General features: G+C 44.7%; 4 protein-coding genes across 5 annotated transcripts; 3 read left to right on the forward strand and 1 right to left on the reverse strand.

Annotated features, from left to right (window-relative positions):
- Positions 1–2764: 2764 nt before the first annotated feature.
- Positions 2765–35336, forward strand: LOC117745955 (solute carrier family 22 member 23-like). The gene is made up of 11 exons (XM_034554598.1): positions 2765–2783; positions 2933–3873; positions 9675–9778; positions 9918–10072; positions 23954–24122; positions 25429–25556; positions 26964–27066; positions 27676–27911; positions 28956–28988; positions 30046–30169; positions 30876–35336. The coding sequence occupies exons 2-11, from the start codon at positions 3442–3444 to the stop codon at positions 32410–32412; spliced, it is 3021 nt and encodes a 1006-aa protein (XP_034410489.1). The 5' UTR covers positions 2765–2783; positions 2933–3441; the 3' UTR covers positions 32413–35336.
- A 3427-nt stretch (positions 35337–38763) lies between these two features.
- LOC117745956 (tubulin beta-2A chain-like) lies at positions 38764–43456 on the forward strand. 2 transcript variants are annotated; one of them, XM_034554599.1, is made up of 5 exons: positions 38764–38939; positions 39421–39529; positions 39831–39839; positions 40644–40754; positions 42128–43456. In XM_034554599.1, the coding sequence occupies exons 1-5, from the start codon at positions 38883–38885 to the stop codon at positions 43198–43200; spliced, it is 1359 nt and encodes a 452-aa protein (XP_034410490.1). In that variant the 5' UTR covers positions 38764–38882; the 3' UTR covers positions 43201–43456. The 2 variants fall into 2 exon arrangements, with proteins under 2 accessions (XP_034410490.1, XP_034410491.1); XM_034554600.1 differs by lacking the exon at positions 39831–39839.
- Positions 43457–48968: 5512 nt separating this feature from the next.
- On the reverse strand, positions 48969–57434 carry LOC117746658 (desmoglein-2-like). Its single transcript, XM_034555925.1, has 14 exons — positions 57263–57434; positions 55788–55874; positions 54598–54753; positions 54371–54512; positions 54106–54269; positions 53856–53990; positions 53583–53768; positions 53177–53454; positions 52894–53036; positions 52585–52806; positions 51857–52087; positions 51410–51537; positions 50966–51295; positions 48969–50867 (listed from the first exon to the last, which is right to left on the reverse strand). Exons 1-14 carry the CDS (start codon positions 57314–57316, stop codon positions 49614–49616), a joined length of 3510 nt encoding a protein of 1169 aa, XP_034411816.1. The 5' UTR covers positions 57317–57434; the 3' UTR covers positions 48969–49613.
- Positions 57435–59741: 2307 nt separating this feature from the next.
- Positions 59742–68280, forward strand: dsc2l (desmocollin 2 like). Its single transcript, XM_034555926.1, has 16 exons — positions 59742–60026; positions 60262–60352; positions 60465–60676; positions 60792–60893; positions 61212–61364; positions 61725–61869; positions 61961–62115; positions 62247–62381; positions 62527–62712; positions 62822–63069; positions 63269–63411; positions 64381–64602; positions 65778–65999; positions 66191–66306; positions 66474–66791; positions 67133–68280. Exons 1-16 carry the CDS (start codon positions 59988–59990, stop codon positions 67328–67330), a joined length of 2685 nt encoding a protein of 894 aa, XP_034411817.1. The 5' UTR covers positions 59742–59987; the 3' UTR covers positions 67331–68280.
- The last annotated feature ends 2912 nt before the right edge of the window (positions 68281–71192 follow it).

The raw sequence follows: 71192 nt of genomic DNA on the forward strand, positions 1-71192 counted from the left end.
ATAAATCACACAACAGTGGCCTCTTGGACTTTGGCGCCAACATGAACTAAAAGGGAGAAAAAAAGCATAGTTATATGTGGAGAAAGAATTCTCTAATGTGTTTTTAATCACAATACGTTGGCAGATATCTAAAAATGTACGCAGACAAACATGGTTATGAATCACTCACTGCAGAGTGAAAGCTCAGTTACACTTCTGCTCATGTGTAACCAGAAAGTTTATGAGACACAGACACACAGACACACAGACACACACACACACACACACACACACCTATCCTCCCTCATACCGTCACCTGGGGTGTGTCCTGGACACACCTGGGTTATTTGCTAGGGAGTGACCAGCAGGTTTGCATGGATAACAAACAGCATTGTGAGATAGTGTGACGGCACAACAGGCGCTGGTTTCTGTTGGCTTGCAGCCATCTATATGTTTCTGCACACACTGCAGTAAAAAGCATTGTCTGAGTGACATATTTGTAAAAGATGCAGATGAAATAGAACCGGTCATTAATGTTTTACATTGTTACCTTTCAGATAATACAGAAGCGGGGCGAGAAAGGAAAAGTCCATTAATAATTCATTAGCTGTTGCACAGCACGTTGAAGGGTAAATTCATTGAACATTATATTTGGTCATTTATTCTGATTGTAAACACTAAAAGAAAACCCCACACTTTAGCTTCACACATGTGAAAGAAGAAAAAAACACAACTTTAAAAATAAATAGGCTGCAAAATGCTGCAGTGAACAAGAATGTGGTGCCGTTGCTCCAGTCTGCCAGCAGGGGTCACTCGTGTGTAACCAGACAGAAGACGCTGCAGGCGCCCTCACTCCTCCAGGAGCCAGCACATTACACACAGTCAGAGTGTCAGGGTGTTGGTGCTAAATGTCACATCAAACTACAATATAATGTGTCATAATTGTGTTTTTTTTTTCTTTAAATAATTAATAATAATTACAAAAAAAGAAAAATAATTTGTGTCAAATAGTCAAAATCAAATGTCTTCACTTGCAGATCTTCGAGAACAAATACAAATTAAATGTGCACGACTCAACACACCTAAAGCGAGAAAGAAAATACAATAAAAATGCACTAGCACGTTATGGCCAGGAGGGTGAAGCATTGCTAAACAAGTAGGAGTCAGACAAATAAAATGTCAATCAAACCTGACAATACTCTTTTGTCTTCATAAATCATCGTCCAGGTAATACCATGAGTGTTACTACAAAACGAAAACAATCATGTTTATAATTGAAAGACATCTGTGTTCAAATCAGGATGATATTAATAATAGAACAAAATGTATGTGAGACTATAATTAAGTGTAAGGTTTAATTTTGCGACCAAGTGTGTCTTATTATATTCATAAAAATCCATTCATGTTAATTATATGTCTTGCGAAAACCAGTGGTGGTATTTCAGTAAAACGAGGACAAGAGATTGTAAAATATTTAAATAAATAATCTTATTTGATACGGATTGAATCAAATCAAATCAGAGCAGATGATGTCAATATAATGGGCTGCTGTGAAGAATGAACCCTCTGTCCAAACAGGGCACACTTCATAAAAGGTCAATAAGTTATGGCTTTATTGATATTATTTATTTATTCATGAATGCTTTATAGATTAATAAGGGAACGCTGTGTGTTGCCAGGTTGGGATGTAAAGTCAGTCGGCTGGTGTTCCTTCACTGGCATCACTGTGTCTTTTGTTTCTGTTTCATTAATGTTTAGTTCAACTGCAGAGCTGGAAACAAATCCATTTAATAAATACCAATTAAAATTGACAACTCCAGACTAGAAGAAGAACCACATCATTAATAACATAGGTCTGATATGTATAACTGCAGACCTGTTGGCTCATTAGAAAGTGAGAAAGGGATTAGATTTATTAATTTTTATTTTTTTAATGGTGGAATAAGGATATTTTTCTTAAGTAAAAAATATCACAAGGTAGCACAATCAAGGTACAAACGTATTAGTGTCACAATATACTAATATACATACTGATTATGTTGAATGGCCCATTTCAGATTAGCATATATTATGCTTCTGGTTTATAATTATTAGATTATAATTATTGATTGCATTCATGTTTACATCACTGAAATGTTGCAGCCGGTAAAGATAGAGCTCAATTTAATTACCTTATATACACTGATGGGTGTGTTAACACTAATATATCATATTTCATCCGTTGATTTATGTTTTGTTTTATTAATCCACATCTTGAAACTCACTAGTAACTGCAGCTTGGTGGAATAGAAATATAGATTTAGCATTCAAATGGAAACGCGCAAGTAAAGTACAAGTAGGTCAGAATTGAGTAAACAGTAACATATAGCAGCACTGAACCAGACGAAAGGAGAGGACCGACAAGCTAAACACGAACAACAAAGAAGAACACAATGTCTCTCAGTCATAGCAGAGAGACTGCCTCGTGTTCTAGGCTCTGCTGTTGTATAAAGAGTCGGTATCTTTTTTTTATTATTTTATTATTCACCTTTGCTGGCAGCTAAAGTAGAAGTGTCATGTTTGTTGTTGTTGTTGTATTGTTTGCTCCAGAACTGGGCGGAGACAGAGCTAGTCCCCCCCCCCCCCACGGTGATAGGACATCTGTAGCCTACTGAGCGCGTAGAACCTTTGTATTACTTATTTATCTTTCATCCACAATATTCCGGGTCAATGTCTCTCGAAAGAATCCAAAATACTGGATCTTGTGACTTTCCTGCAAAATGTTTATCAACAACATTAACAACCACAAAAAAAAATAAAAAATGGTTAGGCCTACTATAGTTTGTTTTGATTCTGTTCTTAAATAAAATACACATATATGTGGCCTATACTATGACAACACTGTGTGTTCATTTAAACAAATGTGCATTTATTATGATTATTGATGTTTTTCTATCCCCTCGTCGGCCAGTAGCTGACTTTCTCCACTGAAAGTGAGCATTGTGGTGTCACCGGCGGTTACAGGTGGCCATGTTGGGCTCGGGTCCGCAGCACGCAGCTTTACGGGCAGGTGTGTCTACCTGTCGCTCCCTCGGGAACTACTTCCTCGGGCTCGGCCGCCGCAGCTGACTGACAAGAGACGCCGGTGATTGAGATACGACGGAAAAGGACCACAAGATAGTTCCCCTCCCCTCACGACTCCCCTTCCCCTGCCTTTGTTCCGGAACGCGAGCCCGCATCGAGATTCTTTTTCCTTCCCCCCCCAGACGGAGGGAAGTGCTTCCTGATAATAAAGAGGTGCGTCTTATTTCCACTCCAGTGATTGACTGCGCACGGCTTTCACCGCCGGAGCCGGGGGCATTGACGCATTGTGGAGTCGACAGGGGGGAGGGAGGGTGGGTGTGTGTGTGTGTATGTGTGTGTGTATAGCACTGCAAACCCCGGCTTCGCAGCACAACGGAGGCATCTTTCGGCGGAACCGCGATGGCCGTGGTGCAGCTCGACACGGAGGACCGCCGCCAACCGGAGAACGGCTTCGTGTCCCCCGACGCCGCGTCGCAGGAGCTGCTGACGCGCATCGACGGCTCCGTGCTGCCGTTTCTCGGGGGCTTTGGGAAGTACCAGAAACAGCTGATCGTGCTGACATGGATCCCGGCGTTGTTTATCGGCTTCAGCCAGTACTCGAACAATTTCCTCCTGGCCCAGCCGAACAACACATGCATCCAGCCGCTGGCGAACCTGACTAACCGCACCGCGAGCCATTCGTCGCTGTCGGACGGTCCGAGAAACGTGAGCGCGCGGCCGGCTTTCCTCTATGACAACGGGAGTTCCTATGACACGGACCACGCGCAGTGTGGCTGCAGCGAGTGGACGTTCGAGATGCACACGGGACTTGCACAGAACGTGGTCACCAAGGTAAGCGATCCCTCTCTCTCGAGTGGGGGTGGAGGACACGCACACGCACACCCATCCTTTCCATCATTTTGTACGCGTTATGCATGCGTGATACCCGACACCCGCCCCAATCCTCTTAGGATCGATTTACGTTAGTAGGACGGGAGAAGTGATGCCACTCTATCCACACGACACACAAACAAACAAACAAACAAACACTCAAAGCAGCAGCAGCAGCAGCAGCAGCATGATCAGTCTGCATAAAATGGCACAAAAAGGAAGACAAAAAAAGAATGTGACAGCTTCAGGATCGCGGTTGCGCCCGCGCCTCCACGGGGCCGCGCATTTCTCCACAGTGGGCCCTGCTGCCACTGAGTCATTTCTATTCTGTAGGGATTCACGATATTGGGCACACACTGGACCAAGGATGTGTGTTTGTGAGAGCGAGCATCGGGCTGACAGTGCGTGAGTCATCGCAGCAGCTGACACACAGTGTGACTTATGGCCGAGAGACACCACCACCACCGGCGGCGGCGCATCGGGCAATACAAAGTGGGATTGTTTGTCAGTTGTCGTAATGGACGCAATAGACGTGGAGTCCCTTTTTTATGTTGATTTGGAGCAAAGGTCATTAGTGCACAACTTTAGAATAATGCAACCCTACCCCTGGCCAAACATCACCCGCCCCCATGGCTGCCTTAACCAAACACAGGTGACATGTGCATGTAGCTTTTCATTCCGAACACGCACACACACACACACACACACACACACCAACCCACCAACCACCATTGCCTCATAATATATCCCTATCTGCTTGGCCCAGGCTGAGGAGACAGCAGCATGCAGTAGGCCTGCAGTCATAGTGGGAGGAGGAAGGTTTTGGTTTTATTTATTTATTAATCTCATTATGCATATCAAAACGTCATCACAATCCAGCGTGCCAGAAAAAAAAAGAAAAGCTAATCAGTAAGAGTTTTGATCCGAGGCCGCGGTTTCGAACGCGTCTCGGTGCTGCAGGAAGGGGGTTGTGGCCCCCTGGGCTTGCGTCCGCTCCGACGCCAACAGCCCATCTGTTTATCGCTGATAACGTCCCCGTTTGCACAAAGCAAAAATAAAATCCAACTGTGGCGTTCCAATTCAGCCAGGGGGACAGTTTAAGTCTTGATTTAATGTACTGTAATCTGGGGGTCGGGGGTGCATGAACTAAAGCCAGGCTGAGAAACAGTTTATTTTTTTTATTTTTATGGATGGCGGTGGTCAAAATCCTTCAGCTGATTTATGAAGTCATATGTTGGGGAAATCCATTGGGTGGAACTGTGTTACTAATCAGAACAATGTCAGTTCTCTCACAGGGTAAAAAATAATAAGAAAAAAAAACCAGAAGTGTCCCATCTGCAAGGTTTTCACTCTCCTCTCATGCTGGCGTTATAACCTGTGGATACTAATATTTGTATTGCCTTTGGAGAATGTCATGTTGACACTACCACCACTGAAGATCAGTGACGGGGCCGAGCAGTTGGTAAAAGTGTCTCGTCTTCCCCGACCAATGCAGTCCGCGCTCCGATGAGGTCGACGCCAGGAGAACTTGAACCAGATGGCCAACACCCCCCCCCCCCCCCCCCCCCCCCCCCGAATTTGAGCCAAAATTGAAACAGATTCTTGTGACAACCTGTCCTCCGCTCTTCCAAGGCCCCTTCCCTCCCCGCCCACCAACGAGCAGCACAGAAACCAGGATGTACAGCAGGATGTGATGACTCTGCGTTTCTCTCCGTGTTTGTATTGCCGAAGCATAACTGCACATGACTAGGCTCGGCTATTTGTGACACTCGATCCCCAGAAGAGCAGAGTGCCAACGCATTCTGACCCCCGTGTCACTGTCAACCCTTCGTATCGCATACCGTGCAGGTTTTTGCCTCCCAGGATCGGTAGCGCGTTACTTGCTCGGAGCCGGGGAGGAGGTCGTGGTGGCGGTGAAGGAGCCAAAGTGGTTAATGTGGATACCCATACTAATTGATACTCCTCAGGGTCCCGTCTTAATTGGACTGAGCCTGAGACTTGAGAATGCATCATTACTCTGAGGCGGATAGAGTCTCTCTGCAACCTACGCGGCTCCGCTGCCATTCAGCTGGGCAGCAGCTGCACGCGCCGGCCTGAAATAGTGGCCCTGAGAACAGCTTCAGAGCAAAAGATGAACCTGCGTGTTGAATCATAATGCAGCTCTGGCCAGAACAAAACTACGATGCGGTCGTGCATTTAAGCTATTTTTCATCTCGAACGTAGAATTGAACCAACGGGCTGAAAACCAAACAATATTCCATTTAAAATTATGATGATTAGGCTGAGAAAAGCATCACATCCTCATATTTTAGCAGGCCAGTATATAGATGACCATGAATGATGAATCTATTATCAGACTGGTTACCAATTCATTTTCAGATCAACAGATCAACCCTTTTCTACGCCATATGTGATCGTAAACTCTTTGGGTTTTGGACCTTTTGGTTTGGGAAAAAAAACCCAAACAAACTTTGAAAAAGTATTTTCTTCCCAACAAATCAATGGGCACATTGACCAATCACTGATCAAAATAACCTTTCTTTTCAGCCCTCTCTGAAAGATTAATAATAATGTTTCTTGTAGGTTCGAGAATGGTTTTGGAGTGATAACGGAGATCAGTTGCGACAGCACGTTGACGGGTACACCCGGACCTCGTATCGCCGTGCTGGAGGTTGCACACCCACAGATCTGGAAGACGATACCGTAGTTGAACACCCGTGCAGGCCTCTCGGCTCTGTGTCCCTTCATATTATTTACCCAGCTGGCTCCTTCCACAGACCCCGGATCAGTGTGGGACACTTTGAAACGGTCTCAGCTGTCGAAAGGCAATGACCCCACTACAGACACCCAGTCAGCACACAGCGACAGCCACTCGCAGCGTCAGCTGGGAGGAAAGACGCCTGTGCAACCTAAAGATAAAGCTCTGTTCTGCGTGTGTGTGTGTGTGTGTGTGTGTTGTTGCCGGCTTGTTTCTGATAAGTTTTCATTTTTTTAAAGGGAGGGTTGAACATCGTGGGGTGCCTGACCCCTCTCGGCTGTTTGTTTTGACGGCTGTGCGATGGAATTCAGGTTGTAGGAGTGTTGCTCACATAAAAAAGTCTCTTCTGTGACGGAGCGCGCACTCATGGCTCTCAACTGTCAACAAAAGGAGGCAATGAACGATAGATCGAGGATTGAAGGTTTGCCGCTTCCCCATCTGTCTCGCAGCAGTAAAACATAACCGCCAGCATATTTGAAACGTGGTTCCACCTCGATAATGAACACTTGCTCCCACGCTGTGAGTCCCTCAGGCTGCGTCACCAATGTGAGACGCGTATTGTTTCCCGGTTCGAGAGAGAGAGATCAAGATCCTTTCGCCCTCCCTTTTTGTTTCTCTCCACCAGCACATTACAAGATTTCCACCCTTTTGGTGCTGCGGCAGTGGTGCTAAAACTTGCACTTGGAGGCAGAAAAGAGTCTGATAGCCACGCTGATGGTCTGTTGCTAGGCAGTAACTATGCAGCAGTCCCTCCATTTGTTTCTCCTCACAGCGGCTTAAAGCATCCCTTCTCCCTCTCACTCTCTTCAGCCCATTATCCTCACCTTCCTTTACTCTCTATGTTTCCTCTCCTTCTCTTCACATGTTCTGTTTCTACGTGGTATAATCTTTATTCCTCCCTCCCTCGCCTGCTCCCCCACCCCACCCCACCCACCGCTCTGTAGTTCAGCGAGTGCGGCAGAGCTGTGCAGCTGTGAGAGCGTCTTCTTCATCTGAGCTAATGAGACTCTCATGCTGCTCATTGGTGGCCGGTCATTTGAGAGAGGTCGACAGGACGCACTGGGGATTCCAGCCAGTGGGCTTTTGGCCCTTCATTGTTCTGCATTTTCTGTCGGCCTTCAGATTGATATTCTTCTACCTGCTGTACACTGACTTCTTGTCACTGCTCCCAAAGCAGGGGGAGCAACCGCCAGAGGCACACAAGCTGCAAGGCTTTATACCCACGGCTTAGACTGGATCTCTTAGCTGAAAGTCTGTCCATAATATTATTTTTTTCTCCCCCCGCTTGTGCTGCTGGATGCCCATTAGTGATTGTGCATGAACTCGGTGAGAATCCTGGTTCACAAAAAGGCACCAATTGGCAGATGCCGGAAAAAACAAAACGCATTAATGACGCGTCAGCCGTCACACACGCGCCACATTTCTAACATCCCGTTACACTTGCTGCTTTGTCTCCGGCATGTGACGTGGGGTATGTTGGTATTTTGTTTGTAAAAGCTGGTCACCTCGTCTGAAGTGGGTTCTCCCCAGTCATCAAACCTTCATCCCTCTGGTCGTCCAGTCATCAAACCGCGTGAATGCAAACAAAGTTTTGAGTTTCACGAACAGAATGTTTGTCGCAGTCACGACTCCAGTATTCATTTTTTTAAAACATTTTGTTAAACAGTCGGTCGTGGAGTGATTGCGCAACAGGCACTTGTTTGCTTCCCTCAGTCTTCTTCCCTGCTGACATCGATACCTAAACCATGAATGAGTGGCATGCCTGGATCATGTGATGGCTCGTGGTAATCCTGGAGCGTTCCATTCGGGGGGGGGGGGGGGGGGGGGGGGGGGGGTCACTATGGGGGAGGTTATGAGAGGTTAGATCCCCCACCCTGGAGAAGAATTTACGAGCAAACTGCACTTTGTATTTTAACACTAGGTTGAGCTGCTACATGTAATATGATTTATGATTATACATTTTTTTGTGACATGTCGATATATGTTCCCACAGCCTTTGAAGTGGTAGAGTTTTGGTGAATACATTGGGTAGAAATGAGGCCGAATGGCACCTGCTATGCCACCCTGACAGCTGGGTGGCATGGCATGGCATGTTGTCTGAATATATATATATATATATATATATATATATGGCCCCTGATATCCACCTCCTCTCTGATATCAACGACTCAACGAGGAGTGATGTCAGCGGTCGATTTTTGTTTTCGGCGTTCACGTGCACGCGCTCCACTGGGCTTCCCGTTTGCGGCTGCACCTCCTCTCGTCTCTACCGTCATTACTCGTGCTGTGTACGCAGTCTGGCTGTCACAACTTGTTGCTACTGCGGGGAGAAAGGGAAAAGCACTAAAATAAACATCAGGGCGTGCTCGATTCATGCAAAAAGCCGGCTCACTGCATTGTTTGCACTATGTGGGAATCCCTCTGCTGGGAGTCTCAGAGTTGACCTGTAATAATGTGCATTAAGACACAGACGACGCACACGCAGAAAGCAACAGAAGACATGTCGGCTCATGTGCACTCAGGGATTGTTGACTGAGGAAGTGAATCGGCATGCATGTAGATGAATCCTTGATGTTGATCTCTGGTGGCCCTTTAGGTCAAATACTGGATGTGGGCATTTGTTTTTGTGAAATGTGCTATTTCTGGGTACCATTGAGCCTAGAGACCAATAGTTAATCACTAAAGTCGGCAATGCTGGTTTTAACATTGAGCTCTTTAGTGACTGTAGAATGGCGTTCTGGGTGGCACCGCACGGTCTTGCTTTCTTACAATTTTTTCAAAATTTATTTAGAACACATTCTTTCTGATTAGTCTATTAGATGTCAGTAAATGAAAAGAAATGTCAAATAAAAGGAAACCCGTGGCGATGATGCCACATGAATAAGTCCTGGTGTAGGGTCAGTGTCAACTCATCAATTAATGTCTCATCCTCAATAGAAAAATGTACAGTTGTTACTTTAACTTTTTCATGACACTAATGGCGGCCTTTTATTTGTTTCTACAGTGGAGTCTGGTGTGTGACTCTGCATGGAAAGTCCACATCGCCAAGTTTTCTCTCCTGGTGGGGTCCATCTTTGGATACCTGACGTTTGGAATCCTTGCTGACTGGTACGTCCTTGCACCACACACACACACACACACACACGCACGTTAATATGACTTTATATATTACAGGTGTGTAAAAACCATATTCCCGGTGAAGGTGTCCACAGTTCCAAAAACTCCTTTTTTTGACCTCGCTCCGTAGGTTCGGCCGCCACCCGGTGCTGATAATATCGGTGCTTTTCATGCTGGTGTTCGGTCTGTCCGTGGCCTTCTCCGTCAACGTCCCCATGTTCAGCACCCTGCGCTTCTTCGAGGGCTTCTGCCTGGCGGGACTCACACTCTCCCTCTACGTCCTCAGTGAGTTTCCACCTCTCGACGACCCGCTCCCATTGCCATGCCCGGTCCCCCTTATGTTATGGTTTGATACGCCTGTCGAAAAAAAAAGGAATTTAACAAAGTTAGCGCTCAAAATGGCAAATAGTCTGTACTTATCTGTGTTTACCGTGAATATTTTTGCTGACTCATTTAGCTTGAGGCCTTTTTAGGTCATAGCATAATAAAGAATATATCTGTAATAAAATAAAATAAAATGAATCTGGAAATACAAAAAGTATTAAATAAAAGAATGTACGATAAATATATAATGGTTTGGACTAAGATATATATTTGCCTCAACACAGGAGTTATCTCAGGGGGCAAGCTGTGTTGTGTCGCCTGCCAGACTGCAGATAGGCCTTTCTCAAAGCCTCTGTTCATGTGTGCCGGAAGGCCCGCCCAAACCCAGTTGATTGACAGCTTGGCCCCTTGAGGAATAGCAAGCGCTATATTACAATATATAAATTAATTTAAAGAAAATTTAAATTAAAAATACATACAATTTAGAATTGCATGTATTTGTGTGTGTGTGTGTATATATGGATACATACATGTGTATGGATATATATATATATATGTATGTATGTATGTATGTATATATATGTATGTATGTATGTATGTATGTATGTATATATATGTATGTATGTATACATATATATATATATATATATATATATATATATATATATGTATGTGTGTGTATATATATGTATGTATGTATACATATATATATATATATATATATATATATATATATATATATATATATATATATGTGTATACGTATATGTGTGTATATATATATTTATTTATTTATTTATATATATAATTAATAGAGGCAGTACTGTCATAAGTCAGTGCGCGTGAGTCCTTTTCCATAGCTCACCACAGGATGTACTCTTTCCGGTCACGTTGCAGTGGCCTGTCCAGGACGCCCTGTAAGAATTATATATATATATATATATATATATATATATATATATATATATATATATATACACACACACACACACACACACACACACACACACACACACACACACACACACACACACACACACACACACACACACACACACTTAAATATTCTTTTATATATTCCTCTTCATGTTTCCACATTTATTTTGTAGTTCTTTTACATATGTACTCTTTTCTGTCGCTCCTATGTCTCCATTCTCAGGCAGCACTTGAAACCTTTGAAAACTAGCTGTTGCTTAGGTTCAAGTTTAGAACGTCCTTGCATTTCAGTTTTGAAACAAAAGCAGAACAGTATGGAGCCAAATCCAGGCCAATAACCTGAAAAGTTTTCAATTTTGTTTACAGACAATCCCGTGAATCTGGCATATATAAAATATTGAGTTATAATTCAGGTCCTCAGCCTTCTCTGTTATGCTGTTAACAAAACTTTTGGCCTGGATTTGGCTCCATAGATGTAGAGATACAATAGTGACCACCCACTTACTGTCAAAAAGAATAACTAAGGTAACAGACTGGCGAGTGAGCAACTTAAAGTTGCAGGTTTAAAATTTGCGAGCAAAAGAGTTATGTAAAATAGTTATGTAAAAGTGCTCATCAAAGTAAATTACACGCGTGGCTGTTTGATTTGCGCGTGCGTCTCATTAGCACTCTCAGGTTTTGACAGTGATTTGCCTTCATTGAAATCTTGAATCTAAATTCTATTTAAACCAACAAAACTTTTCATACACTTCATTTTATTTCGAAAACATTGTTGAATTTTTCAATGTTCAAGACCAAAACTTGAATTTTCAGGTTCAAATCTTTTTTTTTTCAAACGAACAAAACTATTGGCCTGGATTTGGCTCCATAGAATAGCAGCAGTAATACCTGACGACAAAATGCAGGCCTTTTCTATTGAAACTCGAAATGTAGCTGTTGGCCAAACTGGTTTGTTTGGCCCCTGACTGTGTTGAGGAAGTAGGAGCAGCTTTGGTTGCATTGCAAGTTTTAAGCAGCATTTTCCCTGTTGGGGCGTAGTAAATATTTCAACACCATGATTGAAAAAAATCTCATTTCAAAATCTTCTCAACATTGCTCAGACCAGTTTTAAATCTGACGCATTTGTCATCTTTGTTGTTGTGGAAAAGGAACACACTCCAAATTCACCCCTGCAATGCAGTTTTGATCGTCGATCAGATCGATTTGAAGAGTGCCCATGCTTTGCATGTTCCATATTTATTTGTCAATGGGTCCTGCAGGTCAGGACTTGTACCGGTCTTGACTCAGTCTTGCTCTACTCTCAGACCCTCAGAGTCTCGGTGTCGATGCACTCTGGTCTTGGTCTTGACTTGGTCTCGGTTTAGGCGGTATTGACTACAATGCTTTGAAAATCTTGTTTTAATTTAAGATTCTGGCCCTCTAACAGACCAAATCAGATTAATGCGATAAACGTACTTCAGTACTGGAACATATCCGTATTGTAGTAATGCTGTGATCATGTTCGCAATATTAATTTAACTAATACCGCCCCGCTCTTAACACTTAGTATCCTCCCACTGATGCTGCTCTCTTTCCGACCAGAGACACCTCATCAAAACCCTACTATACTTGTATTCTTGTCTCCAGCTCAGCGGAAAGAAGAGTTGTTGTGTTTCGGTGACCTCCTGACATTTATTAAATTGAATGCCATTGTCGGGATAAATTCTCATTACAGAACAACATTCAGTACCCGCCTCCTTACCCTTGAAGTGAACTCGTAAATGTTCATGCGGAAGGGGTTGGGGGATGGCGTGGTAACTTCTAGTTTCACCCATCACTGCGGGAGGAGATTGAAATCTCCTCTTATTTCGTCGCTGGTTTATTTGCTGGCGTCCTGATAATTGGCCGTGCAGCTCATGCACTCTGTGGTCTCCGCAATGGATCCTTAAAAGCCTCTTTGGCCGCAGTAATTGACCAGTGCAGGGGGAGGTGGCAAACGTGGAGGGAAGGACGAGAGGGAAGGCAGCAAGGGCAAGAGGATGAAGGAAGGGGCCCTTAGTGTCCTTGTCGTTCTAATTTACCCCACAATGTATCCCTTGGAAAGCTTCGCCTCGCTCCCGAAATAGAAGGGCCGTTTGGTCTGCTCCTGGGACAAAAGGAGAGAGGGTGGGGCAGAGGGAGGCAAAAAGGTGGAGTTAAGCAGTTCAGTATGGTGTCCTTTCAATTTTGAATGAACTTGACATCCACATCCGTTGTTTTCACATCAACCTTCAGTTTACGGTCCAGTAAATCCGTAGCTTCTCAACCTTGTGGTTTGGACATCGTAGGAGCTGTATACAGCTTATGTACAGTAATGCCCATTTGTTTGTATTATTTATCTTAGACAACAATCATGAATTGGTTGAATTAGTAAATCGTAAATATGTGTAGCCTCATTTCAAAGCTCCACTGCTAAATTGTACAATTTAGACTTGATACTGCAGGTCATCGTCTTTTACTTTCTTTCATCTCGTCGTCAACACATATGCGTCAGTTTAATGTGTTGGCCGGCGTAAAAACGATGAGATTCATCTGAAGTGTGCTCTGCATAGTGCAGCAGTAGGCAATTAAACTTGCTGTTATATAAAGGAATTAGATGAGCAACACATCTTTGACTGCCAGAGCAGTATCGGACCATTCTGATTAATAAAAGAAAACGGTATTTGAATGTATCTGATGGTTTAGCAAGGTGTCCACTTATTGTGAGTAAAGATCAGTTTTTTGCCCCCCTTCTTATGTTGTTACGCTTACTCGCCTCCCTCTGTTGCTCCATTCTCTACCCCTATTTTTTGCATTTGTTCAGTGCATATCCAGTGGTCATGAATAATCTGTCATTTCAAAGGCCGCCTTCTCTTTATTCAGGTCAAACGCAACACCTTACCCTGTGCCATAAGATATTCAGGTACCTGTGCAGTTGCACAATGGCTTAGAAGTTGCCAAGAATATCTGAAATGGGTTTAAAGTTTCTGTAGCTTTTAAAGGAAAGTCATTCTCGTGTTAGTATTTATCTAACCTTGTTCTCCACGACAAGCGCAGCGTTTCCCACCAGGATTGTTGAGTCTGGAGTCTTATGGAAGGATCAATTCAGGTTAGCAGTTCCTCATTTAACAAGCATGAAATGAGCCACAGACCTGTCACCACACTTCTTGTGGGCTACTCTATGACATTTGGGTACTTCTTAATTATTAATAAGCAGACTCATTTAAGTTTCATTATTGTTTTACTCATCAAACATGTCCTTATGATTCTTTGGAAACAAATTATACATCCGGCTATGACCTTCATGTTGACGTATTAACTAGTGGCTTAGCCGAACATATGTTTGTTCGAGCTTTGCATATTTGTATAGGTTTTGTGTTGCGATACTGCCGCCCTTATTTCTGCTTGCGTGGCCTCCGTCACGTGATATTTACCCTGCAGCCACTCTGTATTGACAAAACTCCACGAGAGCGGCTCCAAGAGAAGGAGCACAGTCGTTCAATAACACATTACTGGGGCGAAGCGTTGTTTTTTAGGCGTTCGGTCTGTTGGCCTCATGCTAAGAGTGTAGCAAAAGCCAATATTCATTATAGTCCTGACACTGTGTCAGTCACATGACATTTCTGCATGTAACACAGTAAACCAAATGACCCTCTCTTTGGGGCCCTTACTTTGTTCGAGTCTGCTTACAGTGGAAAGTCGGAGCCAAGTCCCAGCTTCGGCTCTGTTTGCACTGGAGACATTACCCTAATCCCCCCTTCCTCATCAACCCACATGCAATTAAGTCAAAGTTCATGGCTCTTGAAAACCGGGGTTCCATTTGAATGTTGCAATTGACAATCTAGAAAATAGCAATGTAATGATTGCAAACCTTGTGTTTTGGTTGGAAACAATTGCATCCTTGTGACTGTATGGTTGTACAGTGGTTAGACGACGGGGCCTTCCCTAAACCCCTGTATATGACGACCTTGTGCCCCGGCGTTGTCATTGCCTCTTTTTTAAAAAAAATTTTTTAAGATTGTAGAGCAATTTGTGCACGGCTACTATTCGTTCCGCCAGGATGGCCTGTCAAAGCCAGGGGCCCATTGCAGGGCCCCTAACGCGGCTGATCTGATGTGACACTTCAACGCTAACTGCCACAAAGAGACGGCACAAAAAGGGGAAAGAGAATCGGTGGCCGTGTAGTTTCAGACAAAAGGAGAGCATGGCGACCAGCAAATAATACGAGTAGATAAAATAGTAACTTAGAGGAATGTTCAAACTCCAGAAAGCAAGATTCATCACTTCTGTTTTTTGAAGAATGCTGGACTGAGAGGCAAGATCTACTGCATCACCGGCGAGAGTGAAGGGTTTCTGTGTGTTAACATTGAGCTCTTTCGTGAACTGGGTTAATGCACAATACGTTGAATCTAATATGTAGGCAAAGTATAGCAAGGCCGATGGCGAGAGAAAGTCATCTGATGTGGCGCTGCTATTTATACCCCAGTGCTCCGTCAGTGTGTGCTAGCCTGTTTTAGCATCCCAGCACCAGACAGAGGCCAGACTCCCAGTGCCTATAGCTTAGCATCGTGGTGGGGCTCACTAATGTCTTTTCTTACATGACGACACCATCACCTTCCCCGTCCCGACCCTCGCCCGCCCACCCCCCCTCCCATTCAACCACACGCTGCACATCAGCTAGCTGAGTCATGCTAGCTGGCTGCATTTAGCGCTCAGCTTGATTGTGATGCTTTTCTAGACATACATTGCTTTTCTTTCTTCCTAAAGCATTTATTCACACCCAAAATCAGGGGACAAAAAAGTTCACGTCCACATTTTTGTGAAAGAATTGTGGGCTAGTGGGTGGTTTCTGTCTCACAAGAATACCAGTTTTAAGTGTGTGTCTGTGTGTACGTATTCCCAACGTAATGGTTTTAATCTCGCACCTTTAATTTCCAGAAAGCAATTATTAAATGTTAGTAAGAGGCAGGATGTTTACTTTGAGAAGTCTGCATAATGGCCTTACGGTAAAGAAGTTCTTCCTCAATTTACTGCCTGGATGAGACGAGGCACACCTCTCTACGTGTGTGTGTGTGTGTGAGAGGCCTTGTAGAGTGAGAGACAATAGACAAAGAGTGAGATACAGATGCATGAATGTCGTGCATCATAAAGAGCTTTATAACTTCCTACCCATTGCCATATATAACCATGACTACTCTGTGTGTTTGTGTGAGAGATCTACAAGGGAAAGCCTGTTTTAAATAGAGGATGTCCTAGGACAACCTCAAGATAATAGTTTAGGTTTGGAGAAATGGCCGGCTCCAATAGTCCCTTACTATATTTTGATAAGGGATGGTGTATTGCTTTGGGGTTTCTCTCTCTTTCTCACACATTTGAGGTGTGATTTAATCTAGCCAAGGGATATTTCCCAATAGTATTTTATGTTTTGATCTTCCAGATTTGCTTTCTGGTCATCAAGATGATTCAAGATTTACAAAATAGAGTTTACGTATCAGCAATGTAAAATTACTTTGGAAAACCTGTTTGCAATGCGCCACAAAATGCCAATAATGGAACCACTCCATGTGAATAAATGACCTTGGTGTCCAGGCCGAGCTAGTTCTGGGGCTTTGTATCGAGCCCTCGCTAAAAACGCACACCGCATGTACGTTATTTCTGTTGTCCCGAGAGGCTTTGACTCTTGATATTTATGGTTGCTGCTTATGGAAACTTGTCACTTCGGGGAGAGAAGATGGAGGACGAGGAGAAAGAAATGGACCCAATAAGCACGAGAGAAAATGATAGTTTGACAGATCGTTAAATGTATCACATTTACGTCTATTCAATGACTTTTATATGGCCTCATACCAGTAAGTGAAATTTTAAAGCGGCCTTTATTCATTCCTTTATTCGTCCTCGTCCGTGAACTGGACGAGTACGAGTGGTGCTCACACACGCACACTGAAGATCGTGTGTGTGTGTGTGTGTGTGTGTGTGTGTATATATATATATATATATATATATATATATATATATATATATATATATATATATATATATATATATATGTATGTATGTATGTATGTATGTATGTATGTATGTATATACATACATGTGTGTATGTATGTGTATATATATATATAATCGTTTTACCAGAAACTATTACCGTAGTCCAGCCAGGACATTCCCTTCACGCCTCTAATCATGCACTGCAACCCAGGATGTGCATTTCAGTCTGCCGGTGATTTGCTCTGCTCATGTGATGCTTCCGAACAAATCTGTGTAGACTTGACATGGACTGTCCTGTCCCCCCCCCCCCCCCCCCTCAGCCCGAGACAAAGTGATGGTGCATGTGGACCCCGTAGGAGTATAGGTCGCGGTCATATATGACACAGTATATAAAGAATGCAGCTGTGCCATATGCAGCAATACTCCATTTTTAAAATTCTATCTACTGTTCATAGACTGTGCGTGTTAACGTAATTGGTAGAGAAATGGAGCACAATAAGGAATCATATTCAGCATGCAAGTGACTGGTAATGTGACCACATTCGTATCCTCTCATCTGAGCCGTCCATCGTGAGAATGTATGTGGTCATGTGTTCCCCCCCCCCGGCTCTCTGTGTGCATCCTGTCTTCCTTATGACAGTGGACTAGTGCTCCTCTATTCAGACGGGATGATCCACAACGCATGCCTCCTGATGCAGTGCTATGCTGCGTTTATTAGGCCAGGCCAGTGTAGTCCGCCTCAGTGTTCCTGTGTTGCCTCTTACGAGGAGCTTTTGTTTGTGTGGTGCCCTCCTGTTCTCTCTGCACCGAAAGATGCAGGCTCTGTGTCTACTTATCTGTGTAAACGGCCTTCTTTGTGGCCATGTCCGATTGCCGTCTGTTGGCACAGTCGGACAGACCGTTTGTTGCTCTCCTTACCTGTCTTGCTCTCCGCGTTTAAACTGCCCGTGTACACGCCATCATCAATGGATATCGCTCGGACTGGCCTGACCCAGCGCGGTGCGTGCCAGATCTGGACTCTGAAGAGAGGAGCTTTTCATTACCCATCATTTGGCTGTGCCTCCCCGAGGACAAGTGGCCAGCGCCGCCTCACACCGCTGCAGAGAGATACCGTGCTGCCATCGGATTGACCGCGCCGTCCTAGTCGCTTGAAAAGGATGCAAAAGGTTACTCGGAGAGGCGGGGCATAGATGTGGACTGTGCGCAGACTGCAATTACATTTTAGCCAAAGAAAGGTATTTTCCATGATGCACCGTCCTCATCTTTCCACACACTCCGCTCTGCTCTCTGATAAATGGGTTAAGGTGCAAACTCTGTCCCCCCCCCCCCCCCCCCCCCCCCCCCCCCCCCCCCCCCCCCCCCCCCCGCCCCCCTGTAAGCAGGGTTAAAGTTCCCTTTCGTGCAGAGTTTGCTTTTTTGGTTGCTGAACAGATTTCCTCACCTCACACATTAGGCTACAGGAATACCCTACTAGCTGTTTTTTCTTCTTCCCTTTCTTTCTTTTTTAATGTCATCATTTTAGTAGATTGCTTCCTTTTTTTTTTTTCTTTTTTTTTTTTTAAAAAGGCACACTTTTTTTAAAGGCACACTCTGTGAGAGACGTTGCATGACATCAAGCTATCTCATGTTGCAAATTGTGAAGAGTGAAGTCCAGGGATTGTCAAAATCAGCATGAGCAACCTTTGCACTGTTTCTTTGAGGAGTGTAAAAAAATGCACGCCGTTTCACTTTTGCTCAGGCTGATGCGTCTGTTGTGTTCGGGCAACTCCTGACGTGCTCTTATGTTCGTGTCAGAGTGCAAGCTGTATATGAGCCACTGTTTCTGTATCTCCCAGAGGAGCCGATAGCTGTGTTTTTGTGCTGATCTTTTCTGTGTGTGTGTGTTTGTGTGTGTGTGTGTGTGTGTGGCAGTGGTGAGGTGGTGGGTTAGTTAGGATATACAAACCCGCGCACGCACACACATTATCAAAGGATATGACTCTCCTGGTGGTGATTTAATTCTGGTTTGATTGCACCACACAAGGATCAAGGGGAAGTGCCTGTGGCTAGTTGTGGCTGGTTGGCATTCTTTGCAGAGTCACTAATCACAATGGGGATTGCTTGTTCTTAGTCAATAGCCCATTTTCAGGGTCTGCAAGAAAAGAGAGAAAACCCTCAGGATATTTGTGTACTAACACAATCGGCCTCTAAGTGAGGACAAAATACTGAGTAATCTCACAGGATTCTTTGGATGCTATTTAATTGTAAATAAACTGCAGTTTACCCGCATGTGTCCATAATGTCAATGATCTACCATCAGTATAGGGCTGGCTTTCCGTCATTGCTTTTTGGATGATTACTGTATGTCCTAGTAAAATGCAACGGGTACATTTTTTTCTTTTTAAAGACAAAGCTGTCCTAGCTGTCCTATTCTCGCGGCTTACTGTGGGTTAAACAGCGCGGGTGCTCTCGCCCCCACACCGTCTGATTTCTTCTCCTGTGTGGTCGCCATGTTCCTCCTTGATTGTTCCTTGCAATTTGCCTTCACACAAAAGTCTCTTCGATCGGCTGTAACTCCCTCTAATCAGGGAAGTACGGTTCGCTGATGATGCTGCACCGGCCTGCCACTCACAGGAGGCACTCCACAAAAAGTCATCAGCAGCTTGGCACGCGCCTGAATTGAGTTTGCTCTCGCCAAGCATTTCCATCTTTTACCACAGCTTTGCAAGGTTTGGAGCTCTAGCATAGATGAAAGCTTGCACACATACGGGCTGGATGAGCCCCCATCTAGCACACTCGGGCATATGAGCTCACTGGGAACATCACAATGTGTAAGAGAGACTCAGGGCCGTGAGCATCTTTTGAAAAAAAGAAAAACGGGCGACAAATTCTTGGCCTGAATTTGTTTGTGCGGAAACGTAACTCATGCAGATGCTATACAGGACGCAAGAGGGGCCTTGGTTTCATGAGTGTGTGTGAATCGTTGGCCTTTACAGTCACCAGATGTCAAGACAATTACACGGCAATGGGAGACTGTGTACAGGAGACAGCTTTTCTTTTTTTTTTTTTCTTCTTTTCGTGCCCATTTTTCTGTCACCATTTTTGAATGGGTGTGTCTAGGTAGGTGGATGTGGAGGAAGATGATGGTCGATTGTTTCCCCAGTTGCAGGGAGGCTTAAAAGAGGAGATGTCACAAAGACGCATTGGCGTCCTATCGTTATGGTTTAACACATAAACGGTCAAATCGGATCTGCACTCGGCTCACTCGGTGGCGCACAGCCATCCATCATTATGATTTAATAGATTTGTTTCACTAAAGGCGTCCGCAGGGAAGGTGTTATAATAACCTACCTCCATGTGTGCTTTCCTATTTGAAAACATTCTTCTGCATTATTGGCAGCCGTCAATTCGAGCGTTCCCAAATAACGCCGTCCCTGTATTTCGAGCGCCGTCTGCTGTAACCCCTCCCCCGCACGGCAGCTCCAGTTCCGTGTGTCATCGCGCCCCGCAGCCCACGACTGTGTCCCGGCCTTCACTCGACAGCCCTGTCCAACTGGAGGAGACAGCGGTTTCGCGGGCACAACGCCCAGACTTGTGATTGTGATTCAGAGGTCTGGAACCATCTGGTGTCACTCACCCCGAGGCGTTATCATTTTTACAGGCGGCGAGGTGAACGACGCGGAAGGTGAAGAGGGAACACAGCTGCATGATGGCGACTGCGATACCAGCTGCACTTGAGAGCTCCAGACTTGAGAGTTAGTCATAATCTGCCATTTGAATTCATCACTGGCAAACCGAGAAATGCCTCCGTCTCCTCACCATTAAGTCATACTTAACAGATTGAGTGGTCAGGATTAGCCAGTGAAATCCTGGCACCGGGCCACGTGGACCCCATGTGACCAGTGAAAGGTCATGACCTTAGCCTGTGGGTACAGGGCGTGGCTGCACTAGTGAGTGCATTTAGTGGTCAAGCAATCTCTCCCCTTGACTGAGCTGCCTACTTCACAGAAGGCGAGTGAGCTACTGTGGCGAGTACCGGAGACTCATTTCTCTTGATTTGACAAAGTCAGCAAACCAGCCAAAGCCTCTTTGGGGATTATCATGCCCATTAATTGGCTATTGGATTAATAATTGATGATGTCATGTCCACCTTGTACACTGTGTCCAAATGCACAGGGGGAGGGGAGGGGAGGGGAGGGGGGGGGGGGGTCTATGTTTTCAGTAGCTCGTGTGTCCTACTTCTTTGGTCTCACCAGAGATCCTCAGTTGGCATCTCAGGTGAGTTTTTTGTACGTGTCATCAGATTAGCTTGTGGTAGATTAATGTCACTAGAACGCAGGCTGCTGAAGGGCATTGTGGGAATGCTGATGTAGTGGGTTGTGGAGGATTACGGTCAGCAGTTGTAAGGAGCTCAGGACTCTGGTCCTCATTCTGCAGCTCTATCTACAGATTGTGTGTGTGTGTATATTTATTTATTTATTTAAATATATTTATTTAAATATTGTTATATATATACATATATATTTATTTATATATATATCCCCGTGGCAGCGTGGGTTCTCTCCGGGCTCTCCGGCTTCCTCCCACAGTCCAAAGACATGCTGCAGGTTAATTGATCTCTAAATTGCCCATAGGTGTGAATGTGAGAGTGAATGGTTGTATGTCCCTACATGTGCCCTCGATGGACTGGCGGCCTGTCCAGGGTGTCCCCTGCCTTCGCCCTATGTCAGCTGGGATAGGCTCCAGCGCCCCCGCGACCCTAATGAGGATAAGCGGTATTGAAAATGGATGGATGGATATATATTATTTATTTATATATTTATTTATTTATTTATATATATATTTATTTATTTAAATATATATTTATTTATATATATATATATATATATATATATATATATTTAAATAAATATATATATTTATTTATTTATATTTATATATAATTAATTAATAGAGGCAGTACTGTCATAAGTCAGTGCGCGTGATCCCTTTTCCATAGCTCACCACAGGATGTACTCTTTCCGGTCACGTTGCAGTGGCCTGTCCAGGACGCCCTGTAAGAATTCCAAGTCCCATGCAGTCTGTAGCCAGTGAACCGTCCCTTTCCTCGGGGCAGTACACAGAGAAGGGGGTCCTGAGGTTAGTTGGTTCAAACTCAGCAGGTCTTGCACCCATCGCCCTGCTCTCAGCTCACTGACTTTGTCATTCCAGCTGCGATAGTGTCCGTGAACAGAGAGCATTATTCATGTCCTCAGAAGGGGGCAAGTCCTAATTGAAATTCCGGTCTCTTCTGCTGGAATGAAGAGAGGGGGCCGCGACACCCACTGTATTATGCTGGCCTTGTCACCTTGAAAGGCCCATCTGGAGACTGTTCACATACTTTTGCGCCGCAGTAGAACACTCATTAGAAAGGAGGAGGGAGAAATAAAAGAAAAATCATGAAGTATAACAAAAAGGGATGAATGGAGCGGGACAAAAGAGTCGGGCATTGCGGGAATAACAGCATTACAACACTTCTCGCTGTGCGATGGGAAGCCACCCTCTCCACTGCAGTAACTAAAGGGCTGGACTGTCTGTGGTTGCTGGATGCCTGTGTGGTGTGCATGCTAATGGCTGGCTGAATGAATCGGTGCCATTCTGATAGAGGAGAATTGAGTACAAGGAACCTCTTTCTGGTTAGTTCACTCTCACAGCGGCCTACTGTCTCTCGGCAACAACAACTGTACACGGGGCTATGTAGGCTTTATTCAAGGTCACAGTTTATATCATGCACTGGTGCTCTAACATTTTTAAATATTAATTCCGACCCATTTTCTTTTGATGAATCGTTTCATCATGTCATCTATCAAATGACTGGACTGGTTTTGACATTTCGGCCCTGACCGACACGCCCCCTTTTCCTGTATGCCAACCGGCTTGTCGCTGGCTCCGATGCTGGTTCAGTGAGACAAGTGGCAACTGGTTTTCAGGACGGTTTCTTTGTGTTAAAAGCCACAGCAATAATATATTCACAATGTACGATGACAGTTGTGTCTGCGTTGCATCAGAACAACGTGCACCTCTCTTCATGTGCATCGTCGTCATCATCATCTGTCGAGATCCACGTCCTGGCCTGCCTGCCTCACCTTGTCAGCTGTTCTGTTTTGAGAATTGATTCATGAACTCTGGCTTGTTTCCGTCGGCATGAGGAGAGAACGGAGGTTCAAGCCCCATGTTCTTTTTTTTTGTTTGGTTCTATATTAATACTGGGTTGTATTGCACCAGCTATTTGTGACTACCAAGTGTATGTGTGAAGTTTCAAACGAGTAATTTTACTAAACGGGCCGGCGCCATTAAAGCATGCCTTGGCTGGTAAAGCCCGTAGAGGTTTCCAGGAGACGTCTGCCGATCAAGTGAACTGCCAATGCTTTGTAAATGCACTCATTACTTTATTTAATTTCTTATATCATGAAGAAACGCGTGCGTTTCAGATTTTGTAGTATTCATGCCGTTTGGAGTGGGCAATACACTATTGTGTACATTTTGTAATTTGTACGCCATGTTGTTTTTGTGAAATGCAATTTTAAAATCTTCCTGGTTTACAGATATACTGACCATTTTTCCATTTTCCATTTAAAAAAAAAACAAAAAAAAACGAGTCAGTTAGCCACGCAACAGTTACTGGGTGTAAAAAATGATATGCTATTATGTGTCGTTTGTATAATACTAAAGACACATTTCATTTGGTGCACTCGTTTTTTTTATTTAGGGGTCATGCATCTTATTATAACTAGGCTAAGTTGGAACTAGCTGGTGTCCTATTGACAAGAACATCTTGAGAATGGGATTGTTGCCGTGTATGCCCATGTTGTGTCTTTGTCTGTGGCAGAAAACCCACTAACACTGGCTCTCTCTCTCTCTCTCTCGCTCTCTCTTTTTCTCCTCTTTCTTTCTCTCCGCCAGGGATTGAGCTGTGTCTGCCGGGGTGGCGCTTTTCCATGACCATGGTGGCCAGTTTTGTGGGGCTGGGCGGTCAGCTGCTGATGCCCGTGGTGGCATACCTCTGTCGCGACTGGCAGGTTCTCCAAGCCGTCATCATCTGCCCCTTGCTGCTGATGCTCTCCTACATCTGGTAAGGAAAAGACCCGAGCGTTAGATTCCAAGCAACTCTTAAGAGTGTAAACAAGGCCTTATCAAGCCAAAGATGCAAAGGGGAAAAGTCCCTTCAAGGACATTTTCTTTTCACCGCTGAATTCCCAGCTGAATTAAAATGCAATGCCTTTTCGTCAACTCATTTGCAAAGACCTCTACGGGGGACTGCAGTGTCTCTATATAAAGCTAACGCCCGGGCAATGGGCCTCCGCCTCCATTCATTCTAGCGTGATGTATTCACACTGCGACACACATCTGCTGATGTGTACAAAGCCATGTAGAATAAAATCCAAGAATACAGTTTCTTTTAAAATGTGTATCAACGGCCTTGGTTTGTGTCTGAAGAGTCAACGCTGGTGAGGTGATGCACTCCAATCAGTACGGCACACAGAGGTCAGAGTCCGTAATCTTGGGCACACGCATAGACACACTGTCACTGTTATCCCGACGAGTGAGTGAAAACAAGCAATGGCTCAGCAGTCGGGTGGCAACACTGTGGAAGACATGCGTCTGCTTTGATGCGGTCGTCGTGATAACGACTCAAGGATGCGAAGCCCGCTTGTTAAACTGATTATTTCTCACGGCTATGACTAAACGTTGGATGAGTGAACTCAACCCGCAAAGGTCGACAGGGCCAGCTTTTAATGTCAAGCCGGCCGACAATGCAATAGAGCCGATGAGACGCTGAGTCGGCACGTATAGAAATGCAGCCGATTTCCCAGTGCGACACCGCAGGTGGTGTAAGTTCGCTGATTCAGGGCAAACGATTTGAAACCACACCCGTAATGAGGATCGCACACATCTTGCGCCGTCACCCTCGGAGACATCGGGTTCCATAGAAATGCAACCAAACGCGTTGCATTGTTTTTTTGTTTTTTTTTGCTGACTCTCTTCAAATCAACATACATCTGCGAGGAAAGCGCGCTGCCGCCCACAGGAATGTTTCCCCTGCTGCCACATAACCTCGATACAACTTGCAGATAATGGCGCATATCAAACGGGTGCAGCGGTGGCTGGCAGCCAGATGCCTGGTTCGGCTAATTTGAGGCCACGCAACCTGTAAAATGGCCTGCCAGTGTTTCCTGTTCGGGATAACTTTGAATCCATCGCCTTTTTTTTTTTTTTTTTTTTCTTCCTTCTTTCTTTTCTGCATTTAGTTTGAAATGTGTTCAAAATGAACACGATTTGATACTTGTAACCCTGATTCAGAGAGTCTTTCGTCGGCCTTTTTGAAAGCTGGACTCATTTCCTCTTATTAACCAGGACATCCCCCGTCTTTCTGACAGGATCTTCCCTGAGTCACTGCGTTGGCTGCTGGCCACTCAGCAGTACTGCCGCTCCAAATGGATCATGGGACACATAGCAACGAAGAATCAAGTGAACATGGAGCTCGACACCGAAAATATCCTCACAGGTAAGGAATACGTTGGCGCGTTTGCGTTAAAAGGCTGCTTTTTAAAAAAAAAAAAAAAAACATTTTTAATGTTGTGATCACTGTGTGGAATGTCGAATATTTCCTAAATAAGACAGATTATATCCGCTTCCTGTCAGGTTACCATAGTAACAGACCACTTCAGACGTAGCAGTCAGTGACAAACATGACATTAAGAACACTCTAGAACGGTAATGAATTTAATTACAGCCTGGGTTGATGACACAACAGTGCACACGGATGCCGTCCCCCTCGAAGAGCTACTTACTGTATGTTGTTGTTAAATGTCATATCAGACCGCGGTCTACTTTTTTTTTGCTGTTGCTCACTGTACAGTATTTATCAATCCACTGCTGGGAAAAGGCTCAAAGAGGAACCACTCAGTGTGACATTTCAAAACTCTGAGGCTGTGTGCTGATGCAGCATTGAGGAAAGTACATTGCCTTAGACATTAAATGATCCACTCTTGTTTTTTATAGTAACTGGCTATCCCCAACCCTCACAGTAATATTTACCCCTCACAGAGCGCTGAATGTGCTCACGGCCGCAATACACAGAGCAGCTGAGCAACTGTTTGACGCGTTCGGACATGACGATGCGTACGTAACTAGTACGGATGATGTCATCTTTTGGAAAGTGAGCAGAATGATTTGCATCTAGATCTTAGCCGGGATAGAGTTGGGAAAGTCTGAGCGGTTACAGACCGAGAACACCTTGAAGCGGCGGTGTGGTGGAATGCTGTCACGTGCCTGAGTTGACACAAGCGTACAGTACCGCGAAAGCTGAGGCGGTGTTGCTGTGGCAACCTGATATGAAAACATCCACTGTTTGCCGTGTCACACGCCAACCCGGCGGTTCAGGGGCGTCGCCCTCTCACGAGCTGTTCCTGTTCCACTGTGAGCGTCGTCATACCTGTCTCACGAAGCAGCGGGAGAGTCGTCTCGTGGGATGAAACCTGCTCATTAGAAACAAATAATACAAGTGGAATTTTTCCCGTGGTTGCAGTGGCTCGGGGGGCGCCCTCATTTGACCCTTCAGAGTTGAGCCTTTCCCGTCACCTGAAAACTCACTTTAATTGGCTGATGACACCTTTTTAATTCAGATACATTGGAGTCATTGTTGGCGCGTATGCAAACAAATAGAGAACATTGATACTTCATTTTCTGAATACATGTAGAAAATATGTATTTTGGTTAAAAAAAAAAAAAAAAAAAATCTAAACTAAACAAGTTGGTATTCAGACATAGTTGTATGAAGCGATGCTTCAACTTTGTAATAATAAAGCAAAAGAACCGTCTCTTTGCAATAACCTAAAATGACACTTCTGCTCAAATGCTGACATGGACCTCAAAAGTCCGATATCCGTTGAACATGTTTGCTTGTGTCCAGAACTGCAGGGAGCTCTTCAAAAGAAACCCAAGAAGACGTGCATCGTGAAAATGGTCGGGACGAGAAACCTGTGGAAGAACATCGTTGTGCTCTGCGTCAACTCGTAAGTGTTTGTCTTTCCCTTTTTGCTACTCGGAAACAGTTAGGACGTGTATGTCATGGCGCTTGCGTGTGTTAGGAGGGGAACCAGAGAGGGAGAAAATAAAGGGAATGCGTGTGTGTGCTTGTGTTTGTGGGGCGAGGCCATGCCAGTCAGACCCGCCTGTTTGTGCAGTCGAGATGGCCTCCGTTAACCTGGATGCTCGATGCAGCATTGATCAGTGGCCCCCGGTGGGATCTCTCCTCTCCCCCCCTCCCCTCGTCTGAGACCTCATCACTCGAGCTGGGCTGACCCCGCTTTAGCTCCGCCTCAGTGCACGGTATCCCCGGCTCCCCGAGTCTGCATTAATTTTACATGAGCTGTGTCCTTATGAAACATTAGACGACCACATGGGGGCGCGTGGGGCTGCTTGTGTTGTCGACACGTCGGCGTTTACATGCGGGCAGTTTTGTTCAGGTCTGTCAAGATGGAAGAAGATGCGATAAACCTTGAATCATCTCTCTTTAGAGCTACTTGGATCCGTCTCTCTGACTCACCATTTGACGTCTTTCCCTCCCAGTGTCCCCCTAACCTCGCCCTGTGTGTGTGTGTGTGTGTGTGTTCTTCACCCAGGCTGACCGGCTATGGGATCCACCACTGCTTTGCTCGCAGCATGATGGACCCCGAAGCTCAGGAGACGACCATGTTCCACAACTTCTATGCGGATTATTACACCATGGCGGGCATCGCGGTGGCGTCCTGCATGGCGCTCTGCCCGGCGGTGGGCCTGATGGGCCGCAGGGGAGGCCTCCTCATGTTTATGATCATCACCGCCCTGGCGTCTCTGCTGCAGCTGGGCCTGCTCAACTGTGAGTATGAGGAGCGAGGAACACGTCCACTGAGGATGGAGCCACGGGGATGATGTGTGTTGACTTTGAGTATCTGAAGTGTCTTTTAGCAAGGAACTCTTAGTAGGACTTACACGTTGAGGGCTCTTGGTTACAGTCGCCTTTTTAGAGAAGAATTACACGGTGAGGCTGGTACTATTTTGCCAACAAATCCCGCAAAACAAACAATCCTACTAATCCAAATACTGTGTGTCAAATATCACCACAAATATCTTATTCCTCTCGCCGATGGCGCTCCAGAAATATCAATGAGCCAGAGGGCACATGTTGGGTCCACATACAGGTCCTGCTGCTTGAAAGGCTCACTAGTGATGTGATATGTCTTAGGGAAGTTGGAAAGCATTGAAAATACTTGACTTGAAAAATGAAAACATCAATTTGAAAAAATAAATCATAAAAGAAAACTCTCATTGCAGCCGTTCTACGGCGATATTATCATATTGCATCGCATCCACATTCTGGCCAAATGAAGGATTCCAAGCAAAGTAAAAAGTAATGGAATAAGTTATTGTCCTATATTGCTCCACATATGCGAGTACCTTTTGTACAGTGGAACACTTCGTGTTTGTTGCATTAAATATCAACATGACCCTCGAATATATTTTTATAATGACATTTTCCCATGTAATGATGTACATTTGAGATGATAGAAAATATTCATTTTCATTTCATCATTTAGTTTTCAACTGTCTTGCTTGTGTCTCCCACACACACACACACACACACACACACACACACACACACAGCTGCTATACAGGAGCTTGGCGTTATGTCGCCGAATATGATTGTAAACTTACAATTTCTCCAATGTGTACCAAGAGAAAAGTGCCCCAGGCGATCAAAGCCCGTGCACGAGTCGCCTTAATGTTTAGCCTGAGTCATCAAGGTCATGCTCATGTGTCATGTTCTCCCTTGACGAGCCTTGCTCGACGTGCTTTAATGTTTTTAATGTAAATGTGTCTCTCACATCTCACATGTCTGTTAATCTCTCTCCTTCTCCTCCAGTGCTGGGGAAGTACAGTGTCCATCTGAATATAGGTAGGATCATCTATCTTCTTTTTTTTCTTTTCTTTTTTTTTTTCCGGCTTCAATTGTCGTGCACCACTCATGACTTTAGGCTGCTGCATTATCTTGATGAGGCTCTGGAGAATCCTGCAGCACTCCATCAGCGCACACGAGGCCTGCAGACACGTAATGAAGTCCGAGATGTAATTATGGCCAGCTTTTCACTTATTTATCCCCGTTGTGTTGAAGAGGGTTAGCCTCTTTGAAATATAGCCGCTGATCCCAGAGCAGTCTCTGCTGATCCTCTTGAAGCCATCATCAACATGTCTCGTGCATAAAGACACTTATCTTTTTTAAATTTTCTTTTAAACCATCTCTGGTCAATTCTTCAATCAAAATGAACCTGAGCGTTGGGAAGCCGTCACATTTCATTTCACCGTTTATTCTAAACGCACTGTTTGAAAGCCAAGTTGTAGTGATGCACTCAAAAACACGCTATTATCATATTGGATTCAGTTTTAGTAAATCATGTGCTGGAAGGTTCTCTTAACTGAAGTGATAGGAATAAATTAGAATTTTAGATTTCACCACTTCATCTACTTCATGTTGAAGTTTAAATACCACTGGATTTGAAGCATTTACATTTTTGAAGTCAGTTTGTATGTTATTTTAGTGCTTTGAAGTTACATAAGTATACATAAAATTGAAAATGAGTTATCACTTCAAGAGGCTTTCTTTTTACATCTCAACATGAAACGTATACACCGACCAAATGTCATCCATTGGGGTGGAACGCACTGCATGGGGCTGCACAGTGGGGTGCTCGGGCCCTAATGAAGTATTTAGGAATAGTTAAATGTCACAACTGTGTTGCTTATAAAAAATTAAAAAATCTAATTATTATTGCCTTATTTTTTTTTGCTGGCAGTTTCACAATGTTACATAATGGTGAACAGCTGCAATACCATCTTTTTAAAACACAGAATCATTTAAAAACAATCCCAAAATCCAAAATCCCCTATTTACTGCCTCTTTTCCAGATCTCTCAGGGTACTGACTATAAATTGTGTGTCTCCTGCTCTGTCTGCAGAAGACTCGGGTACGCTGAATAAGAACTTCTCCGTCGCCTTCTCCATCATCGGCATGTTCTCCTCCCACGCGGTCAGCAACCTGAGCATCTTCTTCTGCGCCGAGATCACGCCCACTGTGATCAGGTAGGGGGGAAAAAAACAAACATGCGTTTTACTCTGGAGGAACGAAACATCTGTGTTTTTAACGTGTGTTTAACGTGTGTTCACGTTTGCTCTAATTTGTGCGTGCAGTAGAGTGTAGCAGGTGTACTTTCTACACCTATTTAAGTGTCCTGATTTTGATTTAGTAATTCAGTGGCTGGTGTCCTCAGCGTCACGTGTTCCTGCAGATGGATTAGCTGCTCCACCTCCTGCTAAAAGGAGGGTATGAAACTCATCCAACAGACTCTCGCGGTTCAGTGTCAAACGTAATCCACGTCTCGTACGAATTCGCCATCCCCCCGTGAGAATATCTGACATGGCACTGGATGTTCATTATCTGGGGTTATTATGTAAGGCGTGTTGTTTTCGATGACGGCGCTCCACAGGCGACCTCTGGTGGTGAAGTGGGGCAGTTCCAGGAGAGGAAAGGGGGCCTTGCATGGCGGCACTGCAGCTCTCTCTGCTGCTGTTGTTCTAAAATGGCATTGATGTGTAAAGAGAGGGGAAGTGAAAAAAAAAAATATAGAAATGAATTTGGTGATGGTTCCACACAACATGCAGATAATGATTCACTTTACTTGCTGTCAGCTGTCATTTTGGTGTGGCTTATGCAAAGTTTATGAGGTTTGTTAGACACGTGTGATCATAAATCCTGCCATGTGATAACATTTTTTCCGTCTCATCATAGGGGTGGCGGGCTGGGTCTGGTCCTGGCGAGCGCCGGTTTCGGCATGCTGACCGCGCCCATCATGGAGCTGCACAATCAGAAGGGTTATTTCCTCCACCACATCATCTTTGCCTGCTGCACCCTCATCTGCATCATCTGCATTCTCCTGCTGCCCGAGACGCGCTACCAGCCCCTCCCCGAGACCCTCGCCGACGGCGAGAGCTACACCCGTCAGCCGCTCCTCCCGCCGAGGAAACCCGGGGAGCAGCGACACCTCTTGCCTCAATCCGAGAGCAGCAGGGACTACACCAGGGTGCACGACACGCCGCTCCACGAAGCGGCCGCCACCGCGGTGTCCACCATGGACTCCACCGCCTCGTCGGCGGTGGATTTGACGGCTCAGTCTGTCGGGGATCTGTCCGCCCCCACGTTCATGGAGGTGCACCCCGGCAAGCCTCCGCCAAAAGACCCCAACGGCCACTCGGTTCCCTCTTATCCCACGACCCCCGTCACAGCCCTGGGCAAAGGTGGCGTCGTCCATGCCAGTAAAGAGCACCTGCTGTCTTCGACTCCTCTGCACAAACTCCCGTGCGTCACCGACCCACTTTTACCCGATGACGAAGAACCTCCGGCGATACTCCGGCAGTCTGCCGAGCCGCCGCCGGAGTCTGCCGTCATCGAGATGAATGACCTTTGCCTTTCCGCTGCAACAGAGTCGGCCGCTCCCCCTTCCCCCTCACGAGGCCGCTTCACTCCCCCCGTCCCTCAAACTGCGCCTGCCTCCTTATTGATCTGCACCACGCCCGTCATCGAACCCCCGCCGAGCTCCACGTTAGAATCCCCCGACCTGGAGGGTAATGACATCGACGATATTGGCCTGAAATTCGACCCCCCTTTGCTAGAGGTCACAAATGCCCCTTTAGCGGACTCCCCTACTCCATCTATGCATGACAGCCTCCCTCCGTCCCCGAGCCCTTCTCCTGTGCACATGACTGAGAACATTTCCACTGACCCGCCCCCCTCCGTTAGTGTACCCTTGGACAATCCCACCCAGTTAGAAATCGTAGAGGAGTCTACATGTACCCCTTCCACTAGAGACTCCCCCATACCTCCCGTCATAGAACCTCAACCTCCACAGATGGACCCTACCTCTCCCTGCGTTAATGATAAAGCTCCATGTCTCCCTGCTCCCCCGAGCCCAGTCACCGTGTCCCCTTCACCCACTCCTCCTCCTCCCCCACCATCACCACCAGTTGACTCGGGCCACGCGTCCTCAGCGGCCTCTTCCACTCCCCCCCCAGTCGTAGATGATGTCGACCTAGCCGCGCCAATTCCCGGCACGGACACTGTGCACACCTCCGCTCCAGAATCCACCGCTCTGACTGTTCCGCCCACGCAGGATTCAGCGGCAGCTCCGTCCCTCGCCGTAGATCCAGCACCGACTCCCTCCCCTCTAATGGACTGCACCGTCTCCTCCCCAATAGACTCCGGTGTCCTGCTCGTCAGGGACGGCGCCGACACAAAGAGCAACACTGCCAATGGCGCGGCGTCGTTATGATCCACAGTCGCAGCCGGGAGAAGGAGGAGCGGCGGCGGCACGAGGAAAGTAGCCCACGCCACGCCAATCACCGAGAAGGGGGCCGAGGAAAGGGGGGGGGGGCACAAACGGTCCACTGCACTTCCTGAAGGTTGTCCCCCCACCTGGAGTTGACTTAGTCATGTCTTACAGAGATACCGTATGTTTCTCAGTGTCGTCGCCCCCCCCCCCACCCCCCCTTCCTGTATTTAGCCAATAAATGAGACCACGCAAGTGAGAGAGTGCCAGAGGCTGTTTTGTGACAGAGTGGCCGTATCCTCTGCTCTTTTTGAATGTCACTGGAAATCACCAGCCTTCAAACTACTTTAATGTAAATGAACGTGAAATCACTGTCTGTCATTTCCAAGAGTCTCACAACAATCACTAAGAGGACTGGTGAGACATACAATGATGCTCAAAAACAAACGAAACAACAAAATCACTGGTACTTTTTGCTCAAATGAAATGTCCGTCTAACATATTTGTATAAAAATATTGCCTTACTTGTATGGACAAAAAAAAAAAAAAAAAAATCTGAATGTTGCAACATATTCTTTTTGCAGTTACACAGGTAACATTGAAATTTGAGGGATTTTTCTGAATACAACGCCAAAAAAACTACTCTGACCAAAATTAAATGTAGACATAGTGCCAAAAAAGTAGTATAAATACAGTATTTGCCTGCATGGGGAAATACTTGTTCAGTGCAGTCCCCTGCCATAGACTGTTTGTGGATTTCAGTGAATCAGATGAACCCTTTTTTTCAAAGTTCAGAAATATAAAAGAAGTAAATTGTTTATCAAATTAATAAAAAAGACTGAAAGCTATATCATCTTTTGATGAATTGGAATCGAGAGAGAGGATGGAGATTGCGAAATAGCTCTCATCAACACGTCGTTCATTGTATGAACAGCGATATTGGAGAAAAGAATGACCCATATTTTGTCGGCCTGAAGAAACTTTTTTATTTTTCCAATCGTGATGGAATTTAGGGGATGCAAATGCTTTTATCTGTAACTGTGATATTGTAAGTAAATGAGCTTGATTCAGTCATTTTCTTTTTATTCAAAGTATTATTTTTGAATAATCTCTCATGGCGTGCCCTTATTGTACAAAGCTATACTACACTCCGACAGTATTTGTGGTACCTTATTGTGGTGCCGCTATATTCTTTACAGTTGGGACTAAAGCATGAAAATAATTGTGAGCGTGTCAGTAAAACGAACCTTAAAAGCAAAGCTTAAAAAGAGGACACAAAAGCTATTTTTGAAATTAAGCCGTCGGATGACAAAATGTTTGATATGACTGCCAACTGTCACACAGCGTCGCTAACTTTCAGTGTTTTCTAAATCATGTTCTGTCATTTACATAGTGTATGTATGTCAATGTGTTCATATATTCACATGCACAAGTAAGTTTAAACTTAAAAAAGCAACAACAAAAAAAAAAAGCTAAATGATTTCATGCAGGTCAAGACTTTATTTATAGGTAGATGAACCGAATCATCTTAAAATGACATAACATTTTACTTGACTTGTGTGTAACTTGACAGTTGTCGCTCCACACTTCATGCTTTTGAGGTTGTAATATTTGTCAGAAAAATGATGTATGATTACGGATAGATCACTGTTTACAACAACAATAACAATAATGACAATAATGATGAAGATAAATAATAATAACTACACGTTACTGTAAAACTCAAGACACAACTGAATGATGTCTTGTCATTTCAAATGTGATGGAACACTCGAGAACATTTATTCAGAGAGTATTCGTGTCCGATTTAAGGTCCTTTACTCACCAATATCTTCTTTTCTTTCATCTATGTGCACTGACAAAGGGGCTACATATGTTTAGGGATCTGAATGATGGCGAAACATGCTTGTGTTGCTTTCTTTTATTTTTTAAATATGATTTATTGGTCTTTTCATAGATCGTCAAGTCAACAAACTTCCATTTGGTGAAAGATTCATATGAACATTTACATCCTAACATGCCATGCTGCTAAGCCTCAAAGCACAATGCCCTGCAATCATGTGATGTCAAATTTAGCGGAGCTTGTCAGTAAAAAAAAAAAGGGAAACGGAGTGGGATTTTCAATACATAAATTACAAATAACACATTTACTTTTGCAATAGCCCCACATGTAATCTACTTTGTGGAAGAGGGTGTTCACCCTGGTTTTTATAATGAGTTCTTGGCATCTGCAGTAAAAAGTGGGTTGACTGCAGTGGTCAGTATAGCTACACATTACTCCAAGTCCTCGTCGTCTGTGGTTGGTCTCTCGGTCTCAGTGTGTGTGTGTGTGTGTGTGTGTGTGTGTATTGCATAAATTAATCTGTGTATTGCCAATACCCCATGCAACACCAGTCTAAAGATATCGACACAGCACAGACCAGTGTCTCCACCCAGATCAGTCGCTTCCATTTCCACGACTCCCATGCAGCTATTTCATGGTGCTGGTGGGAGCGTTTTTATTCAAATAAAGGTGTAAAAAAAAAAAAGCCACTTTAGCACCAGCGATATGGTGGTCTAGGATCGTCACTGGCAGAAAAGCAAAAAAGAATAGAAGAATGGGTTATGCCTTTGTAAATAGTAAACGTGTGGAAAAGCCCGGCGTGGCTAAGATGAAGGATCATAGATGGTAACGTGGACTGATGAATAATTTTGAACTTTAGATAAAACTCTCAGAGACATGAAGTCCCCAGTGTACACAGTTCAGGTTGTGCTTCTCTCGACCGTGCGACTCCGAATCTCCTGATAGGAGATTTGAATGAATGTAAAAACCATGGATTGTACCATTTCTAATTTCTGATTGTTTGTTTTGTTTTGTTTTAACAGACATAAATGCACTTGTATATAAGCCATACCTGTTGTTAAAATAAACCACTATTTATTGATCACCTATGGATATCAGTGAGTGCTTGATTTTATAAAATGTTCATGGATTTTATTAAAAGTAGGTCCCAGGCAAATCAACAGTCAAACAGGAACAGTTTCCCCCATTAACCTGCTTCATAAGCACGTATGGAGGAAAATGACATAAAAGAACTGGAGTTTCCTGCGAATTATGGAGTCCATCAGCTGAGCAACCACACAAACTAATGGTAGCGGCACCTGTTGGCTAGCTAGTTTACGGCTAACGTGAGCTAACATATTCGGCTGTTTGGGACAGTCACATTTACCCAAGCACCAAGGTCCATGGGTCCAAGGACAGGGTCCAAGGGTCTAAAGACAAGGATCCAAGGACAGGGTCCAAGGGTCTAAAGACAAGGACCATGGGTCCAATGACAGGGTCCAAGGGTCTAAAGACAAGGACCAAGGGTCCAAGGACAGGGTCCAAGGGTCTAAAGACAATGACCAAGGGTCCAAGTGTCTAAGGACAAGGACCAAGGGTCCAAGGGTCTAAAGACAAGGGTCCAAGGACAGGGTCCAAGGGTCTAAAGACAAGGACCAAGGGTCCAAGTGTCCAAGGACGTAGAGTGTTGTATGCTGTATAGATTGTAAAGCCCTCTGAGGCAAAGACTTAAGAGACTTATTAGAGCAGCCTGATAATAAGGAATTGCAGTAATCTAGTCTAGAAGTGTGAACTAGTTTATTGAAAGATAACGCCGAGATTCAACAGCATAACTATATTGCAAAACATGGTTTGACATAAGAAAAGATATGACAGGAAAAGGCATAATTGAATAGAGAACGTAATTTCTGCATAGTGTTTGTTTACTTTTGTGAAATGGATCGTTCCAGTTCCTGGATTGTGATTGGCTGAGTCGTGTTCGATTCCACAATACAATAGTCTAAAAACACTGACTGCATTACAATAGTATTACTGCGCATATACATTTTGTTGTGAATTTTGAGGGTGGGCTAGGCGTACATAAGAAGAAGAGATTGGCAGGAAAGAGGAGGAAGATTAAAAAAAAAAGAAAAGAAAAGAGCTGAAAAAGTAAAGAAACAAAGTCGCCAAATGTGGTCCATCCGCTGTTTTCCGACCCGTTTCTCCGCCTGGACGAGAGCGCCATACGCTGTCATGCAATAGATCCACACAAAGATGCTGACGAAAGAAACAATGGCTATGCGCTCACACTACAAGCCGAAGTGCTCAAATGCGATTCATTGCTCAGATCTGATTTTGTTTATCACATTACATTATTTTTAAAACATGGCTTGTATCAGATTATGGTGTGAACTTGTCACTTGTCCTGACCTTCATGTGCAAAAAGAACAATAACAAAGTCGTGACAGTCAGCAATCTTTTGTATAGATGTAAACACGGAGGCACTGAAGCCAATGTTGACGGTTTTATTCGGAAGCCAGCAAATATGTGGAGGACGAGAGCTACATTTCTTATGGTGGCTTTTTTTTGTGGAGCAATGGCTCTCCCTTCTGTTTGTAGGGGGTGTCAGAGCGGTGGGGTCGGGACGTGATTGGCTCCACTGAGACACATTTCAAGGTCTACCGTTAGCGCTAAATCAAGATCCTGTCTGATTTAGGACCACATGTGAAAGTGGCCCGAATCAGAATTGAAAAGACCAGATTCCATGTGATCACGTGATCCTGTGACGTCCACATGAAAAGAACAGATCTCCATGACACTTTATGTTTGAGCGGCCAGAGAGAAACACCACCACCATCAGTAAGTCCACCCCCTTTTATCTCCACACGAAGCGAACACACTACAGCAATCTATGGCAAGTTAAAGTTTCATTTGTAGCCCATGCTCACCTTTCTCTTTTGATGTTGTCGATTGCCTACATGCGTGACTGCAACGAGGGGAAACTGGGCATAGTTGCAGATGTATAGGTTGTGATACAGCTGCAATATGATGACAACTTTTCTTTTCTTTCTCCTAACGGTCGAGAGCCCATGGGGGTGAACGTCCTTGGCTCCACATTCTTAAAGCTCCCGGCTCTCCACCAACCACTGCTTGTGAAGCGCTACTGTACAACACGTTTCTGATGCTGGCCAAGACCATAATAAACCTCATGGTACATATATACAAACTATGTTTCTATTGTTTCTTGATTCTATTGATCTAAATAAATAAACAGCCGTGGAAAAGGTGGTGCCACTACCGTCAGAAGATCTTATTCGAGATGAATGGATGTGACTTTGCTTTTATATTTGATATATTCTTCTTTTTTTTGTCTTTGGCATCAGCACACTCGCAGACCTGTATGTCCACAAACATGGCATGCTGTTGCATTATATAGTCCAGGGGTTAATTACCAACTGTAGGAATTATTCATTCATGTCCACAGATCAAAGGGCATCGGATTCATGTGAGAAGAGAGTGAGGGAGGGGCGTGAGGGAGGGGGGAGCTATTTTGCGTCTGTCTTTCTAGTCTCCCGACCACTCATGTCATCGTTCACCCATTCATACGCATACATCACTGATGACACAAGCTCTACCATGCAAGGTGTGACCTGCCCATTGGGACTCAATTAACTCCCAGGAAACATATTGTAATATTAAATGAAGATTACAGATACAAAAAGGATTATATACATGTTTTGACCTGCCCCCCATTATGACCCGATGCTGGCGTTGTATTAAAGGTTCAGGGATCACCGGAGTTATTATATTTTGTATAATCATATACATGATTATACAAAATGTCATGACAATGCACAAAGTGATGGACCGACTGTCAGACCAAAGCTGCCTTTCCTTGAGACACACTAAACTGCAAAGCAAAAGCCCCACCCAAGGTGGCTCCTGCTTTTTTATCCAGTCTCGAGGACCTTTTTTTTATTATTATAGAGGGGTCTTGTGTCAGAATGACGTTTAAATATATTTAATATTTAAGTTGATCAGTTGCTTTGTTTGGTTTCTCCAAATCCGAGGCCCACGGCTCATCTTAGCCCCCGGGGTCCCATGAGCGAGTTAATCCGGCCCTGGCTGCAGCATTTCCTTAACTCATAGGATCATCTTTATTATTCAAAGCACGACATAAAAATCTAGCTTTTGCATGTTTTTCCAGTGTTATGTCCAGGGTTAGAATATCAATGTGAAACTTTTTTTACAGGTATAGCTGCTCCCGAACATTGTATTCACACAGTTCTAACTCATGTAGAACTGCTGCCTTCACTGTCATGACGTTTGGCATTTCCTGGTAGAGAAAACCACCTCAGACCAGCAAAGAAAGGCAACGCGTTCACTGCATGGGACCGGGTGATGTCAGGGAAAGGGGGATGATGCAGCACGATCCTCTGGACCACTGCATCAAACCGGGCCCGCTCCCATTGGCTGGCGGGGGTTGTTGAGATGCTGCGCGCTGTGGCACGTCATCTGACCGGCAGCACGTGTCTCTCTCTCGTGGGCTCAACACTCGCTCTGGAAATGAGGCAGTGCAGATTTTGAGAAACGCAGCTCCGCAAGAGACCGAAGACCGGACGCCGCTGAAGCCGAAACAGAACGCGTCTCCGCCCGCAACCCGCCGCACACCATGAGGGAAATTGTTCATCTCCAGGCTGGACAGTGTGGGAATCAGATCGGGGCCAAGGTATGAATATGATATATTACATTTAGGAGAGGTTAGATTCACCTTGCTGGAGTTTTATTCCGGAATGCACGATTTGTTTTACATAATGTATGAAGTCGAGTCAATTACATAGTGCGATTGGTGTTTCCTGTGCACATAAATACATATAGCATATTACACAATATATTTATAAATATATTTATTTTGTGTGCGTGTTAAGTTTGAGGTAGATTATTAATTGTTCATATACGTGCAGGGTGCGGTTCAGCTGGGCGGTGCAGTGATGTGACCGCCCCCCCCCCCCCCCCCCCTCCCCCCCCCCCCACACACACACACACACACACGCACACACTCTGATGGGTGCCATTTTGTCACCAAAACAGATGCGCACTTTTATTCTTTGAAGGCCTGATGCGCGTGCGTGACTCGCCCTCACGCCGTGTCACGTCTCGCTTTAATCCCGCAACTGAAGCGCAACACGATCATGTTTGTCCCAACTTAGTTCTGGGAGGTGATAAGTGACGAGCATGGCATCGACCCCACCGGTAGTTACCAAGGTGACAGCGACCTGCAGCTGGAGAGGATAAACGTCTACTACAATGAGGCATCAGGTAAAAAAAAAATGTTTTTAAAGTTCGTTTTAAATGAATCACGTTTGCATCTGAATAATTGACCACAACATGTGTGATACATTATTTGTGACTTTGTTTGCAGTTGCTAACGGTTCTTGCATGACCTTATGCTGCAGGCCTCATTTGAATGCCACCGTTTGCACATGACACCAATTTAGCTGCAAGGGGAAAGTAGGTCCTGCTATGCCTGCAGGGAATAATTAGGACGGTGAATCTGCTAAAATATCTCTCTCTCTCTCTTTCTCTCACTCCCTCACTCTCTCACTCTGCCTCTCTCTAGGGAGCACAGGTATCTGCAGTCTCTGTATAGTTGACCCCGAGCCCGTTGTGCCACGGTCTCATCAAAACGTCATTCCATAATGCATTGTTATTGTTATTGTTATCATTGCAGCTATGTGTGCATTGAAATCTCTCACCCGCTTTGCCTAAATGAAAGGCCTGTGCAGGGAGGTGTATATGGGGCTAAACAGCATACACTGTCCACGTACACCACTAGTATGGCCCAGCAGCGAGCATTATTGATCCTCTGTTTCCGTGCGGCAAGCTGGCATTAGCGTCACCGACTGGGTCACTACTGAATGTGTATTGACTGAGCATCCCATGAATTAATTTCTCCTTAAAAATTAAGCAAATAGAATGGCAGATGTTCACAGAGGCGAGCGACATTAAGACTCACCCGGACGAGATAAGGGAAAAAGAGGGATGGGTCAAAATGCTTTGTTTGAACGCACTATGCAGAATTTTGAAAGCCCCACTGGCCGAGGATGAGCTGTGCAGCACCGACAAAGAGACAGGAAGCAAAGAGCAAGAAAAAAACAAAAAGCAGGCACAATTCTGTCTTTAAATATCCAGCTTCATGGACAGGCTGCAGCTTCCTTTAAACAAAAGACTGTTTACCCAAAAGATTGCATGAGCAATCAACACTGCTGCATTAAAACCCACCTAAGACCACTACACAGGATCTAGCAGTGTTTTCTTGTCCTGACACCATGTACACTGAGACTGCTGATATCTTACTCCTCCACCCTTCCATCCATTACCTCTTTCTCTCTCTCTGTCCCTCTATCTTCCTCTCTTTTTTTCCATCCCAAAGGGAGCAAGTATGTCCCTCGTGCAATTCTGGTCGACCTGGAGCCAGGAACCATGGACTCGGTACGCTCCGGCCCATTCGGACAACTGTTCAGGCCTGACAACTTTGTCTTTGGTGAGTGGGCAATACATCACAATGTCACCACTCACCCTGAACCAACTTCACATACAATGTGAGTTGTATGTCAGCAGCTGCTGTCATGTCCTGTAGAGCAGTTGCTTATTTTCACTTGAGAGTGCTTTGACAGCGCTGCGTATTTTTCCAGCGTGAAGCTTCTGCAGCCTCTGAGCGATGTGCCAGCAGTGTGATGCATTGTCCATGTGCCGCTGAGTCAGTCTGAGACAGCTCTAGTGGTGACTCAGCGAAAAAGCAATCTACAAGGAGATGATGCTGCAGCGCTTCAGGGGCCACAAGATGACTCTCCATTATAGAATTATTGTTTACCGGGTGTTTCATTCACATGTCCAGATTTGTACAGAGCAAACGATTGTACATTGACTAATGTTTCTTATTTCTTATTATTTAAGATATTTATGTGAGAAATCTGTTGTAACAAATGGCTTCATCAATGGTTAATACATGATTTGTTAATGCGTTACAGGTCATAATAATTAAGTATGTACATGTATGTCAGGGAGTAGAAATATACACACTGTCCCCGCCACGTCCAAAACTAATGCTAGAGGGATACCTAGAGGGTCATAGTAAGACGGTTGGGGCCACTGACCAAATATTGGTATTTCACATGTTAGGAGTGAAAGGCAAAAACTACTACGCCCACTTCCGGATGACGAAAGCCTTGATGCAGCTTGTGCAAAATTAGGGCTGATTTAAAAAAGATTTGAACCACAAATTGAGGAAGTAATGTCAATATTAACATCCGCATTGAGGTGTTTCGCCAAAGTATGGTCACACCATGAAAATCATGTTTAAGTGTGAAGTTACCATAAGAACAAAAACATTATGGTTGTCAGTTTGTTAATGTTAAGAGTCTACAGCCATAATCGTGGCTGTCAGGCTGTACCTATAGGAACAGTAGTGCTTTGAATAAAAATGCTAACAATAACAGTTTCATAGATGTTCACCATGTTCACCATTTAGTCAAGCGTTTTAACATTGTAACATTTCCTACAATAATTGGCACCTAATACAAAGTACAGCTGGGGTTGATGGGAGTTATTAGAATGAATCTTAAAGGGGACATGAAGGTCCACCCCAAAATTCATAGCAAGACATTCAAAGGTTTTTGAGACATTTCACTCAAAACCACAAATGTCAATCTCATGGCGGTATAAGAGGGAAAGTTATGTGATCACCAAACTCATTAGGATCATCCTCTGGGGACCATGAATGTCTATAGAAAATATCATGGCAACCAATCAATGAAGGCATTTGTTACAATACACACGTAAAGTATGCCATAGCAGAAAGTGGCAGCATGATTTGTCCAACATGATCTGTCTTTAAACATTATATGCATCATACAGGTCAGAGTGGAGCAGGAAATAACTGGGCCAAGGGTCACTACACCGAGGGAGCTGAGCTGGTGGACTCGGTAATGGACGTGGTGAGGAAAGAGTCTGAGAACTGCGACTGCCTCCAGGGCTTTCAGCTCACCCACTCACTGGGTGGAGGCACAGGTTCAGGCATGGGTACATTGCTCATCAGCAAGATCCGCGAAGAGTACCCGGACCGCATCATGAACACCTTCAGTGTCATGCCTTCCCCAAAGGTGTCGGACACTGTAGTGGAGCCATACAACGCCACTCTCTCCGTCCACCAGCTTGTGGAGAACACAGACGAAACCTTCAGCATTGACAATGAGGCCCTCTACGATATTTGCTTCCGCACCCTGAAGCTGACCACACCTACCTACGGAGACCTCAACCACCTGGTGTCAGCCACCATGAGTGGGGTGACCACCTGTCTCCGCTTCCCTGGTCAACTCAACGCTGACCTCCGTAAGCTGGCTGTCAACATGGTGCCCTTCCCCCGCTTGCATTTCTTCATGCCGGGCTTCGCGCCCCTCACAAGCCGGGGCAGTCAGCAGTACCGGGCCCTCTCCGTGCCAGAGCTCACACAGCAAATGTTCGACGCCAAGAACATGATGGCCGCCTGTGACCCGCGCCACGGACGCTACCTCACTGTGGCAGCCATCTTCCGCGGCCGTATGTCAATGAAGGAGGTGGACGAGCAGATGCTGAATGTACAGAACAAGAACAGCAGCTACTTTGTTGAATGGATTCCCAACAATGTCAAGACCGCCGTTTGCGACATCCCTCCCCGTGGCCTGAAAATGTCCGCCACCTTCATTGGCAACAGCACGGCCATCCAGGAGCTGTTCAGAAGGATCTCCGAGCAGTTCACAGCCATGTTCCGCCGAAAGGCCTTCCTCCACTGGTACACGGGTGAGGGAATGGATGAGATGGAGTTCACTGAGGCTGAGAGCAACATGAATGACCTGGTGTCTGAGTACCAGCAGTACCAGGATGCCACTGTGGATGAGATGGGTGAATATGAAGAAGACGAAATAGAGAACGAGGAAGAAGTTCGCCACTGACATGACACTCTGAGTGAAAAATTATTATTAATTATTTATTGTCGTAAACATAGCTGTTTAGCCAAGTTTATTTTGCATATAGATATAGCTTATACTGACATACACAAAGATCCTGAATAATAAGTAGAATAGTTGGCTTTCCAAGTCATGCTTTGCCGGTGTCAAAACTAAGTACAATCTTGTTCTAAACACAGTTTTGTCAAATGTTCTTCAACATGCATTCACTGTCTCAAGTCTCCAATAAAAGATCCTGTCAAGACTTCATGTCATGTTTTCTTTTGGTACAGGTTAATAAGGGTAAACTTGCGCTGCATTTATCACAGTGTATGTCCTTTCATTGTTATGTGTGATATATTTACTTTAATTATTGAGATCTCCTTTTGTGAAGGTAGGATTTTTCTAATTGTCAACAAACCCCAAGGACACCCAAAATCAACACCAAACTGATGCTACCTGGACTATCAGAGACTGACTTTGTGACATAGTTGTCCAGAAATCGCTAAATACATCAGTAAAGCCACGCTTGGGTGCATTCTTCCTTACAATAACAAGGGAAATGTAGTTTATTTTGAGTCATACACAGTCTTTGTGCAGCACACACTAAATAGCACAGTTGTTTTAGGAAATTATTTTGCATTTTCTAAAGATTAAGGAATATATTTTAAAACATTTTATCAAGATTTACATTTTCAATATAGGAAAGAATGGCCGTGGGACCACAGACAGGGGCAAAGACGAGGTGGGGAAGTCAGAAAGTGATGAAGTCCAGTCAACTGCAATGCAGGTTTTAGTCATTTCATGGGTTTTGTTGAAATCTACAATTTACCAGCCTTGTCCTATCGTGTACTGACTTGTGAAGGAAGAGCATACATTTAGCTCTTTTGTGGCCAAACATATTTTTGACTAATGCAGTACCTGTAAGATGACAAATACCAACTGCGTATCAGGTACATTTCGTAATATATAGAGTTGAGTAACCGCGTTTGGTTTGAATTTCATAAAAGCGCAGAAGTCAGTGATATTTTTTATCTATATGCAGATCTATTTATGCAGATAGGCTGACGGATTGAGACACGTTCGAGCAACCAGGGAGGAGACCAGCGAAAGTTAATTAATAAATCTTTACGGAACGTGCAGAAAAGCACAAGCGGAATTTTAAAACATGCAATACATTACATTTAGCTGACGCCTTTATCCAAAGCGACTTACAATCATGTTACATTCATACACTGTAGACACAGCAATTGAGCAATTCAGGGTTAAGGGTCTTGCTCAAGGACACATGGACTAGGGTGGGGATTGAACCACCAACCCCCTGATTGAAAGACGGACCTGCTAACCACTGACCACTGACCCACAGTCACCCCAATAATCACTGAACATCTTAAAAATGTGAAGCACACTATTACAGCAGCAGGACAAAACTTGTTCAATATGATGCTTGGCACTGACAAGTCACACGTTTAGACACGAGTAGGAAATTGTCTGTTTGGCGTTTTAGATTTGAAATATGTTACACTCCTGTCCACACCCCAGTAACGGCTGTCGGAGAAAGAATTTTTAATTTAAAGGTTGATGAGAAACATCTGATTTCTTCTGCGGTGAGTTCAAAGTAAATCCTGTTCTTAATATTAATATGTCTCCTCTCCTTTTGGATCAACGGGGAGAACAACGAATATGGATTAAGTTATCCGAGAACATTTATTTACCCCACCCTGTGGACCCACCACCCGCAGGGAGAATTATCGGGGTCGGGTGCTATGTAGACCGGGCGGCGGGCCAGGCGGGAGACCTGGGCGGGCCGATTACTGGCGGCATAGACTAGCTCTAGGGACGTGGAACGTCACCTCACTAGCGGGGAAAGAGCCGGAGATGGTGCAGGAGGTGGAGCGGTACCAGCTAGATATAGTTGGGCTCACCTCCACGCACAGCATGGGCTCTGGAACCAAGCTCCTGGAGAAGGGTTGGACTTTGTCCTTTTCTGGAGTTGCCCAGGGTGAGAGGTGCCGGGCGGGAGTGGGGATACTCACGAGCCCCTGGCTGAGCGCCGCTGTGTTGGAGTTTTCCCCGGGGAAACGAGAGGGTCGCCTCCCTGCGCCTACGGGTTGCGGGGAGTAAGGCTCTGACTGTTGTTTGTGCTTATGCACCGAACAGCATTTCGGAGTATCCGGCCTTCTTGGAGTCGGTGTGAGGGGTCCTGGAAAGGGCGCCGCCCGCCGACTCCATAGTTCTCCTGGGAGACTTCAACGCTCACGTGGGCAATGACAGAGAAACCTGGCGGGGCGTGATTGGGAGGAACGGCTTGCCCGATCTGAACCCGAATGGTGTTTTGTTGTTGGACTTCTGTGCTAGCCACAGTTTGTCCATAACGAACACCATGTTCGAACATAAGGTGGCTCATAAGTGTACCTGGTACCCTGGCAGAGGTCGCTAAGGTAGTCAAAAAGCTCATTGGTGGCAAGGCGCCAGGGGTGGATGAGATTCGCCCTGAGATGCTGAAAGCGCTGGACATTGTTGGGCTGTCTTGGTTGACACGCCTTTTCAGTGTCGCATGGGGGTCGGGAACAGTGCACCATGGACTGGCAGACCGGGGTGGTGGTTCCCATCTTCAAGAAGGGGGACCGGAGAGTGTGCTCGAACTATCGTGGTATCACACTGCTCAGCCTCCCAGGAAAAGCTTATGCCAGGGTGCTGGAGAGGAGGCTCCGAACCTCGGATTCAGGACGAACAGTGCGGATTCCGTCCCGGTCGTGGAACAGTGGACCAGCTCTTTACTCTCGCAAGATTACTGGAGGGGTCCTGGGAGTTTGCCCAACCAGTTTACATGTGCTTTGTAGACCTGGAGAAGGCTTTCGACCGGGTCCCTCGGGGTTTTTTGTGGGGGGTGCTGCGGGAGTATGGGGTGCCGGACCCGTTGGCACGGGCCATCCGGTCTCTGTACGCCTGCAGTAGGAGCTGTGTTCGTCTACTCGGTAGTAAGTCAGACACGTTCCCGGTGGGTGTTGGCCTCCGCCAGGGCTGCCCTTAATCACCGGTCCTGTTCGTGACCTTCATGGACAGGATATCTAGGGGGTGGAGAGGATCCGGTTCGGGAGTCTCGGGATCGCCTCTCTGCTGTTTGCGGATGATGTGGTCCTGTTTGCCTCCTCGGACCGTGACCTCCAGCATTCACTGGGGCGTTTTGCAGCCGAGTGCGAAGCGGCAGGGATGAGAGTTAGCACCTCCAAATCTGAGGCCATGGTGCTCTGCCGGAAACCGGCGGATTGCTCCCTCCAGGTGGGGGCAAACTGCCTACCCCAAGCGAAGGAGTTCAAGTATCTCAGGGTCTTGTTCACGAGTGAGGGTAAGGTGGAGCGGGAGATCGACAGGCGGATCGGTGCGGCTGCAACAGTAAAACAGGCGCTGTACCGGTCCGTCTTGGTGAAGAGGGAGCTGAGCCGGAAGGCAAAGCTCTCCATTTACTGGTCGGTCTACGTTCCAACCCTCACCTATGGTCACGAACTCTGGGTCGTGACCGAAAGAACGAGATCTCGGATACAAGCGGCCGAAATGAGCTTCCTCCGTAGGGTGGCCGGGCTCAGCCTTAGAGATAGGGTAAGGAGCTCGGACATCAGGGGGGAGCTTGGAGTCGAGTCGCTGCTCCTTCGTGTCGAAAGGAGTCAGCTGAGGTGGTTCGGGCATCTAGTCAGGATGCCTCCTGGACGCCTCCCATTAGAGGTTTTCCGGGCACGTCCAACTGGTAGGAGGCCCGGGGAAGACCGAGGACACGCTGGAGGGATTATATCTCCCGGCTGGCCTTGGAACGCCTCGGGATCCCCCAGAATGAGCTGGAAAGTGTTGCAGGTGAGAGGGAGGCCTGGGTCGGCCTGCTGAACCTGCTGCCACCGCGACCCGACCCCGGATAAGCGGGTGATAATGGATGGATGGATGGATTTATTTACCCACACAGATTCACAGAGTGACAGTACGATTACAAACTAGCTCTTTTTACAGTATATGTTTTATAAAGAAAATGCATTCGCAGGACACGTACCAAAGTTATTACGTTGTTTTTGTTCTACATCCAGCACACACACACCTCACATGTTGACAGCATGAGAATCACATCTCATTTAAAATCACTCTTCAGCCAATTTCAAACTTCACCTGGGATTAATGAGGGAAACCTGATACTCTACATTCTCTGCTGTTTACATAAAGCATGTCTGAACCTGCCTGAAGAAAAGCTGATGAAGAAATACGCTGCAGGTTTGTTTATACTTCAAGACTATTTTTTCACCTGTCTAACTCCACAGCCATTTGAGAGTTAGCACCAAAACTCATTTTCAATTCCACTCCAATGATTTTACACACCGTCGAATTACAAGATTACTCAACGCGGCCTTTACAGATTGTGCTGCAGTTGTTGTAGAAGAGCATTTGACAGTGAATTGGTGACATTTCAAATCTTGTATATCAAAACATATTAAAAAACATATAAATGTATCAAACTCTTTCAGAAAAGAGTACACTACAGTGTAATTACATATTTGTTTTACGCCTAATTTGCATTGCAAAACAAATACACAGTTTTTTCGAAGGACGCCCTTTCTGTTGAAGGCCAGTTGACCGAAACATTGCATCAGTAGAAATGTTTTTTAAACTAAGACACTTGAAACCGGACAAAAAGGGTCAATACAAAAGCTTTTTCCCCATTTGATTTTATTACAACAGAAGGTGCGAAACTCGGAAGAATTAAACATCTGCATTATCATATCCAATACTGCTTTAGCCCCGCCCTGTTCTAAAGCAATATACACAATGCAATATTCATACAGCACATTAGGAACTACAGATGGAAATACAAACACATCAATAGCAAGTACAGCAATAGCAGTCATTTTACTAAATATTTCCAGTGCTTGGCAAGCTCAGCCTTGATTACTATGCCCAATTTATGTTACCTTTACACCCCCCCCCCCCCACCCCCCCCCTAAAAATAGGGTCGTCAGCTATAATGTATAAAACATAACTATTTTTCATATTCTCTTCTTTGGTGTACAGTCTGTGGTGACCATGATATCTATATATAAAAACGGTCATCTCCATTCTTGGTACACTGGATCATTCAAACACTTTGGCTTTGGTTGTTCTGCAGAGGGTGCTTTCATCAGTTCTACAGGACAAACAGCATTATGTTCCAGGCAGTAGCCACCCATATAACATCTCCTGAATAGTTACAGTATCACTAAGTTCAACAGTCTAAACGCAGAATGGCTTATGGCATGGCTAAAGCTAGAAAGACATAACACACAACCAAAGCCATCTTTAGAATGAAAATATAGTACTGAGAGCACTGAAACTAGTGTTCAAAGCCTATATGGATAAACGCACCATTATTGTGGCTACCTCTGCTGGAGCCATTAGAGACTAACGACTTACGGTATAATTATAGTCATTTTAACATCATTTTTGTCAAGTGGCTAAAGATTCAGATTCTATGAGCGCCATGCTTTGTGTTGTGCTAATCTGGGAGAGCAAAAGTAAGATTTTAATCCAGACCAATGACGTGACTATTTGCCAGGTGCTGTGATCCTGGCTTTTATTTTTCCCACCAATTATCATAACCTTGTGGGACTTTAGGAGTACACAAGTGGATCATTATCTATCTGACACGTACAACTGGAGATGTAGGGGCGGGTAACCTTTTTTTGTTTGTAGTCTTCTCTTTTCCAGTTTCCCGTTGGTTGGGAGATAAGGTCAGAGGTTTGTGGTTTTTGTTTACTCCGGCTCTAGTTTGTGTGTACTTTAGCGGTTCCCACCCTTAAGCCACTCGAGTTTTGAACTTGAAATAAATACAGTGCTTTTAGGGCTGTCATTTGGTGCAGAACTGGTCTTTCTTGGGACAAGAGAAAGATGGAAATCCCACTTGCCAAGGTTTTCAGTTGGCTGCGGTGTAACAAGAGAAGTCATGTAAGGCCTCTGACAATCAGTTGCTTTGTCCCAATCTTATTCTTGACAATTACTTTCAATTAATGTTCGTTTTAGCATACAAGAAACGCATGCACGTCCATCAACAAATGTCAGAATAATTTTACTAAACAGCATTAGTATAGAAATGCAATGCTTTCTATGGCCACGGTAGTCACATAGTCGATACCACGAGTTAACTACTTTAAGTAGTAGTGTTGTTACTAGATGAGGACACGCAGAATTTCACTTTTGGTCCAACAGACTAAACTATCCTTTTCCCAATGTTATCATATTTTATCACAATCTGCACGACATGTATGAACACACATGTATTTATATACAGTATTACATTTTATGAAATATATTTTTGTATACTGAAATATATTTCAGTATATCTCAAAACAAGTGTGACAATAGTGGATTTGCTTAACAAAAAGGCTGCTTTACGCTCTTGTACTAGATTAAATATTTCTCTCAGTGACTGAGACCTTTTTACGTTGCACAACAACCCTCTGGCTTCCCTGCAATTTGGGTGTGGCTGTCAGGGCAACATCCTCATTTGGCCCTGTAGAACCATGGGAAGCCAGTGAAAAACTCCTACTTTGAACCTGAAAACCTTGACCTCTGATCGCCGGACCCTGCTCTGCAGACCCACGTCCTGTCTGATCAATGCCCTGTGCTAAGCTCACACCTTGCGCCTCACCCGAGGACCCATTCTCCACCACAAACACTTGCCTGGACCTGGAGAGGGTTCCTTGTGAAAGGCCTTGTGCTACCTGCCCCGTCACTCCACCCATTCCTACTTGCCTATCTACAAGGACCACACCCTGAGTTCCCTGCATGCCACCAACCTGCACCAGGCCCTGAGTTCCTTGCATGCCACCAACCTGCACCAGGCCCTGAGTTCCTTGCATGCCACCAACCTGCACCAGGCCCTGAGTTCCTTGCATGCCACCAACCTGCACCAGGCCCTGAGTTCCTTGCATGCCACCAACCTGCACCAGGCCCTGAGTTCCTTGCAGGCCACCCATCTGCACCAGGCCTTGAGTACCTTGTAGGCCACCAATCTGCACCAGGCCCTGAGTTCCTTGCAGACCACCAACCTGTACCAGCCCCTGACTTAGCCCAACTTGGCCGACTTGACCTACTGCCTGCTGGTTCCCCCCTGCCACAAGCACCATTTGGGGATTGGACTCGACTACATACATGGGAGTGGCAGCATAGTACATAGTGGGCTGCTGTATGAGCATCGTCGGACTGGGAATCACAATGTTGTCTTGCACGTGTACCGTGGGAGAAGTGGTTGAACCCTGGGCTCTCTCAGTGATTCGCTCCTCCTGCACGATAGTGGAGGATCCAGACGCTACATTAGAGGTGTTGAGGGTGTTGATGTTCATGCGGTCCCTGTCCCTGATTGTCTCCGTGTGAGTACTGACATGTGTGTGGGTGGAAGCGGAGGGCCAGACAGGAGACACCGGTCTGGGTGGAGAGAATGAAACCTGCGCATCCACAGACTCTGTCACCAAGGTTGACCCCTGACAAATCTGAGCCAGGGTTTTGAATTTAGGCCCAAGGTCATCAAGGAAGGCAAGGTCATTATCATTGTCAAGAAGACTGCAGCAACCTACAGAACCTGCGAGGGACTCCTGGCCTTCATAGTCATAGATGAGAAAACCGTCCTTCTGCTGGGATTGGTGTGCAGCATGGTTGGATTTCTGCAAATAAATAGAACCAGAATATATGTTTGTTATAAAAAACAACAACCATTCAAAATCAAAGATTTTGTTTACACTTCAGTGTTTTATGTACTCACACTTGAATAATACTCCCCCAGGAACTGATTAGAAAGAGCCATCCCATCGAAGATGCCAGCCCTGTTTTGGGAGAACTGTTGTCTTTGTCCTGTCATCATCCCAGCATCCATGTGGTCCATCCCAACCTGCCCACTGGAATGGCGATACTGGTTGTACTGGTCCATGTTCTCGGCTGTCAAGGTGGAAGTGTGTCGGGCACCGCTTCCACCTGCGGCGCCTCCTAATTCAATCATTCCCCCTAGGAATCCTTTTCCCTCATAGGTGTTGTTGTTCCTGGCATGTATTGTGCCAAGATCAATATCCCCTATCGCATGTAGAAGAGGAACTTCCTGTGAGAAAAATGTGAGATCCCGTCAGAGAAGCATTTTAGGCAACATTTATTTTAAATTGTATGTATTCATTAAAAATGAATGTATCTAAGTGTCGTAGACTAATCAAAGTACCCTGTCTTCTCCCTGTCCCTCGGTGTGATATGAGATGAGCTGTTGTTTTGTATCAAATGGAATGGCCTTGAAATCTCCAATGGCTGCTGCACCTCCACACAGGCAGAACAGCAGCAGAAGGGGCAGCACTGAAAAATACAAGTTTCACACAATCTCAACAGATAAATTACAACTGGGGTAATGTGGGGTAAACATGACAAATACTTGTGTAATTCATGCACAAGTCATGATCTGTTTCTCTAGTAGCGGTAGCCACAATAATGGTGCGTTTATCCATATAGGCTTTGAACACTAGATTCAGTGCTCTCAGTACTATAAAAGGGCAGGCAATCAGTGTTTTCTTTTAATTTCTCTCAGCATGCTGCAACACATGAATTTTGTGAAAGTTGATGATTCTTATGAAATAATTAACCTGGGGGAGGAATCAAATAGGTATATTCTACTCACACAGTAGCAGCAGCAGTCCCAGGAGCAGAAGCAGGACACCCGAAGCTCCAAAACCTGCCGTCTTTGTTATGCGCGACCCACAGCTTTTAGTGCCGGCGTCGCAATTACACACATTTACCTCCACTATCTGAACATCAGCGCACGACTTTCCCTGCTGATCTCTGACCTCCACCGCCACTTTGTACGAGCCGGGCCACAAGTTGCCTTGGTCTCGCAGAATGGCTGTGGTCTCTAAAGAAAGAAAGAGAGACACATTTGGTGCACAATTTTGCGAAGACGTTTTTTTTTTTTTTGTGTGTGTCTTATTACGTATGGCAAAGCTCGCTGACTTTAAACAGAAATGATAAAACCAAGAATGACCTTTTTCCCAACAAATATTTACTTGCCATGACAGGAAAAGCAGAGATGAGGCTATTCAAATTGCGTCCATTTTATTTTAGTGCCTCAGTCATCTATGCCAGTGATACAAGATTCCCAATAGCAGTGCCCTGAAACTAATGCACCTACTATATGTGTAACACAGTCAAAAAAATTAAGTGTTTTCCAATTCTTTTTGCAATTATTCTGTGCGCAAACCACGCTAGGTGATTTTGGAGCTTAAAGTATAATGAATTTGTAGCAACATAACGTTTCTTAAAATGCTCTTTAATGTAATCTTTGAAGAGTACTTAGGCCAAATTTCCATTTAACGCTGATTTTGCAGAAAAAAAATGGCCAAGTAATCTTACCATTAAAATGCTCCACTGTCCATTTCTCCTTTGTGCTCCCCTGAATCACAGTGAACTCGAACGGTGCGGAATTGGGGAACTCGTCTTCGTCTACGGCCGTGGCGTAGATCACATCGTCCTCGAGGCACTTGGTCTGAGATGTCGCGGTCAGTTTAGGACAGTGGTCGTTAAAGTCCTCCACCTGGATGGCGATGGTCCCTGTGGCAGTTTTTGCGGGAACATCTGAAAGCCGATCGAAGGAGAGATTCATGTTTAACCTGCACCATCTCAGTCACCTGGAGAAGAGTGTTCACTTTTGAAAGAACTCACCGTTGTTGATGCTTATAATTTTGGCATAATATGTTCCATTGATCAAGAACTTGGACTCTCTGTCGGGTAGTTTATTCAGCTTGATATCGCCTGTTTTTTCATCAATAATCAACCAGTTGTCATCATCTTTGATTTTAGCATACCTATAAATATGAAAATACATACATGTGAGGACAAAAAGCAACTAAACAAGCTATTCGTGAATGATACATCAATTCAAAGCCGCACACAGAGCCATCTACACAACTGCGTATTAATGACGTCTATCACTATGTGGCCGTACCTTACGTCGGTGGCTGTCTTTAGCGTGTCGCTGTCAATGGCGGCGTAGTTGGCGATTACTTTATTGATGGCGACGGTCGTGTGGTCCTCGGAGATAGTCACCACTTTGACACTTGGTTGGAATCGGGGGCCTTCCTTCTCATTGATCACGTTGATGTTGACTCGGTAGGCCTTTTGGGGCGGGAGCGCAGTTATAGTCCCGCTGCCAAAATTGTACGCTGCTTTGTTGGCAACAGCCACTTGCAAGTTGACCAACCGTTGCTCCTCATAGTCCAAGGCCTGCAGAGTCGAGGATGATACGCAGGACATGCAGTTCACATTAGCTGTGGTAGCAACGTTTACCGTGCTCGTTGAGTCGCACGTGTTCACAATTTCCGTCCGTTCGAGCTGTAACCACACCCTCTTACCTTGTGAATGGTGATAATTCCTTCATTGGTCACCGAATCAGTAGTGATGTTGAAATAGCCAGCCTCATTCCCCGAGACAATTTCAAACACAGCGAGCCAGTTGTCAGTGTGAATCACATCCATGTCCATTGCTTTGATCCTCATCACCTCCGTGTTGATAGTGTTCTCCTTCACACTCCCTTCATACTGCGAACAAAAACACACAGTTGCTTTAGAGGGGCATTAATATAAAAAAAAAGGAATAGTTGTTTGTGGCGATTGTGTCACACCTACCAATTCTTTCTCCATGGTTGGAACATTGTCGTTTATGTCCAGAATTTTGACCACAATTTCTCCAGTTCCTGTGTTTCCTCCAGCTTGTCCATTCAAGTCCGAGGTTTTTATCTGCAACCTATATGTATCTTGTCTCTGAAGAAGAGATAAGATATACAATGCACTGATTAATGCATTCTAGTTTCTAAGTTTCCAGCAACATCTGTTGACTCATATGAGAATGATTGCGTCCTAATATTCCGTGCCTCACCTCCCTATCGAGAGTGTTCTGCCGAACTTGGACCTCCCCGGTCTGAGAGTTGATGAAGAACATCCCAGCTGTGTTACTCTGCTCCACAATGCTGTAGTGCATCTTGGAGTTTAGTGTGTTCTTTTCATCATCATCCGTCGCGATAACTCTCATCACAACAGTACCTAGGAATCACCAAAAGGTAGTGAATAATATATCAGTTCATGGAGCACAGGCCAAAGACATACTTAGCCTTCACAATTGTGTTGTAGACGTCTTGAAATACCTGCTGCACTTGATTCACTGACGGATCCGACTTGCTGTACTTTAATGACGGGAGGGCAGTCGTTCACATCCAAAACAATGATGTCGAGGTCGATATCCTTTTCAGCTCTGCTCCCATCGGCGAACTTTGCGATGCCTTTTAACTACAAAAGGAGATATCAGAACTACTGAACCATCTGCTCTCTGCACAACTAGAGGACTGTATGTGGAATGTTTAAGTGCTCTTACGTTATAGACTGAGAACGCCTCTCGGTCCAGAATGGAAAAGATTCTCACAAAGCCAGTGTTACGGTCGATACCAAATATACCTTCAGGGGGCTGGTCAACACCAGGCCCCGATAGGGAATAAAATATCCTTGTGTAGTTGACCTTATCAGAGCGAATCTGAGAAACAAATACACAAGCACAACATTAATCCGCTTGATCTTGAAATCTAACATCTTCCAATAACAAGGAAAAGTGTAAAGAGAGCTTATTTACTGTTCATTTCTAATATAACATCATTATTTATCTTTTAAAGACGATTCTATGAGGCGTTCAGTTCATGTGAATGTCAGCATGTACCTTGAAATGCAGTGGTGGAAAGTAACTCAATACATTTACTCAAGTACTTGATAATGACGATGTTACACTATTTCATACCTGCATTTCACATAACTCCATGTATGCAGGAGCTATGGTTACAGATTACTTAAGTTAAGATTTTACATACACAACAAATATGATTAGTTTATCAAATATGATCCATTGTCATGGATTCAACTTAATATAAAATTAAAATAAATTATATTATACATTACACTGACAGGAGACAATCTTTATATACTACTAACGTTGATACTACTGTGCTCCTACTGCTGGATGCAGGACTTTAACTTGTAATGGAGTATTGGTATACTGTACTACTGCTACTTTTATAATCTGGCATCCGACCCTTTCTTTTTTATATGATGAGAACAACCACAAAACCTACATCATTAAATTATACGATGATTGTATGATTATATACCAACTGTAATGGGAAAAATAAGTGTCTAAACTTCAGACAAAAGAGGCAACCCTGATCTGACACACTTTACAGGGAAGTGTGTCAGTGCCTGGGGAGCTGGTTCATACGCAGTGATAAATCCAGTGAGGTGCGGTCACCAATGAATGTGACAACCCATCTGTCATGAATTATGATCTGCCTGTTTTGACCCTGCCTGTATGAAGTAAAGACGATCTTCTTTGTTACCCCCTTTCTCAGAGTCGTGCTTGTGGGTTCCAGTTTGTAACACCAGAACACCATCATTGTAAGCAATTCTATATTGATGTGCCGACAATAAATATCAACATGGCTGCAGGAAACGTGTAAATGAAGCGTGAGGATATTCAGTATTGAATAGCATTCTTTAGAAAAAAACAAAACAAGTACACACCTTAGCAATACTCTCCAAGCCGGTGTAATCATTGTTCTCGTACAGCTGTCTCGGAGCAACGATCCACTCTGCCCCCACAGGAACCAGCTGCAGGTAAACAACCAGGGAAGAACAACGTGATCATCACTATTCATGCTTCTGACTCATATATATATATATATATATATATATATATATATATATATATAAAGAACTTGGTATCTATATATACAGTATTAGTATATATACAAGCACTTAGTAAATGTGTACACACAGCAAATAGATTGTTTTATTGTCGCCAAACTGTCCCATTAAACATGTTATAAATAAATATGAAGCGTGTCACCCTCTGTTGTACTTTCCAAAAGTCTTCATAACTTAACACAACATAATAGATCTACAAACAGCTCGCTCCTCCGGGTCCCCAACACTAAGCTCCGCACCATGGGCGACCGGCCTTTTGCTCAGCAGCGCCCCGCTTATGGAACAGTCTCCCTGACCACCTGAGGGCAACACAGACCCTGGACTCTTTTAAGACTGGCCTAAAAACCTTTTTATTCAGGAAGGCATTTTTGAGTTGATTTTATGACTTGTCAACTATTCCTTTTTTATTATAGTTGATTTTAACTATGTACTAGCTCTGTGGCACTCTGAGATTCTTGAATGAAGAGTGCCTTACAAATAGAATGCATTATTATTATTATTATTATTAATAGACGGTGGCTCGGATCCCCGGTAAACAACCAGGGAGGAAAAAACGTGATCAACACTATTCATGCTTCTGACTCCTATATCTATGTCTATATATATATATATATATATATATATATATATATATATATATATATATATATATAAAGATATCTGTATCTATAGATATATAGATATCTATATATAGATATATATATCTTCACATTTATTTAAAACACATACACACACATATATATATATATAGTATCTATATACAGTATTAGTATATATATATATATATATATATATATATATATATATATATACGAACTTGGTATCTATATATACATTAGTAGTATACATATATATATACATCACTTAGTAAATGTGTGCACACAGCAAATAGATTGTTTTATTGTCAACAAACTGTCCCATTAAACATGTTTTAAATACATGTGAAGACTGTCAAACTCCCCCTCTGTTGTACTTTCCAAAAGTCTCCATAACTTAACACAACACAATAGACGGTGGCTCGGATGCCCACGCCCAGTACTAAAGGAGATAAAAGATGGAGAGCTGCTTTTCTGGGAACGGGAAATAAAGAAAGAGCCGTTTCGTGGCAACGCAGAGGCTCCGCGTAAACATGGAGACTGCGCGATTTATCGTTCCTTTTAGTTTGTTGTTTTCCTTCCTTCCTTCTTTTCTTACGCGCACACGAAACCCACACAAAACCGCACCTGTGATCAGACCCGGTAGCACAGCCACGATATGACCCGTATCGTGGCATGTTGGGACCGCTTACTTACAGCTAGGAAGGTCACCAGCAGAATAAAAGGGCTGCATTTCAACAGCGGAGCCATCAGCTTGAAGAAAAAAGAAATGATATATGTATATAAAAAAAGGTTGTTAATCCTCTTGAAGCGAGTTCGCGACCAACTCGACTCCGTCTGCAGTGCGGCGCTGGTTTCGGGCAGACTTTGACCTATTTGGGAGGGGAGGAAGAACTTGTACAGCTACAGGCGGTTCCTCCCTCCCTCCAAGCCGCTGCTGATAACAGGCGGAGTAGGGAGGAGGTGACGTCCTCTGTGTGCAGAGCTGCAAGGTTTCTGTGCAGCCTATTGTTTTGGCTTGAAGAAAAAACTAAAAGAAAGAAGAAGAAGTAGCCTGGACGGAGAGGACCGCATTCCGGAATGGGCCACAACATATGAACATTTATTATGAATCATCAGTTCAGAATAAAACAGTGACATTTCTATTTGCTTTTTATATTTATGATATTATATTTATTTATTTAGTTAGTGTTGTTTTTTTTTAAAGTATTGGAGTGCTTTTAGGGCCAACCTTCACAGTCATCTGCAAAACTTCACCTGCGCCTGTGAAATTCCCAAAGAGTGCAGCACTCACACACATTCAGCTGCACACTGCAACTATGTGGGAGAGAGTGGCTGCATGTAAGTGAGGCTTGGTGAGTTTGTTTAACAAAGAAACAGATAGAGAGAGAGAGAGAGAGAGAGAGAGAGAGAGAGAGAGAGAGAGAGAGAGAGAGAGAGAGAACACAAATAAATAGTTTGCGTTACCAGGATACCAGAAACTTTGCCTCCCCGTGGTCAAAGGTGTGTGTGGGGGAGAGGAATATCCAGAATCAGCTTTATCTTGCATGATAAGGCCACAAGTGACTGTACATTATTAGTGACACATTAGTCTGACATGCAGTAAAGCTCACATTTCACTGGGATCCTGCAGCCCCACTGCATATTTGTCACTCACAGTGAGAGTGATTGCAGTCATGAGGCATCACTTATTCCTCACGGCTCACTCCCTCAGTGCCTGACAGCACAAAGGTGAAAAGGGCGATGGACGCGATACCTCGGATAAACAAGATGCTTTCTCAATCGAGGTCTCAACGTTATTGAGGTCGTTTGTGTGGCTGAAAGTGCAGCGGGGTGAGCTGTCCCGTGGGTCCGGTTTGAGGGACCAAACCGTCCTGAGAAACATACATTCCAAAAGCATCTTATCTTATCGCCACGAGATGTGATCTATTAGTCCATATCAAAACAGTGTGGCGTCACAACTTAATTACAATATAATAAATTAGGTCATCCAGATTGTCTATACGCTTTCGATAAGTTGACCGTTTCATTCATACACACCGCCCGAAATTGACGTTTTTTGTGGAAACTCTTTTGAATTCAACTTCACGGTCGAATCGTATTGTTTTATACTCCATTTATATCAGTAGGTGTTCACACACACACACACACTCTGACACATCAATCTGTGATGTGTTTCTGGCCTTCAGCAGGAAAAAAAGAACCAGCTTATCCATTTGGACCTTATTGAGCGGCCGCACTTCCCTTTCATTTGAACTCGGGAGTGACACCGGGACCGGGTGGTATTTCGCCGAGTGTGTTTTGCATTTGCCCGGAAGACCCCCAGCAAAACCAAGCCTTCTCATTCCGTCCACGCCCATGGACACGGCGGCGCGGCCTTCCTGACATTTTTCTCACCTTTCCTGTTGCAGCTCCGCCTGACTTCCTCCGTGCGCTTGGTGACACAGCCTACCCAACTACAGAGGGTCCATGTGGGACACCATGTAACAGACAAGGGGGCCTTGTTGTGCTGCTGGCTCGGACCACTCTCCCTTTTATCAGCAGTTTATACAGATATTGCTTTTGCTGTGCGAGCAGAGAGCCTCCCCCGCTTGCACGCACGCACACACGCACGCACACAGACACGCACGTACACACCAGGCTTTCGTTCGGCACACATTCCTGTGGCGTTAAGTGAAGAGCCCAATTCTGTTTCTCCTACCAGAATGCTTCAGAGAGAGAGAGAGAGAGAGAGAGAGAGAGGGAGAGCTGAATGAGTCTGCAGGGGTCAATTTCTGGGCAATCCTGGGAGAGCTTTCACAGACCCGAAAAAACAAGCAGATACACAAACAACCAAAGATAAAGCAAAACAAGTTTTCGAAAATACTTTTTCTCTGTAGCTCAAACAGCTAAAAGCACCCGCATTAATTTAAATCAACGTAATATTCCTGCAAGACGGACATTACTATCTCATAATGGCACAACGCAGCTTTGTTTCGACATGCTGAAATATTATCGAAATACACCACAAAAAGGACACATTAAAGCAATGTTTCCCCCTGCTGGTTGAAGTTAAAGATGTGTATATATATATATATATATAACGCATTTTTAAAAAGCAAAAGTTTTTAGGGAGTTGACGTGTTCCGCTTTCGCCTGCGGCGCTTGACAGGGAGGCTCCGCGAGTCCCTGGGTGTGGTTCGTCCAAGGTGTGTCTGCCTGTTGACTCACTGCCAGCAGCGACACATACCGCGGGCTCAGAGTAAAGTCTGCCCGGCCCTCCACCTTCCTCCACCCCGCCCCGTTCGGAGAAACAAGTGCGGCACCGGACGAGTGTCCTCCTCAGAAGCGACGAACCAAAACCCCGTCGACCGAGTTTCGCCGTCGTCGGAGTTCAGCTTTCCGCGGACCGAGTCCGTCAAAAAGAAAAGTTCTTCACACAATGGCGAACGTTTTAATTCTCCACATCTGCTCGGTGCTGGTAAGTTTAACATTTTTTTAAAAAATGTATTTCCTTTTTTCGCTTTAGGTGACATCCTCTCAGGCTGCTGGAGGTATTTAACTCCACCGACACGAATGTGACTGAACGAGGCGTGTTGTTTGTACCGTTTCATTTTATTTGTGCTACTTCTTATCCATTTGACTCAATCTTTGTTTCCGATAAGTCTCTTTTTTCTTTTTCTTGTTTTTTTTTTAACTCCACCTTTCCGCTTCAGCTCCTGTCCCGTGTGGAGTCGTGTTCGATCCCGAGCTCCCTCTACGTCGTTGTGCCGAACACACTTCCACCTGGATCCCATGTCACTACAGGTGGGCTCACTTCACTCAGCGGGCTCTACCGAACCGCATTGTCTCGCGCACTGTTCCTTTGACTTGTAGCCGCCTGATAACCACCGCCCCCCCCATATCTCTCGGTTCTCAGTTAAAGTCGCCCACTGCGACACCGGACCCACGCGCCTGTCTTCGAGCGACCCGAGTTTCATGGTATCGAGCAACGGGGTGATAGAAACCGCAACGCCCGTGTCGGTGGCGGCGGAAGGGCGGACATTTTCTGTGTGGGCTCGGGACGACAGCGGACCGGAAAGTGAGATGGTCGTCCACCTTGTTCACAGCGTAGCGTACAAAAGAAAGAAGGTGAGGTTATTACACGGCTTTTATAGCAAGTTTATACATGTTTGTTTTGTTTGTTGTTGTTGTTGTTGTTGTTGTTGTTGTCTTTAACACCCTCTGACCTGTTCGTATGTCCCAGGTGCAGGAACTCTATCTGAGACGCTCCAAGAGACGTTGGAGTCCCCCACCCTTCAACATATTGGAGAACTTGGAGGGACCTTATCCAAAAAGAATTGAAATGGTAACTTAGCTGATCTTGATCCTGAACATATAAGCTATTTTAGTATTATAGTATTTTACTTTATGTGTAATGTAATTTTTTTTTTACATTCAATGTTTATCGCAGCATTTGCAACACATTTATTTCTCCACCCAGATTATGGGATTCACACACCAATATACATCTATTTTAATACATTACTTTCCAACTGACTTTATGCAATGAATAATGACTTTTTTCTTCTTCTTCTACATACCTGCGCCACCAGATTGTCTATTGAAATCTGTGTTTAATGGCGTCGGCTTGAATACCTTTTGAATGTGTTGTTTTCTGTCGTAGATCGTATCGGACTCACAGGCCGTGCATAGGGTGTTCTACACCGCCAGTGGACCTGGCGTCGATGAGCCTCCATTGGAGGTGTTCAGCCTGAACAAAACCGGGATGTTGTTTGTGCACAAAAAAGTTGATCGCGAAAAGTACCCAAAGTTCACAGTGAGTGTGAAACTTCTCAGTTAACCTGATGATACATAGTGGTCTATAAAAATGTCTGGAGAAGTTGGGTACAGCAATGTTGGGCTTTTTTTATTAGCCAGAAAAATTATTTGAACAATGAACCGAATGGCAGTTTCCGCTCTAGTTGTCGAGCCAAACGCGTTTATTATGTTGATTCGATCCCCTGACACTGCTGCACATCGGCTAAAAGGCCCTTCAAATGGCTAATATAAAGCGCTATATGAATTAAATGCATTAGTATTATTAATAATAATGTATTAATAATATTATTATGTCATTGAAATTACATTTTCTTTGTGTTATGTTGTGTTTTTTTTTAATGGTCTTTTCTCGTCACAGTTAACAGTCAGAGTTTTCGACATAAGGACCGGGCTGGAGACGGACATTCCTCTGCCCATCACGATAGAGGTGGATGATATGAACGACAACGCTCCGACATTCAAAGACCCGCTGCAATATATTGTGCTCGAGCAGAGCGCTGCAGGTGAGGCGCATGAGGTAAAACGGCAGTAATCCCGCGGTACCAGGTCCTCATAAGGCGATAACAAACCGGTTGTTCTTGTTTTATGCCACAGGCACAGTGGTGGGGAAGGTGAACGCCACAGATCGAGACCAACCTGGATCCCTCCACGTCAAGCTGAGGTATTCTCTCAAGACAGGAATGGACCTGTTTGCCATAAACCCGGCAACAGGTGTCATCACCACGGTAACCAACACCCTGGACAGAGAGGTGAGCGCCAGCGGCACTGTTTGATCGAGTCACTCGGAATTGTTGAAAATGAGATCACATATTTCTTTATCTTAGTGTCTTGCCTCACCTTAAGCCTTTTTTTTTTCACCTCGTCACACCGTTTCTTTTAGGTAAAAGACAAGCACATGGTGATCGTAGAAATCAGAGATATGGAGGGCGCCGTAAACGGTCTGTTCAACACGGGCACCGCAACCATTACTGTGGGCGATATCAACGACAACGCACCGACTTTCAGCAAACAATCTGTAAGTGATAAACGGTTACTTACAAAATAAATAAAAAAATACAATAAAAAAAAACAAAACAATGATGTTTTTTGACAATCAAGTATTTGTTATCAGTGTTTTGTTTAACTTGATTTACTTCACACCCTTTTTTGTGTCCTTTTAGTATGCAGCCAATGTCAAAGAAAACGAAAATGGAGAACTCATCCTTCGAATTCCAGTTGACGATAAGGATTTAAAACCCACGCCCAACTGGATTTCCAAATTTGTCATCACGAAAGGAAATGAAAATGGACTTTTCCGAATCGAAACTGACCCGAAAACCAACGAGGGGCTCCTGTATGTCGCGAAGGTGAGTGAGATTTCATATTGTCATATTGTCATAAACTAGTTGCTAGTTGCTAACGCAGCAGTCAGGGTAGATTTGTATTCACAATACACCCCCTCCCTGTTTCTTCCAGCCCTTAGATTACGAGCAGAACCCGAACGTCAATCTTGAGATCACGGCACAGAACGCAGCCGACCTGACCGGCACCTCGGCCAACTGGCTGACCGTCCCCGTGGCGATCGCTGTCCAAAATGTAGACGAGGGTCCAGCATTCTCCGCCCCCACCGTGCGCTTCGGCGTCAAAGAGAACACACCGAACGGCACGCTGATCGGGAGTTACATCGCTCTGGATCCCGAGACCAAGAGCAGCAGCGGCATCAAGTAAGCGTCCTACTTTATGTCCTGGAGCGATGGTGCGGTGCGGCTGATAGCAGAAACAATTGCAGCTAATGCTTAAGACATCCAGTTAATTTTGTTAAATTCTTTTTATACTTCTCTTTAACACTGGAGGGCAGACTTTCACTGCTGAACTGGAGAATGTGTTCCTGATACACAAGTATGGTTTTCCACCCTCTCTCAGGTATTACAAGATCTTAGACCCAGGCTCCTGGATCAATGTGGACAAAAACAACGGGGAGCTGAGGGTGGCAAACACGATCGACAGAGAGTCCCCGCTCGTCCACGATGGACTTTACAACATCACCATGAGGGCTGTTGATGCTAGTAAGTTCCTTGTAAATGCTGCACATGTGGCCCTCCATACAGAACCACGCTGTTTATTATGATGGCAAAAAAAAACATGCTGATACAGGGGATGGCTGGGGATTTAGAAAAAAATAAGTTATTTTGGGGATTGTTGCAGAAAATAAGCTCCAGGGCAAACACAAGTTTATGACGCATACACAATTTCCTCACAAAGGAGCACCACTTGAATGTTTTTTGAAACCTGTACATTACACGCTACAAACGAACCGCACACAACGAGGCTATGAAGGCGGACCGGTCCCACAGGCTCATTTAGCAACTAGCTTCAAAATTCATTGACATATTTAATATTTTAAAGAAAACCAGCCGTTGCCTGTCTTGAGCTTGTGTTAACCACAGACCTTATCGCTTACATTTAATTGCACATTCCATGTTCAAGAGAGAGAGAAAACACGAGGGACGGGGGGGGGGGGGGACGGGGGGGGGGGGGGGCCGGGACCGGAAGTGCTCAAATGTGAACCCATTCCATGGTTTTTGGGACAGATGATTACGTGTCTCCTGTACTTCCGTGCTTCTGCTGAAGCGTAGCACCATTTGACTGATCAAGAAATATGCCTCTTTAATGACACGATTCATAAACTCACTCTCGTCTCCGTTGTAGTTTTTTGCAAATATCCCAAACTAGCAACTGAGCTTTGGGAAAGTGTAGTCTGCACGTCGAATCGACACGCATGTCACCGCCACGCCCCCCTTGGCATTGTTGTTAATAAACGCCGACTCCACCCTCGCCGGTATCTGTCTGAACAAACTCTGGATGTCTTTGTTCACGGGCAGAGAACGGCAACTGAAGACACGACTTGTTGTGACAAGTCGGTGACTCACGTTTGTCTGATGCGACGGAGAAAATTGGGCTGCTTGTCTGAATTTGAAAAGTGATGTCAGAATGCGACAGTGGACAAATACTCATGTCAATCTCATGTATTTTAGGCTCCAAGACGGGAACAGGGACAGTCATCATCGTAGTGGAGGATGTCAACGACAACCTGCCGATGATCCCCACCAGCGAGTTGGTGGTGTGCGAGAAGGAAGGAGAGCTCGGCTCGGTTGTGGTCGTGGCCGAGGACAACGACCAGACTCCCTTCGCTTCCCCCTTCAGCTTCAGTTTGCCAAGTGATCCTGACGGCAGATGGTCGGTGACCAGTTTAAATGGTAGGTGGTTGTATTTCATTTGTTCGAGAGTGCCTTTTAGACAAAGTAAACATGCTCGACAACAGCAATGCACTACCCAAACGTCCGGTCAAAGCTCTGTAAGAAATGTGCAAACTACTAAATACAAGTTATTCATTGAAATATTTACTGTCTAAGAGACAGAGCCAGAGTCCGCCTCGAAGTTGATCGTTTACAGCTTGACTGATAATGTATTTTTGAGGCTTAAAACCTGTATTCAAAGTATTAATTAAGTGAAAGTATCATCACCAAATAGACTTAAAGTTTCAAAAAGTATAATAACAGAATGACCCGTTAGTTATATATTTTATATTATAGGATCATTATCATTGATGCAGGTATTTTACTTGATATCATACTCTTAGAGCGCATTTCATGTTATACTATAGCTAATTAACTATAGCTAATTAGCTGTTAAAAAGTAGAACCGTCCAAAAATATGCAGAAAATGAAAATACCCAAGTACTCTGTATGTAACTAGTTACTTTCCAACACTGGAACGATACAAAAAAGGGGTTCAAAATCGGATCTCAATATATTGGCCGATATTATTATTTTTTTTTTACTATTAAACACTTGATGAAAATCCCTGAGATTATTTAAAATAAATAAATAATTGCATCCATAATATGCCCTGAGTGGAACATTTTGTATAATCCTGTGCTCTCTGGTGGACAAACAAGGTACTGCTGACAAAGAGCCGCAAAGGTCTTTTGTCCTGCCGTTTCTCATTAGGTGACATATGTTATATCGTGAGTGTTTTTGTGAGTACAAAACTGTACATCTATGATAATCCTACATTAGACAGTCATATTCATCCCGTGTCATATTCACCTAATGCGGTTGGGACATAAACAGCATCCGTGTTGATTCTTGAGACAAAGAATTTGCTGCATGGGCAATGCATGAAAACTTTGCATACTGACTGGGTTCATCTTTTTTCTGCTGTTGTTTTAGTGGGTGATGGCAACCACATTTGTTTTTTATATTTATATATATATATATATACAAAATGACATCCTTGGGTGAAGTATTTAAACATCATAGTGAACATTTTTCTAACTATTAAAGTGTTGCTGCACAGCGTTGCGTCGCCATGTCTTTGAGAAACCTGGAGAATCTTCATCATTTGTTTTTTACACCCGTTTCCTCCCCAGGTACAGCAGCTACGTTGCAGCAGATGAAAGAGCTTCCTACTGGAAAACACATGGTCGACCTGGACGTGAAAGATCTGCAGGGCTTCGGTAAAACACAGACGGCGACAGTGAGGATCTGCAGCTGCAGGAACGGAGCCTGCCTCGTCAACCCCAACTCTAAGTCATTGGGGCCAATGGCTTTACTGGCTATGTTGTTGCCGCTGTTCCTCCTCCTATTGCTCGGTAAGTCAACAAAAGAAGAGTGATAGAAAGTTCGAGGTTCTGCATTGTATAACAGGCTCGGAGCACTGCCACGTGGTAGTACCATTACACGGTGTGTAATGCCGTGATGCTCACTCTCGTGTTGCCTTCCACACGTTATATAATTCACTCCTCGCGCATGCATTTCTAACGTACTCGCTTTGTTTTTGCAGGCCTTCTGCTCGCATTGTTCTGCTCAACAAAGAAAGAGCATCATGAATTTGTAGATGTCGGAGACAGTGGTGGAATCCTCCTCAAATCAAACATCGAGTCCCCGGGGGAAGAAGTGGTAAGAACATAATAATGAAAGCGCTGCCTCGGGCCCCGCTGCCTTGTAGAGAAACCTTTTTCTTTTTCTTGGTTATCTTCGCTTTTTTCCCCCCCTCTCTTTTTCTGCATTTATTTAATTGTTACCTGATTGCCTGTTTAGTTTTTTTCTTCTCCTTCGCTCCGCAGGATTCAAGTCTCATCACTGTTCCCACTACAAGGGCTGAATCCGTAGTGAAAGGCTCCGTTAAGGGTTTTGCTGCTGCGAACCCGGGATGGGTGACAAGCAACGGCTCGGGCACTATGGGAACCAAAAGCATCCACGAGAACGGGATGTATAACGACGTTGCCACATCCGATATGGACCACTTGTACTCTGGCCAGTTCAACCAATATGGCGCTCAGTCGTTCGGAGGAAACTACATGGGCACCGCTGACAACAGGCAACTCAACCAGGACACGACCCTTCTTCACAACTGGCAAACAAACGGCCGCTACCTACACCAGGTAATGTTCTTTTTGCAGTACAAAAAAACAAACATATTAACATATGTATTTATAGTATAACACAAAAGAGGGGCCTAAGAGTGGAAGGAAGCACAACAAGTGTCTGAATTAAAAGTGGCCCGATGTGTACACCTTTCATTCTCTGAGGTTTGATAACTTCTTTGTTATCTGTAAGGGCTTAGGCAACTATCCCCCGTAAAACGTTATTATTTCTCAAACTTCTCTGTATAATATCTGACCGCGAGTCATATCATGAGCGGTTATCAGTTATCACACGGTTTAGTATCTCGGTCCACGCCGAGTAATAACGCGCTTCCGCCCCCTGCCGCTCCGTCTTGCAGAAGCTGGGCTACTTCGGAACCGAGGAGGACGGGCGCTTCGCGGACGACGTGTCCCACGCCTACGGGTACGAGGGGGTGGGCTCGGCGGCCGGCTCCGTGGGATGCTGCAGCGACATTGGCGACGACGACCACCTCGACTTCCTGAACGCGCTCGGGCCCAAGTTCAAAACCCTCGGCGAGGTCTGCAGAAAGACATGAACGACAGGAGCTCAAAACAAATAATACCAAAACGGCGCCGACTCCTCGCTGTGCCAGATGCAGAGAGAGGGCCCTGAACATGAATGAGAAAAAGAACACGCGGTTGGCGCTCTGCTGTCGCTTTTTGTAGTTTTTTTTGTGTGTCTTTGCTGCTTATTTGTGTGGCAAAAGTCATTTTGCACTGAAAACAGATGCAGTCAGTCGTACATACTGTGTGTCGTGTGTGTTAAGTGTCGTTTGCCTTTTAGAGTCGTCCATCCATTATCTACACCTGCTTCTCCATGTCGACTGATAATTGCAGTGAAGGCTTGCAGGGTTTTTCTGTCTACTGTATGAGTGACGACTTTAGGGTATCTTGGTTATTGTTAATCATCAGTGTTTATAGTAAAAGATGCAATTGTGCATTTGTGCGCCTGAGTTTAAATTTGCTTACTAAATTTTTATAGTTTTGATATATTTTTTAAAGAAAAAGAAATGCCGAAATGAAATAAGACGATGAAACTGTCTTTTTTTTCCCTCCAAAATATTTCACGTGAACACACGTCCTTTTTAAAATGACGAAGAAATTAATTTATGGGTTTCCAACAGCGGTGTTGACTGCGTTCACCAGGTTTTCTCCGATCCCCACTGCCACTATCTGCGCAAACACATTCCTCCGCAGCGCTTGACCGTTGGATGGGCGTAGTTTCAGCCCCGTGTGTCATCGAGGCCGTTGCAACACACTGACAGTACTCCTGTGAAAGTCATCACAAGGGCGTGAATGTGACGAGGTGTTACTGACAACGGCGACTGTTTGAATACCACACGGACCAGACACGAGAAAAGGCGCAGCAGAAAAAAAATAAATGTCCTTGAACCTGCTAATTAAAAAGGGAGTATTGTAAGTCTAATGTGTGTATATATTGAGTTGTAATTTGGTCATTAAAGAATGTTTCTCTTGGTGAACTTGTGCTACTGTGCCAGATGTAGTTTTTTGTTGTTGCGAGTCTCACTTAAATCAAATGGAATTTTTCGAATAAGAATGAATGAAATAAAGTTCTCGTTGGACACTTTCAAAGTATTTTAAAGTGAACTGAAACTCGACTGCAAGCACCGAAAAGGGTTTTTACTCGCAGTTTCGGATCCCATGCATTCTAATTGCATCAATTGGAAACGTTTTCCAAAGCCTTCCACGTACTGTGTAATTTGGCAGAGCGCTAGGACAGAATGTGAGAGTGAAATAGTTGTTCTCTGTGTGTTCTCCGGTGAATGATTTACTGGGTGTGGCCCTCCCAGCTTGCACAATACGAAGGGCACGAACGGTTTTCCTGCCAAGATCCACGCCTCCTGGCTGATCTGTTCCTCCGGGCCTCTGCAGGCCAAGCCGGCATCATCGGGCTCTTTTCTGTGCTCGTACCGGTTGACTGAAAAATATTATACAGTATAGCAAATGTATTGAAACCCAAACTAAACCCCACGCTGCTGTAAATCCTGGGAAAATATAACAAAATATAAAGGATTATTTTATTTTATCTTATGACAGATTATTAATGTATAGAGAAGAAGAAGAAGAAAAAAAGCGGTGCTCGTAAACAATTCACTAACTTTAGTTTTTTTTCGATGACATGCAGATTATGGATCAGTGTGATGAATTACAAATCTGACGCTGTTAATGTAATTATTCCAGAAAGGACCATCTATCATGTGATTGCGGTTTATGAGTATCAAAGATGACAACAGAGAGCGAAAAAAAAGAAATAGGGAAATTAAAATCTAGGGATGAAAGTGGTCTCTAGCTAAGATCAAACACTGGAATCTCGTTTAAAAATACAACAATATTATCTGCACAAATTACAATAATACTGTCACTGTTATGGGAAGTAGTGAACGAGATAGGGACATCAAGGGTTTTTTGCTAAAAAAATCCCACCGGGGCCAATTAGGAGAATCTTGAAAAGTCACTTAACTCAAAAATAATGGAAATAAGCAGTTTACCCAAATAGAAGAAGGAACTCTAAGCACAGACGGCAGTTCTATTAACCTTATTTTCCCCAATAAACAGTCTTTTATTTATTTCTAATTACCACCCTCTGCAGAAATAAAACCTTTTTGTGTGTAAGAAATCGGCCAACAATAATATCTGCTGCACAGATTCAAATCCCAGGGAATTTCTTTCGGGCACACATTTCTGAAGAGAACCCTGAATCCTGACGTCATGCTCGTCAGTAACGAACCGGGGCCCGGGTGATGACGCACCATTGAGACCTCGGAGTCACTTGGGACAGCAAAAAAACCCCTCATTTGACAGTTTATTGAAAGACGAATACCATTCGAGCGGGCGAGAAATGTTTATCGTGGAAGTCCCACATGGACAGAAAGAGTTTGACGTGCCGCCATAGCAGATCTCGTATGATGACCTCTCGACCTCTCGCTGCTTGCATGCACACCGGGCCTTTCTTTTACCTCACAACACACAGTTAAGCACAAAAGAAAACGTTTCCATAAAGCCCGACTGCTCGAAAACAACACGCTCAGCTGTCCCGGCATATGGTGTGCGTGCGCCGTGGGAGCTGCATGACAAAAAATACCTTTTTTTCCCGCAGCAATTAAAGCAGACAACAAACGAGAGCCTCAGATCACTTCTTCCCCGTGTGTAGCAATGGCACTGATAAGACACGTAATTCAATAGACCACTTTGTGTGTGTGTCCAGCCTTATCAGAGCTGCTTGAGCCATCACTTCCAGCCACTTCTGTAAAGATGCAATTAATTCCAAAGCAGTAGCGTGAAATTAATTTACTGCTTGTAATTAGTTTTCGGCATACTGTGAAAACAATCTCTCCAGATAGCGTGTTTTCACCCTCCACCAGAGAGTCTGAGGACACTCGGCTCCATCTGAGTTCAATATGGAGTGGAGCCTTCAGCTGCCAAGAACTTGGAGCCCGGCAACCCCATCTGACTCTGGCCTCGGGATTTATGGCTTTAAATGACATGTGCGAGATATTACAGAGTCAATTTCTTCACGGGGCACACACACCAGCTCATGTATATATGGAATTTAGGTTGCGTTTGTGATTAATTAAGATGCCGAGTGTGCGTACGTTCCTGCCTTCTTCAAATGAAGGATTTATTGCGATGCACTCACGACAGCGACGGATGTATTGTTCAGAAACAAATGACTCACGTGCCACTAAGCTCATAATAATTTCCATTTGCATTCATGAATGCAAGAAGGCGTGACGACCGCCAGTGCCACTAGGTGTCACGCTTACATCTTGTCTGAGTTGAACGCTGGGCCTTCGCAGACGGCTCTAGGGGGTAATGTCTCCGCTCCAAGGTGACGGATTCCTGTCGAGACACCTTCGTCCCGTCCGCCTCGCGTGTAACCGAACACCTGGTCTCGCTCCACGAGGCCGCTGAGCCACGACAGCCCCGTGTGAAAGGGGAAGCGATGAGTCGGCGTGTGCCAGACGTTACGGTTACCGTGTGCAGTTCGTCACCGGCGCTGATTTTTGGTGTCACTCGTCTAACGAAGCTCCTCATTGCACCTCCGTGCTCATTAGAAGTGAAGTAACGCACGATAACGTTGTCGCTACAAAAAGGTATTTCTGGTAACCACGCCAACTCTTACAAAAGATAGAGCGTATACTAAAGAGGCTGATTTGACTAACTCCTATTATGGTCATAACGCCGACTCTTAACGTAGCATTTGGCGGGATGTGCTTGACATTAACTGTGCAGGAGCGTAAATGACTTGTTACATCGTCTGTCTGAGGTATTGTGCGTCTGCTCTGGGTTGCCCTCCCTATATTTCACACTCAATTGAAATGTGCAGCTCACGTATTAATTAAAAGAATCTGTTTGGCAGCGGAAAGCCTCAGTGAT

Source organism: Cyclopterus lumpus, chromosome 17 (genome assembly GCF_009769545.1).
Source record: "Cyclopterus lumpus isolate fCycLum1 chromosome 17, fCycLum1.pri, whole genome shotgun sequence".
Taxonomy (NCBI): Eukaryota; Metazoa; Chordata; class Actinopteri; order Perciformes; family Cyclopteridae; genus Cyclopterus; species Cyclopterus lumpus.

Bases quoted from the DNA above. Each gene is read 5' to 3' on its own strand.
- LOC117745955 (XM_034554598.1), top strand. From the start codon at position 3,442: ATGGCCGTGGTGCAGCTCGACACGGAGGACCGCCGCCAACCGGAGAAC. The intron at 9,779-9,917 runs GTACGTCCTTGC...CTCGCTCCGTAG, and splicing joins TTTGGAATCCTTGCTGACTG to GTTCGGCCGCCACCCGGTGC. The intron at 27,067-27,675 runs GTAAGTGTTTGT...TTCTTCACCCAG, and splicing joins GTTGTGCTCTGCGTCAACTC to GCTGACCGGCTATGGGATCC.
- LOC117745956 (XM_034554599.1), top strand. From the start codon at position 38,883: ATGAGGGAAATTGTTCATCTCCAGGCTGGACAGTGTGGGAATCAGATC. The intron at 38,940-39,420 runs GTATGAATATGA...GTCCCAACTTAG, and splicing joins GGAATCAGATCGGGGCCAAG to TTCTGGGAGGTGATAAGTGA. The intron at 40,755-42,127 runs GTGAGTGGGCAA...TGCATCATACAG, and splicing joins GCCTGACAACTTTGTCTTTG to GTCAGAGTGGAGCAGGAAAT.
- LOC117746658 (XM_034555925.1), bottom strand. From the start codon at position 57,316: ATGGCTCCGCTGTTGAAATGCAGCCCTTTTATTCTGCTGGTGACCTTC. The intron at 54,513-54,597 runs GTAAGAGCACTT...CTCCTTTTGTAG, and splicing joins AGGCGTTCTCAGTCTATAAC to TTAAAAGGCATCGCAAAGTT. The intron at 52,807-52,893 runs GTGAGTTCTTTC...ATCGGCTTTCAG, and splicing joins AATTATAAGCATCAACAACG to ATGTTCCCGCAAAAACTGCC.
- dsc2l (XM_034555926.1), top strand. From the start codon at position 59,988: ATGGCGAACGTTTTAATTCTCCACATCTGCTCGGTGCTG. The intron at 60,027-60,261 runs GTAAGTTTAACA...TTTCCGCTTCAG, and splicing joins TCCACATCTGCTCGGTGCTG to CTCCTGTCCCGTGTGGAGTC. The intron at 61,365-61,724 runs GTGAGTGTGAAA...TTCTCGTCACAG, and splicing joins AAAAGTACCCAAAGTTCACA to TTAACAGTCAGAGTTTTCGA.